Source organism: Trachurus trachurus (assembly GCF_905171665.1).
Source record: "Trachurus trachurus genome assembly, chromosome: 8".
In the NCBI taxonomy this organism is placed as follows: domain Eukaryota; kingdom Metazoa; phylum Chordata; class Actinopteri; order Carangiformes; family Carangidae; genus Trachurus; species Trachurus trachurus.
The window spans coordinates 25,980,889-26,041,836 of NC_139905.1; the positions used below are offsets into that span (position 1 = coordinate 25,980,889).

General features: G+C 41.9%; 1 protein-coding gene across 1 annotated transcript; it reads left to right on the plus strand.

The window, feature by feature from the left end:
- Nucleotides 1-4,152: 4,152 nt before the first annotated feature.
- LOC310990388 (uncharacterized protein) lies at nucleotides 4,153-60,378 on the plus strand (the record flags this gene model as incomplete). The annotated part of the gene is made up of 23 exons (XM_083977734.1): nucleotides 4,153-4,444; nucleotides 5,476-6,047; nucleotides 29,190-29,232; nucleotides 29,862-30,011; nucleotides 38,747-39,040; nucleotides 39,243-39,542; nucleotides 39,674-39,967; nucleotides 40,168-40,461; nucleotides 40,602-40,895; nucleotides 41,032-41,325; nucleotides 41,467-41,760; nucleotides 41,901-42,194; nucleotides 42,331-42,624; nucleotides 42,766-43,059; nucleotides 43,200-43,493; nucleotides 43,630-43,923; nucleotides 44,064-44,357; nucleotides 50,888-51,211; nucleotides 52,522-52,584; nucleotides 53,167-53,281; nucleotides 53,404-53,477; nucleotides 54,382-54,860; nucleotides 60,364-60,378. 23 exons carry the CDS (start codon nucleotides 4,153-4,155, stop codon nucleotides 60,376-60,378), a joined length of 5,955 nt encoding a protein of 1,984 aa, XP_083833860.1.
- Between the last annotated feature and the right edge of the window lie 570 nt (nucleotides 60,379-60,948).

Genomic DNA, 60,948 nt, shown 5'->3' on the forward strand with positions numbered 1-60,948 from the left:
CCCAGCATCTCTATGAATCCTGTTGGTGTGGTTACCTGGGGTCATGATGTTGGCATCACCTGTTCCATCTCAACCCAGCATTTAGGTGGAACATTCACTCTGCAGCAGACATCAAGATCATTCAGAAAGACTCAAACATCAAGCTCCAAATCTGCCACCTTCAGCATCCATCAAGTGAACTTTGACAGAGAAGGATTGTACCAGTGTCAGTATCAGACAAGGGTTTCAAGTCGAGACTTTACTTCTCCTCTCACTGACTCTGTCAGACTCTTCATTAGTGGTAAGACAATTAAGTCAACATTCTGCATATGATTTTTTATTTACATTTTTTAATTATGAACAATACAAGACAGCACACACAGAATGAATACCTTTGGTTGATCTTGTAATTTTGGTTAGTGTTCTCTTGTAACTTTGATTCTTTCTTTACTTGTTTTGTATTTTTACCTCCACTGCTTTTCAGAGTACCACAGCTTCAAATTTGCGATGGGCATTGTCCTTATTTGATCATTGGGAGAAAAAAATTATCAAATTGATTCATGTATTTTTTCTCCATTAAATATTTTATATTTAAAAAAAAAAATTTAAACAAGTGTGACGGAGCGCCGTCACGGTCCGTGCCCAGCGCATAGCGCACGCCACACTCGCTTTTTCTTCCCTCTGTTCATCTCACTTCGGTGAATAATCATGTTAACGACCCCTTTTGCCTCCCAGCTCTGTAATGAGACCATGGGTGCACACTTGGTCCCTGTTGTAACCATTATGCATACACTTACCTGCATCGTAACTCACCGGGGTGGGTGTGTCCTCAGTCAAACCGGGACAAAGGATTTCCCGGTGTTATATATGTTCACTTTGTGGCAGGGTTTATGGTCATGTGACCGGCAGTGATTGTGCCGCTATTGTTTTGTTTCATTTTTCATGTTTATATAAGGCACATGGGGTTGACATTGCATCTGGTAAATCATGAAAATATATATGGTAAAATAATGAGTAACCCTGAATAGTGAAATGGTTTATCTGATATGAGTATGTGTGTAGATAATTGTTTTCATAAGAATATCCGACTCATTAGTCTACTTGCCAGCCCATAGGGCCCCATTGTGAACCCGGAAATGTTGAGTACCCCAAAGTTTTATGTTAGAAATATGTAGTATGGGTCCCCAGTATTCAGAAACTGCCGGATGCTAACTTATATATATTGGGCAATTAGCGTAACTGACATAATTAGCATAAATTAGCATAATTGCCTATATGGGCAATATTTCAACAAAATTGACTTGGCTGATCTGGGCAATATTGGAGTGGTTTTAGGGGTTGTAGTGACGGAAGTGACCAGATGAAATCCATCAAAATCGGCCCACTGGCGGTTAAAATCTGGTCACTTCCGGTTTAGACAGCCATTTTGAATTTTGAAAATGTCAGAAATGGATTCAGCATCATCAATAACCCCTAAAACCACTCCAATATTGCCCAGATCAGCCAAGTCAATTTTGTTGAAATATTGCCCATATAGGCAATTATGCTAATTTATGCTAATTATGTCAGTTACATATATGGATGTCACAAAAAGGTAATTACAAAACGAGACACAGACAAAGCTTGACACAACAGGGAATAAGGAAGACAAAAGAGTTTTTCAAAATAAACAGGAAAACTCAAACTAAACAGGAGAAATACGGAGGACATGACAGAACATGTCAACATGGAGCCCAGTGACAGTCCAGCAGCTGACAATACCTTCCTTCACCTTGTTCTTTTATCTTTACCAAATGCTCTTAACCAGGAGCCAGTTTTCTCTTCTGGAAATTTGAATCACCCACTCCTACATTTTGTGTGTACTATTCATCCTCAGGAAAATTAACATTATCGTTTTCCCTAACCAGTGCCCCTGCAGCAGCCCAACATCTCCCTGACATCTCCTGATGGAGGGCTGGTCTGGAGTCCTGAAGCTGCACAGGTCACAAAGGGTTACAGCTTCATCATCACCTGCTCTATTTCCTCACACTATCCTGGTGGTGTTTTCTCTCTCATCTTCTCTGGTTCCAACGCCACTGTCACCAAGCCTGCAGTCAACCACTCAGCCTCCTTCGAGTTCCCTGCAGCTGAGTATAAACACCAGGCCAACTACAGCTGCGTGTATGAAGTCACACTGTCCTCAAGGAGATTCACATCTACAGAGACAACACCAATAAATGTTGTTATTCAGTGTAAGTAGTCATAAATTAAACAAACTCTTCATGTATATTTTTCTCTATTTGCATTTTTACCCTACATCTCAGCTGAACACCAGCCGCTTCATACTTGGCTGCAAACCTCCCCAGTAAATGCTGAACGTCCTGGCCTGAAGGAGCCAACAGGAGCTCTTCCAGCGGACCCCACTCCCCACAGGTTGAGTTGTGTGCTCTTCACCCGAGTGTCCAAAACATACGGCCTAAGGTCAGATGACACAACCACAAAGTTGATCATTGATCTCCGGCCTAGGGTGTTCTGGTGCCACGTGCCTGATGAACATGCTTATGCTCGAACACAGTGGCGACTGGTCATTAGGGGCAGGTGGGGCTGTGCCCCACCAGTCATCACGAGAGGAAAAGAGTGCCAACACATTTTGTTATTTCTAATCTTCAATGGTTACTATCTTCTATAATTTGTTATCTACGAATACAGCATTTTTCTAAATAATATATAATTTGTGTTACGATTTTAATTGAGGTTTATTTGTCCCTCCCTCGCTGCTTCGGACCGCAGTTCTCCTGATTAGTGTCTGTGGTAGCTATGGTTACGGAGTCGCGTCGGTGCAGAGCGATCTGCGTCGGTAGGGCAGAGCTGGAGCTGCCCCTCTCTCTCAGTGCAAAGTACTGTGTACAGGAGAAAACACGACTGCGCATACTCACAGCGTTCATACATTAATTTAGACGGCAGAAATTTGATGGACAGTGGGGCAGTCAGCCCGGAGCCCCACCACAGCGTCATCTCACATGGCAGAGCTGATTGGCTCTCCGTCTGTGGCGTGTCTGGACCAATACATCCATGGTCTGGACAGTCGGCAAGAAGCGGGAAAAACAAAACTCTCAGAGGAAACTAGCTGATCCAGCTGATCTAGCCAAAACTAACTACCGTAACTTGTAAAAATGATCGACATCACCAGGTGGAACAGCTGATCATCACCTGATCGATACAAAGCTGATTGACAGCTCGATCTTTACAGAGTTTGTCCAGTCATCTGAGTTTGACTGTGCTGTTAAATACGGCCTGAAGTCCGACCACCGGTACCGCGGCTACCGCCACACGGATCCTCACACCGGTGAAACGTCTCTGTCTCCTCCGTTCACGTTCATCCGTGAGAACACCTGCCGAGGCGGTGCCGTCCACCGGACTGACCGGAGCTCAGACCGACTGGTGAGCGCGGTGCGCGCCGAGGAAATGTTGTGATTGTCTTGAATGGGAGTGAATTGCTCCGGCGGTCCGTCCAGGTCCGGTTCGACAGGTCCAGCAGTCCAGTATTGGTGAGTGACAGTGTATTCATCATCATGCTGCCTTTATGGCACTGGTCTGTGCATTTACTATGTTTATTTATTTTATTCAAACGGAACAATATGTGTTTAAAGCAGCGGGATAATTCACGTTTGTAATTAATTGTAATAGAAATCCGCTATTTCGGTGACGAGTGTCATAAGGTTGTTGTTGTTGTCGTCATAAGGTTGTTGTCATAGAATGGATAACAGTCGTGTATGTGTCTCCGTTGTGGCCTTCAGTATTGAGCTCTTTGCTGCTCCCTCCTTGTTCTCTCATGTGCTCTGAGTTTGGTTTTGTCAACTTATGACGTGGAATCTTAGTTCATATTCTTCATTTAGGCTTGTGTGATTGCTACAGTGCATGGATCCCTGATGAACATATCAGTAACAACAGAAAGCACTGTGTTTTATCTGGTGTGCAGCCTTTCTATGAAATGATGGTGCCCCACCACTTTTTTACATGTAAAAACGCTACTGCTCCAACATAGTGTTTGTTATGTACAAACTGTGACTAGCACCGAAGTCCAACAACAAAACACCACTCAGGTTCAGATCGGGGAGGCTGTTCGTCCCAGTCACACCCCTCCAAGTAACACTGCCGCTCCCCACGTGGGCGTTGAAGTCTCCCAGCTGAATGATGGAGTCCCCAGTTGGTGAGAGACCTATCCCTGACCCGAAGGCACAGGGAGGCGACCCTCTTGTTCACCAGGGAGAACTCCGGCACATGGCAGCAGAACTGGGAAGCTATAAGCAAGCCCACACCAGCTTGCTGCCTCTCACTGCAGGCAACTCCAGAGTAGAAAGGAGTCCAGCCTCTCTCAAGGAGTTGGTTTCAAAGACCAGACTGTGTGATGAGGCAAGCCCAGCTATCTCTAGCTGGTACCACTCAACCTCCTGCACTTCTTCAGGCTTAACTGTTAACGTTGACGGTAACGTTATGTGACAGCGTTGAAACGTCCAACCCCAAGTGACAACGTAAACGAAGATGGCGGCGCTGTGAATATGGCTAATTGACTAGCTCCACCGCCATGCCAGAGCGGAGCCGCAGCCGTTCTGCATCCTTTGGAATTTGCCCGTTACTCTTCCTCCTTCATTTTTTAGTCTCCTCAGACAAAACTTTTAATTTATATGGTTTTCTTGCTGCTTCTGCCATGATAGCTGTAATCCCACATAGGCGTTTGCATTGACTTCCGTCTTTTTAATGAATGGGGAAAGGAGGAAGTGACGTATGCCGTAAAGCATTCAGCACATTTGTAGTTCTTTGTGTGGAGGAGTTCCTACCATCCACCTCGAAGATGCTTTGTGCCAATGAAGGTGATACAGACCCCCTCAGGCCATGACAGAGTTGTCGTTCAACCTGTTGTAAATCGATGTACCATCAGAAAAGTTCTGAAAATATTATATGAAGGTTGAAAAGTTACTTAGTGTTGGTTGACAATTGATTTCAAGGATGAACCTTGTGGAGCAGCACATTTTTTTTATGTCAAGCAATGAGGCAGAGACACCTCCATGACAATAAATGTATAAGAATCTTATTAGGCAGGATTTCATTTTCAGTCTACACCTAAATCATATGCATACACATCCTAAATGCCGATATATCACACCATTCTAATCCATGTCAGAGACAATACTTACAGAAAAAGCTTATGGCTCTGTCCATTCAATAGACATAATTAAAGATACTCAGATATGCTCTGAACAACAAACAGTAACTGTGTTTTTTTTTGTAGGGCGTTTATCACTGCTGGTCTCATCAGTAGCTACTGGGAGCCTTGTGCTGCTGATGGTCTCAGTGGTGATCTGTCTGATCCATAGAAGAAGACAACAGTCTGACCCTGGAACCACCTCCTTAAATGAATGTCTGTATTCACTTTAATACATGCTGTAACTACAGGTAATTCTATTTAGACAATTGATTTTCATAATGATACATTCTGTTTCTGTACTTGTGTTGCAGTGTCTGTCAGGAATGTTTATGTTGGCTATGAGGAAGAGGAGGAGGAAGAACAGCACTACATGAACTTTGAACCAGTGGAGTGCAGAAGGAGGCAGACGAAGCAAACAGGCGAGATGGCAGTAAAGGACAATGATGGCCAACATGAAGACACTGACTTTGAGAACACTGAAGGTCTTGGTTTTAGAGAAAGCCAGGAGATCTGTGACAACACTGAAGGTCTTGGTTTTAAAGAAAGCCAGGAGATCTGTGAGAACACTGAAGGTCTTGGTTTTAAAGAAAGCCAGGAGATTTGTGACAACACTGAAGGTCTTGGTTTTAAAGAAAGCCAGGAGATCTGTGACAACACTGAAGGTCTTGGTATTAGAGAAAGCCAGGAGATCTATGACAACCCTGAAGGTCTTGGTTTTAGAGAAAGCCAGGAGATCTATGACAACCCTGAAGGTCTTGGTTTTAGAGAAAGCCAGGAGATCTATGACAACCCTGAAGGTCTTGGTTTTAGAGAAAGCCAGGAGATCTATGACAACAGAGAGGAAGACGTGTATGCAGAGTGTTTTGCTGATGACAATGTCCAGGTACACCAGCCCTTTGCTGAAGATGATCTGGATATATATGGAGGACAAGAAGATATTTATGAAAACTTTCAACTTTCTCCCGCTGAACGTTTTAATTGACCCACTGGCAATATCATATGCATGTTCTTCTATAACGGTTAACAAACCACAAAACACACAACAACAAAAAGTTTAGAGTTTGTCAATACAGAAGAACACCATGCCAAATTTGAATAAATATGCCATGGACTCTGTTGGAGCTTCCAGCTTCTCCTAGCCCCCACCTTCCTGTCAAAGTTTCAGACACACATTCTGTGACTCCCACTTAGGAACCGTCTGTCACCTGCCAGTTGCACCTGATCTGATAATCACTCTTGAGTGTTTTTATAACGGTTTTGAGCAATATCATTTTTGGGATACTGCTTTTACGTGCACAAAGAAACCTGTTTATGCATTCATATCCCTGTTTACATGATACATAAATACCAATATCGCGGTTTCTGATTACTGCATCTTATTTGCAGAGGTGCATGTGTTTTTTTTGTTGTTGTTGTTTTTTAAATTAATTTTCACAGTCTGCTGCCTCGTTAGTCCCTCTTTGGCTTGAAAATGAACTTAAGAAGAGCGGTTGACTAGGAATTGCTGTGAAGAAGGCTTCACGCCGCCCAAGAAAGTCTCCTAAAGTTGAATCAGGAAGGGCAGTAAAGAAGCCACTTCTCTCCTGGAAAAGATCAGGGACAGACCAAAAAGATCCAGGGATTGATCATTTTTTCAGAGTCTTCGGTGCATCTGGAAAAAAAGATTGTCCAGAGAAGAAAAGGTGAGCGCTGGCGCCGGTATTTTTGTTTTGCTGATATGTCACTTGCTTGCACCTGTGTAGATACAGCTATCAGAAACCAGGATAAGAGTTTTCCAGGTAGCAAAACTGTGTTTTGCAGAACTAAGATATGTGTCCTGGTTTCCGAAATTGGGATATAGTGTTTGCATGCACAAACATAAAAACGAGATGCTCAAAAAAATACTCAAGTCTATTGAAAAGCACATATAGTATATTGCCAGATTGTGGTGCCAGTTTGACAGTGACTGTCAATAACATATAAAAAATATTAACAAACATAAAAAAATAAGGTTTCAGACACATAAAATAGGAATCATTTACCATTCTATGTAGCAGCTTAAGTATTTTAAATCAATTTAAAGACCTCTCCTCGCTGGCTTTCAGATAAAGGTGAGACAGGCTCCTTGACTTTATTTTTGTTATTTGTATGCTTTTATTTTTATTTGACCTTATTTTAGTGATGATGTTTTTATTGTCTTAATTATTATCACGATTTATGTTGGTTAGGGTGTATGTATCTTACTGTCGCTTATATTGCAACATTTTGATCAACTGGGGTTGTTTTAAATGTTGTATAAATAACATTGGAGCTGAGGTGAGTTGAAACATTATTAACTGTCTGAATGCCTTATGACCAATCACTCTACAGAGATATACCCCTTTCCCACTGGCCAAAAAAACCCATTTAAACCCGCTAACAATCGGCTTTTGGTGGCAGTGGGAAAGGCGCACTGACCCGCGTCAAACGACTCGGCAAATTAAAATCGGCTTTAATCGGCTCGGCTCTGATCGGCTTGCAGTGGGAACGCCAGACCCGGGTCAACCCGCTAATTTACGTGATGACGCTGAGTGTTACGTGCCACCACGTCATCGCGCCGGTCGTGTCTCATATCATGCACCAAAACAAAGCTCTGCTCTCATTCGAGACTGGGATCAAAAGATCCAACAACACGGACCAAAAACTATTGAAAAAGAAAAAAGTAGTTTAACTGACGTGTTGTGCCGCAGACGTCTGTCATACGGCCACGGCAGACTCACTGTCCTCCGCGGTCCTGGTGCTCCGCAGGTCAGCTGGACGCCTCGGCGGACAGACCTCACACTCCGTGGCGGGCGGCTGTGGCATGACACTGAGTTTCTTGCACCGTGGATGAAAGCGGGGCGACTGGTTTAAGCTCTGTCTGATCCCCCAGTGGGGGGTCAGACTCGGCTCATTTTGGTCAATGGGAAAGGGGCCAAATGCCAATTGTTAGCAGGTCGACGCAGGTTTTTTAAACGCGGGTCGCTAATTTTAGTGGGAAAACGGCTATAGTGACATGTTACTTTCAAATTCAAATTATATGATTTTAATAGGATTATTTGGAAAAAGTGAACAATCTTTGATGTGAACGCAGCAGCATCATTTTTATATGCATCCCTTCACTTTTGAACTATTTTGAACTATTTCAATGACTATTGTTAATACTTTTTTATAACTGAACTGTCTTCTTTCCACCATAAAGACTGACTGAACAGAAGTGTGCTTGGGCACAGTCGCACACTCCCATGCTCGCTTGAGCATGCATACAGTACATACATACTGTACACTCACACACACGCACACACATAACCTGATGCTCTCACTCACAATTTCATTTGTGTTCTATATTTTACTTTTGTGGCAGTTCTTACTGCTTACTGAGGTGAGATTCCTTTATAAACCTCTCTGTTTTTCTTTTATTTCACCATCACAATCTGCTTGCTGAATTTTGTTTACTTGTAATATTATTGTGTAACTTAATAAAAATAAAAAAGAATTGCTCATTGGGCATTTCCTCAAAGCTTGGACCCATTCTTCGTTACACTGGACATAACATGCCACCACATTTTCAAAGCTTTTATTTTTCTATATTTTGCTACAAAGGAGCAATGGTAACCCTTTAATTTCCAGGCTGTTAATTACGTCATAATGTCAAGAAATTACCAAGAAATAATAATTAATTGCGTAGTCATGTCAAGAAATAGCCTAGAAATAACGGTCAATTTCATAGTAATGTTGAGAAATATAGCCAGGAAATAACTTGTAATTGTGTAGAAATAGCCCAGTAATAATGGTCAATTGTGTAGTAATGTTGAGAAATATAGCCCAGAAATAACAATTAATTGCATGGTAATGTCAAGAAATATAGCAAAGAAATGACAGTCTAGTAAAATAGATTAGTTGTAGTAGTAGAATTGCAGTGAATTACTGCTAAGTATTGGGTAATTACAGAGTAAATACCCTGTCGTTTCCATTATATAGTCAAGTACTTTCAGTGTGATTAACCTGATGTAATTGTAATTTCCACAGTCCTTACTTTCCACCATCTTACCTTATGGTTAGCTGCAATATCTGTTTCCCAAAACCAAATGGTACACTTTATGATTTAAGATGATTTAACCCGTTATAAAAACACATGAGTCTATCACAACAACGGATTTTCCGGGACAGATCACATCGGTTGGATTATCATGCTGATTATCCATAGGAGAGGTAGGCTGCCGGTTCTCATGGCCCAGACTTCTGCCAATAGTTTTTTTTTTTTTTTTTTTTGAGGGTGTGGGGGGGTGCTGAGCGGACCCGTCTAGAGAGACACGCGTCTATATGGGACAGGCTTTTATTTAATTCAGAACAAACCTTATGCTCAGCAAAGATGGAAAATATGTAGTCTAATATAATAAAATGGTTCTGTTGTTTGGCCACTGTTAAAAGAATCAGAATAGAAGGAAAGAATCGGATCCAGAGCAGCATTCATTTACAAGTTTAATCAGCACTGATTAAACATTTAATAACTCGGGTCGGGCCACGACCACGGGCTTTTTTTTTTTTTCTTTTTCCTCACAGGAGTGTGCGCTCCGGTGTGCTCACCTCGCTTCTCTCTGACGTGTCGGTGCTCATGGTTTTGATTGGTCAGCTGCCTTGAATCCGCCCTTTATACGTGCGCGTTCACAGATTCACAGCAGGACAAGCCGGGGTTGAGTTACCGAGTTGATAACCAGCGTCGTGGTACCGCTGATCCGGAGTGACAATGTTGTGGATAGGTTCAGCTGGATAGGCTGACAGTAACCCCGGGGAGGCTGAGCTAGCTTCGTGGTATAGGCCTCTGGATCGTGGTGGTCTAGTCACGGAGGTGTCTCCAGTCACGTTTAGTCACGCTAAACGTTAGCCCATATAACGTCTGTATGTAACTTATAAATGATTGTGTGTGTGTGTTTGTTTTGGGGGGGGAGGGGGGCAGCCATAGATATGGGGGACAGCAATGAAGAACATGCATTGCTGATTGCTGTACGTCAGCAGCAGGGGTTGGACACGGAAGTGATTCGTGTGCCGATTCTGAAGTGGCCTACCGCTTAAGTTTTCTTGTTTTCATTGTCATACTCCGGCATTGTTAAGTTAATCGGCTTTATTGTTCACTTTTATGGCGCTGCAGAGTTTGGCAGCCTGTCTGTCACTCTGCTGCTGTCATTGAGCTGACAGTCGCTTGTCGCTTTGTTGTGGTACGTGGTCAAGCCTCTGTATTTTTTTGGAAACGACAGGCTATTTACTCTGTAATTACCCAATACTTCTACTACTACAACTTGTCTGTTTTACTAGACTGTCATTTCTTTGCTATATTTCTTGACATTACCATGCAATTACTGTAATTGTTATTTCTGAACATTACTACACAATCATTACTGGGCTATTTCTACACAATTAAAAGTTATTTCCTGGCTATATTTCTCAACATTGCTATGAAACTGACCGTTATTTCTAGGCTATTTCTTGACATTATGACGTAATTAACGGCCTGGAAATTAAAGGGTTACCGGATTTATTGAATGTATTGTAATGATTAATGTATTGTAAGCAGTATTTCTTTGAAATAGTTCCCTTTTGCCATATAGCACTTAAAAAGATTGCTAGATACCTGAGCTGTGTAAGAGGTGTAAGTACTATCTGAACGACTATTGAATGTATTTTTCTATCATTGTATTGTTTTAATCATTGATGTTAGTTTATTTTGCTATTTTTTTGCCATGCTTTAAAGGTACCTTAAAGTCCTAAGATTGAACACTATGTAAATGTTATTGTTTTTTAAAGGGGACCTATTATGCTTTTCCAGCTTTTCAGACTTTTATATATGTTTAAAATGTTGGATAATGGTTCTAGAGGCCGTGGAAGTGTCATATCCTGAGGTTAAAGCAGAAGTGAGTGATATATTTGTGTTAATATAAGTCTTAAATAGTTATATCTTCCGACAGCAATCACTTACATAGAGTGTTTGGACTGAAACACGGGTCTCTCAGTCCCTCTGCTCTGCTCTGAGCCGAAGAGAAAACATTTATCGTATCCTACAGTTTTTATCCAATGAGGAGAGAGAACGGCATGCAGGGCTGTGTGTGCAGCCAAGGAACGCCGTGAATGTGGTGACGTAGCGACGAGGACTGTTATGGTGCGTTCAAGGAAACTCGTATTTTTCCGACCGCGAAGTGGTACCAGTTCGATCTGGTACGAGTTCACCGGTCGGAAGTTACGAGTGGCCGTTATAGTGACTTTCACCGGTAAAACAGGTCGGAAAAACACGAGTGGGTTGCCTGGAACGCTACAAAGTCGTAAGTTGTGACTTGAAGCTGTAATTTACGATTTCAAAAGCCTGCCTGGAACGCAGCATTAGCAAAAACGACCGGATCACTCACTTCTGCTTTAATGCATTTGGGGGTAAACCCTGCTAGATAATTGGGATTTCTCTGCACACCTGTTAACACTCCGTTGCGCTGAGTTTTTTTTTACATGAGCTCGCGTCTACGTCGATGCGTGCCGGACTCCCCTACATGGTCATGCCGAGGTCTCTGCTCCAGCCGGCCCCGCCTCCTCCCATGCTGCTCTGCTCTGTTGTGCCTGGTGTCACAGCGGAGAGCGGAGCGGACTACTTCCTGCTTTTTCCCTGCATGTTTTAGCGCTGTCGCGCCACTTTACTGAGTTTTATTTAGGAGTTTACGCCGACGTTTCATGTAAGTGAAGCTGTACCTGTGTGAGGAGCGACGTACCGCCGGGGCGACGTTGTTCGCCGGACCGACGTAACGCTGGACCGCCGCAGCACCGGAGCTCCGGAGCTCCAGCGGCGCCTCACACAGGCAGAGCCCGTCTGCAGGCCTCCTTGGCCGGGCAGGCGTCCGTGCTCATCGCGGTAGAGAAAACCCTCGCTAATAAACATACCCGCAGGTTTTTTAGACGTTTACCGCTGTGTGGTTAGTCTATTTAGCAGAATGTTGGTCTCATTGATGAAATCTTGTGGCAGTTGAATTAGTTTGAATGAAAAGTGAAGCTGTGAGGAGGAGGAGAGGAGAGGAGCAGTGCTGCTGTAGTCTATGTGCACAAATCACCACATTTACATCAATAAATAACTGTTTTACAATGAACTGACCAGTCTGCATATATTTTTAATTTATTTTATATATTTATTTTTGCATTTTTATATTACATGTTACATGGTTACAGTAGCCTACACCATCTTTGGTTAGGGTGAGACTAGGTCATGGGCACATTTCATTACACAATGTAGACTGGTCAGATGCAGACTGGAGATCTGGCAATTTGCCTACTGCAGATTTAGCTTTTGTTTGCATGCTACATTTTGGCCAAATCAGTATAGGTACTAGTAGTAGACATCGTCATGGTAACTGTAAATGACCTTTAATATGAGCATAGTATTCTTATAAATGTGTTTTTATGTTTACTTATTGACATTCTTTAAGGCCAGGCTTTTATTTTTATATATTAAGCAGACGGATATTCAGTGCTTTTATTTTGAAAGCGTCTCGCCGAGACCTCGTACACATCCTGTGCTTCGGAGTTTACCGGCAGAAGGAAAAGTGTGTCTGCAAGGCTAAAAGAGTGTCTTCAATGCTAAAAGCAAGCAAAGTGTGCCTAACCCACATGAAACGCCCTAGCACCTGGCTAATAAGGGGCACAAGGTTTGTTTTGTTACCATTTCATGCTATATTTATGTCCGGCTCGAGTTTGGTTGCCGTTGATATTTTCGTGCATAAAGCGTATTGTGGTTAGCGGTAGCTACTATTAGCATCGGCGAGTTGCCGTGTCGGTCTGTTTTGAAGTGAGATGAAGCTATAAGCTAACTCGTAGGTTGTTTTATTAATGCAACATGATGTATTTTGTCTGGTTTATATAAGGTCTACTAAGGTTAAAAACTGTTTAGTGGGTTAAAAACGAACGGTTAAAAATGCTTATGTCATGTTAAATACTGTTTTATATTGCACTCTATGGGAGGTTGTCTTTCAGTTAAAATGTGAATTTTCCCTCATGACTGTAACATCAATCGTAGCAGTTAAAATATATATTTAAATTCATGGAGTAAAACCTGTGAGTCTACAATAAGTTTATTAGATAAAAAGAGAGTCAACTTACATGATTGTTTGTGATAAAGGCAGTTAAAGGTAATTTCAAGTAAGAGTAAAGGTAACTGTATTTTGTTTTCTTCTTTTCATAGCTCTTACGGTGTGTTTGCATTGAATACGGTCCAAGGAATAAACCATTGTGAACCATCAGTTTGAGAGTCCGACCATCATTTAGCCGGGGATGCTACAGTAACACAATGCTGAGGGAGTGGTTCATTTGCATTTAAAGGGAGGGGCCACTGAAACAGACCGTTTTGCAGAGCCCTGTTTTTGAGAATGCTGTGATGTTTGATCTTTGGGGTATTTTGACCAAAGCACGTCACAGACATGTCTTTAAGACACCCAGGAACTATTTTAGTTTGTGCAAAAAGGAGCATAATAGGTCCCCTTTAAGCTATTGTTTTACTGTAGGCTATGTGATGGACCGTGCCTACTCCAAGCCATTTTTTAAAAACATGAAATTTAAACATAAATGAATTTAGTTTATGTTATTTATTTGATTTAGCAGTTATTTAATTTGTTATTGGTTGGATTCTGTTTCAAATATGAGCTTTTGATATTACAGGAAGGCTACTGCATTTTCTTTTGTTTTAAAAAGGTAAGAAAGATAAAATGAATACCTGGATTTATAGCGTTTTGCTAAAAATATATTAATCTTTGGTTTTTAAAATCAACAATATTGTTGTGAGATTTGAAAATTATTGTTCAACATGTTCAGACTGAGCAAATACACTGTTTTAACAGAATAAAATTCATCTTTGTAAAATGTGTGGGTCTGGGTAAATAATGTCATTTTTCTAGAAATTATGAAAATGGATTTATAGCGTTTTGGAAAAGAGCTCTTCATATGCTCAGGGCAGCCCCTGCCCACACGCAGAACATGCACAGTGCGTAGGGCCCTGTGATCCAATAGGGGCCCCGTTTTGCACAAAGGATGCGCATATGCACAGCCGTGGGGTGCGCTAGATCAGCTGTCAGCACGAGGCAGGAGAAGAGAGAGAAGAGTGTAGTGGGAACTTTCTAAAACTGAGTACTCGCAAACAAGACGAGCGTCTTGCCAGTTTATTCACTTGCAAGTGGGCGTTCCCGAACAGCAACAGTTAAGTCACCAGTTGGAAAGATGCGCACTGTCTGACAAAGAACTTGCTTATATACACATCACATCACTTCAACACCTCTCAGTACATACGTCACTTCCTGACAGCTGCCCCCCTAGATGGTCTGGCACCATGCTGAGTGTAACAAAAACAGCCATGGGGGGTCGTAAAGTGTTGAAACACTAGACATGCATTTCAAGGTTTTACCTTACATAGGATGTACAGGGAAGACGCTAAAACAGAGTACAGACCATATAAGGAAAATCTCAGAGAGTGTATTTTCCCAATACAAGAGACCTTTTTTTGTAATCTGACACCGCACGCGCCGTCACTGCAATGATTGACAGCAAAATCGATCTGACCAATCACAAAACAAGAGGAAACTCGTGCTTCTCTCGAAGGTGGGTGTTGAAGTTAGTGCTGGGCCGTTAACACTGTTAATGTCCGTTAACGCTGTTAATGGTGTTAACGGGCAGCACTAGTAAAAATGTAAAACTTTGTGGCATAAGCAAGCACTAACCCTCCATGCTCAGCACAGCTGCTGCTGCTACTCAAGAGGTAGGAGGAGAGATGCTAGCCTCCAGTCCATTTAGCTAGAGTAGATGAAAGTAATTTTCTCCCTTACCATTTATTAAATGTCTTGTTAACACCTTTGTCTGCATGCATTCACCTGTGTTGAAAGGCAGTGGTACTAAATGTGTCAGTTGTTGGTTGTATTTTCGGCTAAAGTTTATAATCTATTTTATCACCACAAGGATTTGGCTAATGTTATTTTAATGGATGTAAAATGTTGCCATCTGTTGGTGAATTTAATCTACGACAGGCAGCTTTGGAGGAGATATTAGAGATAAATAGTGATAGAAACTAGAAAATTTCCTCTCGGGAAATTTTGAATGGGCCACGGGAGCTACTGCGGGTTGTGCCATCTCTGTCAACATGGGAATCAAACCCACGATCTTAAGGTCAAGACAGAGCTGATCAGACAGACACATGATCATCTTTCTATAAGCACTGATATGGAGGAGCTGTAATCACATTAGGTTAACTGTGTGTGTGTGTGTGTGTGTGTGTGTGTGTGTGTGTGTGTGTGTGTGTGTGTGTGTGTGTGTGTGTGTGTGTGACTGACTTGACACATAGTTAGTTAGTAGCTGCATCCTGTGTCAGTCTGATTTAGCTGTGTCTGTGTTTATAAACATTTAAACGAGCGGCAAGGGGATTGTTTATGAAGTTAACGAGCTCTGGCCTGGTTACCACAGCAACTCCAGGTGGTTACCACGGCGATAGGGCCCCCCGCAGGCTGAGACAGACAGAAACGTGGAGAAAAAGAGCCATTTTCTGCCTCTGCACCGGTCTCACATTTAGGCTTAGCATGACAAAACGGTAACTCCTATCAGAACAAAACACAGATCAACGTTGCTCTAAGGACTTACTGAAATTTTTGGTACGATTTGGTGTTTCTACAGTAAATATTTTGGCGACGCTGGCAGTTTTAAAACATCAGGCCGTTCTGCTTCTCTCAGAAAATATTTGTATTGGAGTCAATGAGGAGCAGAGACAGACGTGGCCGCACTTAGAGGCTCCGAGTTTAAATTCTGTAAGTCTCTCTGATATTTTGAGCAGATGATGAGTGACAGGACAAGTTTGTCTTACAAATTCTGAAAAAATTATGTGTGTAGAGTGTAAATTGTGGCCGGGCCGAGTTTGGAAAGAGAAAAAATCTGGAGTTTTTCTGGCATCTCTCCCACTCTAACCGATGATGTCACGCACTCTGACACGAACATTCCGTCCAATACACACCCATTATAATCTCATAATTTCTCCAAAAATGATCATGGTCATTGAACAGGGATTGATCAAAAACTATATGACCTATCAAAACGTGGAGTAATACACCAATACACAAGACTTGTGTCTACTGTTTAAAGTTTAAATGGAGTCTCTAGGTGAAAGTATGCCTGAGCAGTAGACGTTTGTTAAACTCCAATGATTGGTCTTTTTCGCTCTTTTTTTTACGCCCGTCCCATTGACTTCAATGCAAATTTTTGCGCAGTTATTCGCGACTTACGTCGCGAATAATTCGTACACTGTTGAGAAAAGTAATAGCACACCGATCCCGATCAGGACGCACGTTTTGATATGTAATATGTCCTGCAACTCTTCGAGTTGCAGGACTAGTAGCGAACCGAAAGTTGGCCGGAAGTGGAAAAATAACTAGAAAAAGATAGCATTTCCTGCAGAAAATGCGTGTGAATGCTGAAAGCAGCTGAACGCTGTTGCTGAAGCAATGCTGAATGAGCTGAAGAAATTGTTGAATCAATGCTTAATTAGTTGACGAAACTGCTAAAGCAATGTTGAAAAGACTAATGCTAGAGTAGAGTAGAGTAGAGTAGAGTAGAGTAGAGTATAGAGTAGAGGAATACTTTATTCATCCCTAGGAGGGAAAAAGCTGAAACATGTAACTTGTAGTGTGAGATGAATGCCTTTTTAAAGGTAAAAAGCAGTAGAAATGCTAAAGGGAGAAGAAAACATTGAAATTCTGCATGTTTAAATGTAATGGTTAAATAGTTGAAATCTGCAGCTAACCTGACAGGAAGGACAACTGATGAACCAGCACTAACATAGCCGAAGCAATGGCTGAGAATATATTTAAAAGTAGAAGATGTGAGACTTTGTATGAAATGGCTGGAAATTACTTGAATTGTCAAAGAAGAGTTTGAAAAATTCCTGAATTAGGAAAAAAGTTAATGCCTACTGAAATACATTGTAAACTGACAGCAGAAGAACATTGTTGAAGAATATAGATGGAGCATTAGCTGAGGAGTAGAACATGTAAACAGCGGGTTTAATGGTGTGAAATGGTTGAGAAGAGCCTCAGTAGTTTAGGATACGCGTAAAACAATGTGTTCAACATGACCAAAATGGGGAAATGTGTATTTTCAGTTTAAATAGCTAAAGAACAAAATTAACAGCAACGAGTCCATTAACTACAACAGGAAGATAGAGAGGTACACACAAAACAGTTTGTGTGTGTGTGTGTGTGTGTGTGTGTGTGTGTGTGTGTGTGTGTGTGTGTGTGTGTGTGTGTGTGTGTGTGTGTGTGTGTGTGTAAGATATAAGTATATACAAAAAGTTCTGACCTGACAACTGTATGAAATGTGTGTGTGTTGGACGTGTGTGTCTGTTTTTGTATGGTTAGTGTGTGTCCATTTGTGTGTGTGTGCATGTGTGTCTGTTTGTGTGTAATTGTGTAAATTGTGTGTGTGCATGGTGAGTGTGTGTCGATTTGTGTGTGTGTGTGTGTGTGTGTGTGTGTTGGATATGTGTGTATGGTCAGTGTGTGTCGATTTGTGTGTGTGTGTGTGTGTGTTGGATGTGGGTGTATGGTGTGTGTGTGTGTGTGTGTGTGTGTGTGTGTGTGTGTGTGTGTGTGTAGTAGTTAGTGTGTGTCCATTTGTGTGTGTGTGTTGGATGTGTATGCATGGTGAGTGTGTGTCCATTTGTGTGTGTGTGTGTGTTGGATGTGTGTGTATGGTGAGTGTGTGTCCATTTGTGTGTGTGTGTGTGTCCATTTGTGTGTGTGTATGTGTGTGTGTGTGTGTGTGTGTGTGTGTTGGATGTGTGTGTGTGGTGAGTGTGTGTCCATTTGTGTGTGTGTGTGTGTCCATTTGTGTGTGTGTGTTGGATGTGTGTGTGTGTGTGTGTGTGTGTGTGTGTGTGTGTGTGTGTGTGTGTGTGTGTGTGTGTGTGTGTGTGTGTGTGTGTGTGTGTGTGTGGGGTAGTTAGTGTGTGTCCATTTGTGTGTGTGTCCGACAAACAGTCAGACAGAGAGAAAGTGTGTGCGTTGCCATGGTGACGTTGCCATGGTGAGGTTACCATGGTGAGGTTACCATGGTGAGGTTGCCATGGTGAGGTTGCCATGGTGAGGTTACCATGGTGAGGTTGTCATGTTGAGGTTACCATGTAACTGTTGGCTGGTGGCTTTAAGGTATGGTGGCAGCTTTAATCATAGGCTTTAACTGCTCTGTGACACCCTCAAACAGATCTAATGTACGACAAATCTGTACTTAGTACGAGCAAAAGGTTTACATTTTCCGAACCATAAGACCTTGCTGAACGCGTCCATGTCACTTAGGTGTTTCTAGAGTAAAAATTGTTGATTGTGTCGCAGGTTGGAAACTTTGGGACGTTTAGAAAATCAGCGCCTACTTTTGAATGGGAGTCAATGAGAGGAGAGAGGGAACTGGCCACACTCAGAGGCTCCGAGTTTAAATTGTGTTCGTCTCTCTGGTTTTTTGAGCACATGAAGAGATCGAGGATGAGCTTGTCTACAAACGTGGCGGAAATTATGTGTGTAGAGTGTAATCTGTGGCCGTGCTGACAGGATAGAGAGAAAAATGTGAGAGGATTTTTAGACCCTCTGTCACTCTGCCAACTGCCAACGTCCGAACATTCCGTCCCATTGACTTTCATGTTAAATCTGAATTTTGTCAAAAATTTTAATGATTTTAAAACTATACATATATCTGAAACTGTTGAAGATATCAATAAGCTGAGATATAGCTGAATAGTTGAAAGGTTTGTGAACAGTTTAAAAGTTGAATGAAGTCTGTAGCTGAAAGTATGCTGAAGCTATTAGAGGCTGAATGAAGCAGAAGATTTGAAGAGTTTGAAGACTGTTTCAATTCATTTCCTATGGGAGAAAAATTGCACAAAAAGTTAAATATTTTAAAAAGTATAAATAGTATGAAAGAGAAAAGTCATAGCACAAATGTCCGGAAAAAGCTGCACGTTTTGATATATGAATTGTTGAAATAGCACAAAGTATGAAGAAGGAGTTAGATCCTGAAAAAGAGCGGAAGAAGTAAGAATAATAAGTATAAAGATTTGAATAACAATAGTGTGAATGCTTCCAGCATTCACACTAATAAGAAAAAATCCACACAATAACAGTAGTGCCCGGGCTTCGCCCGGGCACTGGTCCCTGCAGCTATTTCATAGCTGTTGGGACCAGTGCCCGGTGCGATTGCCCGTGGCCCTAATTAGTGTATTTGATACTTCAGTTGACAGAAGGAACTAAATTTGAATGTAGCTACATTTTTGAAATATCAGTCTCTTTGGTACTGAATTAGTATGTTTTATTAGGGCCACGGGCAATCGCACCGGGCACTGATCCCTACAGCTATGAAATAGCTGCAGGGACCAGTGCCCGGGCAAAGCCCGGGCACTACTGTTATTGTGTGGATTTTTTCTTATTATTTTTCCACTTCCGGCCAACTTTCGGTTCGCTACTAGTCCTGCAACTCGAAGAGTTGCAGGCCAAATTATATATCAAAACGTGCGGCTTGATTGGGATCGGTGTGCTATTACTTTTCTCAACAGTATACGAATTTTTCGCGACATAAGTCGCGAAAAACCGTGCAAAATTTTTGCATTGAAATGAATGGGACGGGCGGGAAAAAAAGAGCGAAAAAGACCAATCATTGGAGTTTAACAAACGTCTACTGCTCAGGCATACTTTCACCTAGAGACTCCATTTAAACTTTAAACAGTAGACACAAGTCTTGTGTATTGGCGTATTACTCCACGTTTTGATAGGTCATATAGTTTTTGATCAATCCCTGTTCAATGACCATGATCATTTTTGGAGAAATTATGAGATTATAATGGGTGTGTATTGCACGGAATGTTCGTGTCAGAGTGCGTGACATCATCGGTTAGAGTGGGAGAGATGCCAGAAAAACTCCAGATTTTTTCTCTTTCCAAACTCGGCCCGGCCACAATTTACACTCTACACACATAATTTTTTCAGAATTTGTAAGACAAACTTGTTATCTCTCTTATCATCTGCTCAAAATATCAGAGAGACTTACAGAATTTAAACTCTGAGCCTCTAAGTGCGGCCACGTCTGTCTCTGCTCCTCATTGAGTCCAATACAAATATTTTCTGAGAGAAGCAGAACGGCCTGATGTTTTAAAACTGCCAGCGTCGCCAAAATATTTACTGTAGAAACACCAAATCGTACCAACATTTTCAGTAAGTCCTTAGAGCAACGTTGATCTGTGTTTTGTTCTGATAGGAGTTACCGTTTTGTCATGCTAAGCCTAATTGTGAGGCCGGTGCAGAGGCAGAAAATGGCTCTTTTTCTCCACGTTTCTGTCTGTCTCAGCCTGCGGGGGCCCCTATCGCCGTGGTAACCTCTTTGATCCTCAGGCCAGAGCTCGTTAACTTCATAAACAATCCACCTGGCGCTCGTTTAAATGTTTATAAACACCGACACAGCTAAATCAGACTGACACAGGATGCAGCTACTAACTAACTATGTGTCAAGTCAGTCACACACACACACACAGACTCTAGAGCCAGCTTCATGTGATTACAGTCACACACACACACACACACACACACACACACACACACACACACACACACACACACACACACACACACACACACACACACACACACACACACACACACACACACACACACACACACACACACACACACAGTTAACCTAATGTGATTACAGCTCCTCCATATCAGTGCTTATAGAAAGATGATCACGTGTCTGTCTGATCAGCTCTGTCTTGACCTTAAGATCGTGGGTTTGATTCCCATGTTGACAGAGATGGCACAACCCGCAGTAGCTCCCGTGGCCCATTCAAAATTTCCCGAGAGGAAATTTTCTAGTTAGGATTGTAATTGTAGCCTATATAATAATAATAATGACAATAATAGTAATAATCAATAGCAATTAGCAATAGTTTTTAAAAAAAATTAATATTAGTATAAGTATAGAAGTAGTAGTACTGCCAGTATTGTATAGTGGTTGTAGTTTGCATTATAATCGATTATAGTAGGGCCCGAAGACATTTTTTCGCTTAGGGCCCCATTTTGGTCAGGGGCAGCCCTGCATATGCTGTCCAGACATTAAAAATAAATGTGTTAGACCTTTTGTGTTGTTGCTGTGGCCATAGATACGAACCCCATTGCTGCCCAAGTTTCTATCATAAAACTTATGTAAAAACTTGTTTCTATGAAACACTGGGTTGGGTACATCCTGTGTACATGGGACGTGCAGATGTCTGAGTAAGTGTAAAAACCCAAGGCAATGACATGTAAATGTATGCACTGTGGCTATTTATCGAGAACATTTTAACTTTCTCCTTCATCTGCTGGTTTGGTGGCCTGTCTGTAAGAGACAAAAACAGCCTTTGCAGCATCGTATTTAGATTTAAAAGCCTCTTTTACAAGAGTGACCTGGCTAAGAAAGCAGTGCACAAAACAACACCATATACAAACGGTATAAAAATTTACAAATTAAAAATTACAGAGGGCAAGCACAAGAGTCAATGGATCTACGTTCCTCGATCCTTTAAATCTGATTTGAATTCCCCCAGGCCAATGAGTTCAGTCAGTCCTACTACAGTAAATCCCTCTGCAGGTCGTTCCAGCTTGAGGGGGCAGAAAATTTAAATGCCTAAAGATCTGTTCTAAAATAATTGGCGTCCAGCAGAGGGACTTGGGTTCCTTGTGGGAGAAGCAGGTGGTTCAGAAAGCTAATTCACTTGAATTCATTAATTAATTCACTTGAGAGCAAAGCAAAAACAACCTGAGTCGCATACATAGACAAAAGATTAGAAAAATAAAAGAAATGGAACTACATGCATATATACAGGGGTGATAGTAAAAGAAAAATCCTGAGCCTGAACTTTTTTTCCTTGGGAGGTAAGCGAGCCCCTAAGCCAAAATATATGCCCCGATCAACACAATTGTCAAGCGCCATCCAGGGGTGTGATACCCTGGGACAACATTTTGATAAATAGTCCATTAAATTAGATATTCTGATGACCTTTGTGGATATAAATGTACATTTTTCAGACATGAGATGAACAAACCCAATACAAGCCTATATTACAGTAGCATCTTAATTGTGTAGAGCATCAGAGCTCTTGGGACCCTGGGCCCGGTAGGCCTGTTCAGTAATCCATCCCTGCTTTTAACTAGTCACTTACCTGCATGCATATTGCTTGTATAGCATACTGAGACTACGGATACTACAGCCATAAAAAAGGTCAGTGGGTGACAATTATAATACTCAAAAGTAAACTAGAAATTGAATGAATGAATATTGGATTTATTTACAGTATTGATTAGGAGCCAAACCATTGACTAAAGGGCATGAGCAAGGAGACATTCAATTTTCTGAAAAATATGCACAATGTATTCTAAATATTTTTTCAAACAGCTACAGTGCAACAAAACCTTACTGTATGTAATACTACAACTACTAACAATAAGTAGCAATCATTTAAAGTGCTTCAAGACAATTTGCTATTAAGAGAATAATAAGTATTAAAGCAGAAGTGAGTGATCCGGTCGTTTTCGCTAATGCTGCGTTCCAGGCAGGCTTTTGAAATCCTAAATTACAGCTTCAAGTCACAACTTACGACTTTGTAGCGTTCCAGGCGACCCACTCGTGTTTTTCCGACCTGTTTTACCGGTGAAAGTCACTATAACGGCCACTCGTAACTTCCGACCGGTGAACTCGTACCAGATCGAACTGGTACCACTTCACGGTCGGAAAAATACGAGTTTCCTTGAACGCACCATAACAGTCCTCGTCGCTACGTCACCACATTCACGGCGTTCCTTGGCTGCACACACAGCCCTGCATGCCGTTCTCTCTCCTCATTGGATAAAAACTGTAGGATACGATAAATGTTTTCTCTTCGGCTCAGAGCAGAGCAGAGGGACTGAGAGACCCGTGTTTCAGTCCAAACACTCTATGTAAGTGATTGCTGTCGGAAGATATAACTATTTAAGACTTATATTAACACAAATATATCACTCACTTCTGCTTTAAGTAGTAGTAGTAGTAGTAAGTAATAAGAGTGGACCTGTTGGTCTGATAAAACTGTTGGAGCGCTCCACCTGAAGCACCCAAGCTACCAAACGGCTGATCTTTAAATACCAGCGCTCACGCCGGGTACACATCGGACGAGGAAGCGCCACGAATAACCACAAATAGCCAAGAATCACAGCTGTGTTGTTCACATCAGATGCACCGGGGCATGCACCCCCGCGGCCAGCTCGTGCCCTGCAGGGATCGTTTTGGCGTCTGGTCTATTTTGTGCCTGAGCCGCGAGCGATCGCGTCAAGCCGGGCAGGAAGTCAAACAAATAAACACGAGAGAATCCGGTCAATTTTCAAACCCTTTTCAAAATAAAACACTGCGATTAACAAACACTAGAGGTCAATGTGTGTGCATTTGTAGCCTATTTGTGTTTATTTAATCTAAACAACCCCCCAAGACAAAACGGCTAGGGGAAACACTGCTACTGGTGTGATTTTGAGTGAAAGCGCCTCTCGGATCTACGCGAACGCGAGCCTGATTTTTTTTTTTTTTTCACAAACACCTCGGTACGCCGGAGACACCGCCGGAGACACCGCCGGAGCGCTATCACCCCTGCATATAGCGATGCATGGTGACAAACAAAAGCTACTGAGTAGTACCTTTAATGCAGGAGTTTATAGTGTTGATGAGCTCATACCCAGTACCAGTTCTCTATTTTGTGGCACATGAGAATCATTCTGCTTTTTGCACCTGCAAATCAAAAAAAAAAGAAAAGAAACGTTGGGGTAACTTTTATGACTCTCTCACTATGGCTCGCAATACTCACACACCTAACGCAAAGTAGACTCTGCATTCTGGATTCTCCTTTCTGCGCCAGGAATCATGCAAGTTATACCATACTGGGGCCTTTTTAGGAGAGTGAGAAAAGGAGAAAACACTTGAAGCTGAGAGGTGGACAAAAGTTAACCTCTTTCTCTCCTTCAGGATGATTACACTAAATGAAACATCTTAGAAATATAACCTTTTTAAGCAGGACAAACAGTAATACAGTATTAAAGCAAATAAACATCAAAACAAAAGTGATTATACTTTGATATCAAAATAATAAAATAATCCATTCTTTGACTTTATATATATTAACGGTGACGTAATATTCTTTTACAGGTCCCGTTGTTTCTTAACCCTTACGTCATTTGTTATGAAAAATGCCACCACGGTTTATGACGATTGTGTTGTGCCACTCCACACAGTTATGTGACAGTGGCTTAAGTGCCTTGGCCCCCTGTGTATATGTACTGGTCTGCATATTGTACTCCTGTCTGTCGTCTGCTGCTTGTTGTTATGCCATGGTTGTTGTTTGCGGGGTTTTTAATGCCAGAACGGCCCACCGTGGAATAATAAAGTTGTAAACTAAACTAAACTGAACTGAACTGAACTATGAATACTTGTTGTGTTAATCACACTGAGCGCCAGTTGTGAAATACTAGCCTTGCAGTTTCCTCTTACTGTAATTTGCTTTCTGCAGTATTTTCACAGTAAAAGTGATCAACTTCATGTCACTGTCAACCCACTGCTGTGCAGCATCTGTGTTAATACCAACCCTCCAAAGCTCGGACGTGTCCATGGGTCACCTGTGCTGATCAATATGTTGAAACATCTACCTGGACTGGTTTTTGGTGAGTAACATGCTACTGATTGTGTTTGAGAATATGTATGTTGCACTCACTTATTTATTCATTTGTTCAGGACAGAAAGCATAGATTCAGTTAAGCATTTTTTTTCATGCTAAACTCTTAAGACTTAGAGTTTAGGGTTAACCACAAAACATGAAATTACTTAGAGTCTAAGTAATTTCATGTTTTGTTTTGTTATTTCTTTTTTCTTTCCTTTTTTTCTTTCTTAATTAAAGAAATACATATTTAACATCTGTTACTAAAATGTAAAATGTAGTTCTATCTTGCTAAAATTATTTGGGAATTTAGACTTTACAGTCACATTCAGACACCATACATTGATTCAATCTGTGGGAATGCGGATATTCTCATGAATCATCTAGATGAACTTGAAAAGTACCAATTTACAGTTTTCTACTATATTTTTATTCAAGTAGAAGAAAACAAGACTTTTACTAAACAGGGAAACAAAAGAGCATTTCAGAGAGAATATGAAATCAAATACTTGCAGTATATTTATGTTGAGTATCAAAATGAATGATAAAAAAAAGCCCCAAAAATATATATATAAAAAAAAATTGGTGTTAGGAAACTCATACTTACTGGATATATTCACATCTGTAGCTGTAGTCAAATTATTCAGAACTATGGCTATGAGAATGCTGGAAGATGGTGATAAATAATTAAAATATAATTGGAACTACATGTACAGTAAATCTGAATAGATGTTTAACTTTTTTTTCTGCCCTACAGTCTCTTTTATCTTGACCTCATCTTCAGCTGCTGCAGGTAAGCCCATTGTCCTGTAGGATACAGAATTAAATATGGTATACTGGCATACACAAAAAAGGAATCACAACTGCGTCCACACACACACTTACACAAACAGACACTTCATAAATGCTGATACATATAAATTACCCAGTTGATCAATGTTTTTCTTATGATCAGTCATGACAAGGGATTAAAAAAAAGAGAATAAGAGGAACTTCTCTGACACAGAGATCAAGGTGCTTACAGTATGCATTTCAGGAGCCTGATGGCATGCACCATAACTGAGCACATACAATATGTGTCTGCTGCAAGGTTATAATAGTTTGGGATTTTTAGTTTTATTTAGTTTTTACTTCTTTTTCTCTAATTCAGTTAGTTTTAATTAGTTTTTAGAGCAGGTTTGTTAGTTTTAGTTAGTTTTATTTTTTTTCTAAACGCTTAGTTTTTATTAGTTTTAGTATTAGTTTTAGTTTTTTCATACTTTGGGTTATTTGTTTGTTGAAGGATTCAAAAAGATCAGAGCAAGTATTGTGTAATAAAACTCAAATGTGTTCAGTTACTGCAGTTTTTTGACATCAGTAAAGTATAATAGGCCTACAGTAGCCTACCTCGCATGTTGTATTGTATTTAACATAAAGTAGCATAAAGTGAACACAGCAAATGTTTTGGACATAGTGCAGAGCCAGACAGCTGACTTCTCCACCTCAGCTTGATGCTGATGTGCTTAGCTTTTCTATGTTAACCTTACAATGCCTTCTGTGCATAAGAACTGGTTCAGGATGAGGCATTTGTATTCGAATAAAATTCAAAATAGGTGTAACTAATAATATAAAATCGCACTCACTCACACACTGCCTCTGTCTTTCCTGTTCGCTCCCGAGGAGTGTGTGTGTGGAGGGGGGGCGGGGGGGTATTTTACTGTTGGTTCTCTCTCTCACACACACACACACACACACACACACACACACACACACACACACACACACACACACACACACACACACACACACACACACACACACACACACAGTCTTTCTGCTCTCTGAGTGGGCAGCTTGTCTGTTCTTCTGAGCTCCCAGATGTTCACGGATCTGGGCTGCTACATTTCAGTTCTCAACAGGCCTGTCAGGTCAACCTAATCGGTAGCGCGGGCTTGGACCGGGTCTGGCCGCGTCTGGTCCGGGCTTCAACACACGTGTCGGACCGTGTCTGGTTTAATCAATACAAGGATAAACATCGCACATGATTTCAACCATAGAGCTCTGCAAGCATAACTAACCGATCCCGAGTGTCTTTCTAAGGGACGTTTGGTCACGGGAAGTGACGGACCGTGAGGTGCTGTGTGGTGCCAGCTCACGTACAATTGCTCGAGTGAAATAGCCTGAATCGATTTCATATCAATCCGAAATTGACAAAGACGAAAATGAAGGGAATTTGATCTATAATTTCAGTATGTTTTAGTTAGTTTTGTAAACGCACAATACAGTTTCAGTTAGTTATCGTTTTTTCATTTGATTATAGTTTTTATTTATTTCAGTTAACGAAAATGTTTTTTCAATTCTAGTTTTCGTCATTTCGTTCGCTTTCGTTAACGATAATAACCTTGGTCTGCTGGTTAAAAAAAGTCTTCATTAGAATTACAATAATACTTTATTTCATTTAGATTTATATAATATTTAAAATTAAGAATTAACATTTAGATTTAACATTTAAAGCAGAAGTAAGTGATATATTTGTGTTAATATAAGTCTTAAATAGTTATATCTTCCGACAGCAATCACTTACATAGAGTGTTTGGTCTGAAACACGGGTCTGTCAGTCACTCTGCTCTGCTCTGAGTCGAGGAGAAAACATTTATCGTATCCTACAGTTTTTATCCAATGAGGAGAGAGAACGGCATGCAGGGCTGTGTGTGCAGCCAAGGGACGCCGTGAATGTGGTGACGTAGGGACGAGGACTGTTATGATGCGTTCAAGGAAACTCGTATTTTTCCGACCGTGAAGTCGTACCAGTTCGATCTGGTACGAGTTCACCGGTCGGAAGTTACGAGTGGCCGTTATAGTGACTTTCACCGGTAAAACAGGTCGGAAAAACACGAGTGGGTTGCCTGGAACGCTACAAAGTCGTAAGTTGTGACTTGAAGCTGTAATTTACGATTTCAAAAGCCTGCCTGGAACGCAGCATTAGCGAAAACGACCGGACCACTTACTTCTGCTTTAAGTTTTAATTCAAATTTAAAACATGCTTTACGTGGATTTCTGTCTTAAATATTAGAAAAACTATAGCTAAATGTGAGAAAAGTTAGCTAAATACGTACACTTTATCAGCAATAAAGCCGTAGCTTAAATTTGACATACAGCACCCCATAACCAGGTTATATAATATATGAATATAAATATGTGTGTGTACATATCAAATATAAATGTTTTAACATGATAGCTCTTACACGCCTAATATCTGCATGCAGAGATCTCAGTGGCAGTTTCTTATTATAGATTCTAACATTTGCGTTAGAAGTGTCACACACACCCTGTGTACTGTATACATAGTGCTGAATGAGGCCCCCTAATGCTCTATGGCTGTGGCTCTGTGTTGCATTCAACTTCCAATCATGCTGTTTGTTGTCATATAGCCCATTGCATCCATGAGTACGGTTACTAAGTTTTTCAAACACTGCTGAAATTATTTTCCTAGTAATTAAGTCAAAATCCTGTTAGTATAAACTTTATTACCTCGATCTGTCCTTCATTACCTTCTTGGTATTTGATTGTGGGATCACAGAATTGCTGTCTCTTGACCAGGGTAAACTGGAACAGACTCCTGGTCGCTTTGGGCGCATGACGTCTATCCGACTACCTAGATCATGTACAAAACACAAAACAAAACACCCGGTTAATTTTCAAAATAGAATAAATAATAGATTTTGTGGGTCATGATTCCTGCTGTCCGGTGGAGGTGCAACAGTATGAATCACAAATGCATTTGATGGGTGTTGATGGACGAGGGAGCACGGAGCGGACACGCAGTACAGCCGATCCAGATCCAACAGATCCACATCCAGTGGAATTCTGGCGTAGTACGTTCACTGAATGTACTACAAGCGACATAACGTGTTGTTTACAAGTGACAGAACGTGTTGTTTACTGAACATGCTACTGAAAATAGTGTTGTGTTGTTTGCAAACATGTCCTTATGTCGCTTGCGTACATCAGAACGTCAGTTCAGTGAGCGTACTACACAGTGAATTTGGGCCTCAGGGCTGACCCATGAACTGAGACATCAGCTCAGGGACTCAGACTATGAACTGTGCAGTCAGGGCTCTTACCAAGCACTAAACGATACGGTGGAAGGATTTCTTTGAACGTATCTTTTTAATGAACTGATTCAAGTGATTCAGTACCCTCTAAAGAACAGCAGTTAGACAGAGTTTTCATGAGGCTCATTTCTGAGGAAGAATGTTAAACTGTGGTGAAAAGCTAAATCTGTGAACTGTGTCTCATGTACCTCAGGCTCTCAGGTCAGACTGGCTGGGTCTGGATCTAGAGTTACTCGGTGCTCTGGAAGAGTTGAAATCTATCACAACAACATCTGGGGAACAGTCTGTGATGACTATTGGGACTTAAATGATGCCATGGTGGTGTGCAGAGAGTTGGGATGTGGTACAGCACTGAGTGCAACTCAATCAGCCCATTTTGGTGAAGGAACTGGGCAAATCTGGCTTGATAATGTGGCCTGTGATGGAAGTGAAAGGTCTCTAAGTGAGTGTCGGCACAGAGGATTTGGGAAACATTACTGTGGACATTATAACGATGCTGGTGTCATCTGTTCAGGTGAGGAGAAACTTTTATTTATAAGATATTGGTTATTCAGGTGAGATCCAATGGTGCAGTTGTAGTTAACTTGTCATGTATTGTTTTATTCCAGAATGATTAGTTTTTCTTTGACTTGACTGAGTGCTCTATATTTGGTTGTGAGATCACAAGATTATGGTTTACCCTATGGGCTAGGATAGGGCCCAGGTCTCTCACAGGCCTACACACAATGCATTGGTATTAATGACAAACTTTCTGCTTTCCATTCAACACCTGGTCAGCACATTTGAGGATATGTTTGTGACTGCATAGCCATTGAGCTATTGGGAATTAAGCTAAACCCTGTAAACTATGTCTTATGTACCTCAGGGTCTCAGATCAGACTGGCTGGATCTGGATCTAAGGCTACTCTGTGCTCTGGAAGAGTTGAAATCTATCATAACAACACCTGGGGAACAGTCTGTGATAACCACTGGGACTTAAATGATGCCATGGTGGTGTGCAGAGAGTTGGACTGTGGTACAGCACTGAATGCAACTCAATCAGCCCATTTTGGTCAAGGAACTGGACAAATCTGGCTTGATAATGTGGCCTGTACAGGAAGTGAAAGGTCTCTAAGTGAGTGTCGGCACAGAGGATTTGGGAAACATTACTGTGGACATTATAACGATGCTGGTGTCATCTGTTCAGGTGAGGAGAAACTTTTATTTATAAGATATTGGTTATTCAGGTGAGATCCAATGGTGCAGTTGTAGTTAACTTGTCATGTATTGTTTTATTCCAGAATGATTCGTTTTTCTTTGACTTGACTGAGTGCTCTATATTTGGTTGTGAGATCACAAGATCATGGTTGACCCTATGGGCTAGGATAGGCCCCAGGTCTCTCACAAGCCTACACAGAATGAATTGGTATTAATGACAAACTTTCTGCTTTCCATTCAACACCTGGTCAGCACATTTGAGGATATGTTTGTGACTGCATAGCCATTGAGCTATTGGAAATTAAGCTAAACCCAAGGGGGCAGTTGTCGGTCTGAGAAGTGAAGTTCACTTCCGCGTTCAAAAAACTGCAATCCCCCCGGCTTCCTCTGGGGGATGGTACCGGAAGGGAGCATTCTCCATAGACCCCCATGTTAAAATCGCCGATTTTACGTCCTCAATAAACATGTTAAAAGCCTGGTACCATTACGTTTTTTGGTCTCAACTGATAGTTTCTACCCCCGCACACACACTGAGGGGGGTGAATTTTTTTAAAACTCTACCGTTTTACTGTTATTAGGTTAAAATTCTGGCCAATTAGGGCGCGGAAACGTTGAGTGACAGGTCCGGAGACCGCTGCTTCGAGGCCAGTGGGCGGGTTCTCGGCCGGCTAATGGCCGCACTGCTCCAAATATGGCAAGTCAAATCCAACATGGCGCGGTTCAAACCCCCGTAGTAGTGGCACAAAACAGACTCCCCCAAACCAATGGGTGACGTCACGGGTGCTACGTCCATTCTTTTTACAGTCTATGGCTAAACCCTGTAAACTATGTCTTATGTACCTCAGGGTCTATCCGACTGGCTGGATCTGGATCTAGAGCTACGCGATGCTCTGGAAGAGTTGAAATCTATCACAACAACACCTGGGGAACAGTCTGTCATGACCAGTGGGACTTAAACGATGCCATGGTGGTGTGCAGAGAGTTAGACTGTGTTACAGCACTGAATGCAACTCAATCAGCTCATTTTGGTGAAGGAACTGGGCAAATCTGGCTGGATGATGTGGCCTGTAATGGAAGTGAAATGTCTTTAAGTGAGTGTCGGCACAATGGATTTGGGACACACAACTGTGGACATGGTAAGGATGCTGGTGTCATCTGTTCAGGTGAGGAGAAACTTTTATTTATAAGATATTGGTTATTCAGGTGAGATCCAATGGTGCAGTTGTAGTTAACTTGTCATGTATTGTTTTATTCCAGAATGATTAGTTTTTCTTTGACTTGACTGAGTGCTCTATATTTGGTTGTGAGATCACAAGATCATGGTTGACTCTATGGGCTAGGATAGGGCCCAGGTCTCTCACAGACCTACACAGAATGAATTGGTATTAATGACAAACGTTCTGCTTTCCATTCAACACCTGGTCAGCACATTTGAGGATATGTTTGTGACTGCATAACCATTGAGCTATTGGAAATTAAGCTAAACCCTGTAAACAATTTCTTATGTACCTCAGGGTTTCAGATCAGACTGGCTGGATCTGGATCTAGAGCTCCTATGTGCTCTGGAAGAGTTGAAATCTATCATAACAACACCTGGGGAACAGTCTGTCATGACCAGTGGGACTTAAACGATGCCATGGTGGTGTGCAGAGAGTTGGGCTGTGGTACAGCACTGACTGCAACTAAATCAGCCCATTTTGGTGAAGGAACCGGGCAAATCTGGCTGGATGATGTGGCCTGTGATGGAAGTGAAATGTCTCTAAGTGATTGTCGGCACAGAGGATTTGGGACACACAAGTGTGGACATAGTAAGGATGCTGGTGTCATCTGTTCAGGTGAGGAGAAACTTTTATTTATAAGATATTGGTTATTCAGGTGAGATCCAATGGTGCAGTTGTAGTTAACTTGTCATGTATTGTTTTATTCCAGAATGATTAGTTTTTCTTTGACTTGACTGAGTGCTCTATATTTGGTTGTGAGATCACAAGATCATGGTTGACCCTATGGGCTAGGATAATAATAATAATAATAATAAACTTTATTTATATAGCACCTTTCAAAACAAATGTTACAAGGTGCTGTACAACAAGGTAACAACAATTAAAATGACAACCAGAACAAGTAAATAAAATCAAATAAAATCAGGAAAGGCTTTTCCAGAATGATTAGTTTTTCATTTTAATATAAATACATGGTAGTTCATTCAGCAGGGCTTAGGGGCTTGCTGATAAAAGGCCCCTAAGCACCCTTAGGGCCGGATTTACTAAAGGTTTGCGTGCATTAAAACGTGTGCAAACGTGATTGCACGCGCAAACACATATGTGGAACCTGATCTACTAACCGGACGCACCGAGGATTGCGTCCCTCACACGGGCAGAATAGCACGTGCGATCCATTTAGCGTGTTTGCCTTGATGAATATGTAAATATGGGCGTTTCAGCCAGAACATGCAGAATACTGGGAGGAGTAGATGCAAATAGATTTATTTAGCGTGTGCAATGTGATTTACCAAACCAGGAAGAGATTGCGGTGGCTGTTTTTGCGTCTTTATTCACCACGTCTGAAAACCATGTACTAATACAACTTTGCCAAAACGTATGCGTTTATTGATTTGATACCTGTCAGAGCCCCGTGATCTTACATCTCTGCATTTCCTCACGTCTGGGTAATTCTGTAACAGTTTTTCAGCCGTGTTAAAAGTCATTTACGCGCCGTTACGCACGGGGCACGTCTGTCCTGCAGTGCGCTCCTCTCCTCTCCTCTCACCTGGCTGCTCAGCTCCGTCTCTCAGTCCCGGTCCCGGACTGAGAGATGTCACCGCTGCCTTCACCCGTCTTTGATCCCTCTGGTCAGTGGTCAGAGCGTTTAGATCCGTGTGTCCCACCTGAGCTCTCTATTAATCCACTGGATCATTGGCGGCACACACATATTAGGTGTGTGATTGTCGCTGCAGCTGCTGCCTGTTCGTCACTATATGACGGGTTGGGCCCTGTAGCGATTTGTGTTTATTTATCTAAACAGAGCGCAAGAGAGATGAACACACATGCTGTCATTGTATGCATCGGATCAAATGTCATTCTGTCCCTTCGTCCATCCAGCTCTCTGTCCACTCTCTCCATGGCGGAAACGATTACCACGCGCAAAACCCTCATTTACATATTGCGGTTTGCACGTGTTTTCATTTAGCAGGTTACTCTTAGTAGATCACCTGTTTTGCGTGCACTAACCAAACTCGCAATATTATAGCGGGCGCAAACAATATAGCGCCCGCTATCTGGGATCTTAGTAAATCCGGCCCTTAGGGTTCAATGCAAATCTTTGGTAGTTGTAAAGTAATTATTTATAATGACCGTAACAAAAAAAAAAAAAAGGTTATTTATATAGCACCATTAAAAAGAGAGCTTACAAGGTTCTTCAGTTGAAGTGAGGTCAAACAAAAGGAGTGTGTGTGTGGAGGGGGGGGGGGGATATTATTAACTTCAAAGTAGATAAGGACATTTAGGGCCGGATTTACTAAGATCCCAGATAACGGGCGCTATATTGTTTGCGCCCGCTATAATATTGCGAGTTTGGTTAGTGCACGCAAAACAGGTGATCTACTAAGAGTAACCCGCTAAATGAAAACACGTGCAAACCGCAATATGTAAATGAGGGTTTTGCGCGTGTAATCGTTTCCGCCATGGAGAGAGTGGACAGAGAGCTGGACGGACGAAGGGACATAATGACATTTGATCCGATGCAGACAATGACAGCATGTGTGTTCATCTCTCTCGCGCTCTGTTTAGATAAATAAACACAAATCGCTACAGGGCCCAACTCATCATAGTGACGAACAGGCAGCAGCTGCAGCGACAATCACGCACCTATAATATGTGTGTGTGTGTGTGCCGCCCATGATCGAGTGGATTAATAGAGAGCTCAGGTGGGACACACGGATCTAAACGATCTGACCACTGACCAGAGAGATCAAAGACTGGTGAAGGCAGCGGTGACGTGTCTCAGTCCGGGACTGAGAGACGGAGCTGAGCAGCCAGGTGAGAGGAGAGGAGAGGAGAGGAGAGGAGCGCACTGCAGGACAGACGTGCCCCGTGCGTAACGGCGCGTAAATGACTTTTAACACGGCTGAAAAACTATTACAGAATTACCCAGACGTGAGGAAATGCAGAGATGTAAGATCACGGGGCTCTGACAGGTATCAAACCAATAAACGCATACGTTTTGGCATAGTTGTATCAGTTAGTACATGGTTTTCAGACGTGGTGAATAAAGACGCAAAAACAGCCACCGCAATCTCTTCCTGGTTTGGTAAATCACATTGCACGCGCTAAATAAATCTATTTGCATCTACTCCTCCCAGTATTCTGCACGTTCTGGGTGAAACGCCCATATCTACATATTCATCAAGGCAAACACGCTAAATGGATCGCACGTGCTATTCTGCCCGTGTGAGGGACGCGATCCTCGGTGCGTCCGGTTAGTAGATCAGGTTCCACATGTGTTTGCGCGTGCAATCACGTTTGCACACGTTTTAATACACGCAAACCTTTAGTAAATCCGGCCCTATGAGTACATAAAGTATAAAAACAAGAAAAGGATTATTAAGTCTGGCTCTATCTGATATTTTGTGGGAAATTGAGCCATACTCCTCAGTAACATTGTCCATTACTGGGACAGTGCTGGTTCATTATATCTGTTTTTTTTTTTTCTTTTTTCAAACACATTGGAAATCACCTTGTAATTTTGAGTACATTGCACAGTCATTTCCTGTTCATTTAGAAACTTTTTTGTGCATTTTTATAGTTTTTTCTTCTTCAGAATTTCACATTATTCTCGTAATTTTAATGTGATTATTCTGTCCATTTAAAATACAAAGACCAATTTTATAATACTATTTAAAAAAAGGATTCCTCTAAAATGTATATTTTATTCTTTAAAGCCCCAGTATGTAACTTATTTGACTTTTTATTAACAAAAATCAAATATTGCTCTCATAAATACGTATTTCACTGAAGTCGAATCACACCCGCATACAAATGAAAGCTTTACAAGTCGTTACAAATATACAAGGGGGGGCGCACCGAACCTTGGCTGCCATGTTGCATCACCATTTTATACGTTCAGTGGCAGCGTGACCGTAGGTAACCACGGAAACTCAGCGGAGCTGTCGGCTCAGGGAGAAAGTTTTCCAGGTAGCGCCTGTTAAAACTGTCACCACTGTGTAGTGTGAGGAAGGATGACGCCGTCGGCAAACCAACCGGATGTCATTTTACTCGACGAGAGAAAGACGGTAAAACGTGGGTCAGGTAAACAATACGACATCACCATGACAACATATTGTCACGCCTGTATTATTTTGCCTCGTGCTGGCGAACCACTTGTTTACATAGACGCTTGTTTATCCTGTTACATGCAGCGTCTGTTGTCTGTGTGACGTCTGCCCAATTTCACGTCAACGCAACATCAAGAATACGTTCCGGGGGCGGTGCGTGGCGCAGTGGTTAAGGCGGCCGCCCCATGTGGAGGCTACAGTCCTCAACGCAGGCGTCCCCGGTTCCAGTCCCGCGTCGGGCAGACATCCTTCCTGCATGTCATTCCCCCTCTCTCTGCCTCCCCCTTTCCTGTCTATCTCACTGTGCTATCAAATAAAGGCAAAATCGCCAAAAAATATACTTAAAAAAAAAAACAAGAATACGTTCCGATATGTAATTCCTACATACTGGGGCTTTAAATGTAAGGCTTTAAATGTAAAAAGATGTTTTTGATTCTCAACAATGTTTCCTTTTTTAACAGACATTTATATGGGCAGAAATATGTGCCACCAGAAACTGAATTTGAATCATTTATATTTGAATTTGAATTGCTAAACTTGAATAACTGAATTGAAAATTTGAATTTGAATCACATAATTTGAAATTGTAATGTTTAATTTGAATCATTGCATTGAAAAACTGTATCTGAATAGTATAATTTGTAATTGAAATCCAATAAAATTTGATCCTCACTGAAAATCCAACTCTCTCACAATTCAAATTCGGTTCTCAAAATTCAGTTTCAATTTACTGTGACAGACATCCGGGTACTTGAAGGATGAAGGAAGAGAACATTTTATTGGATTTCAATTTCAAATTATACTATTCAAATACAGTTTTTCAATGCAATGATTCAAATTAAACCAGGGGTTCCCAAACTTCCAACTCAGGGCCCACTTGACAATCTAAAAAAATTTCGCGGCCCACCTTCATCCCTATATTGACCAAATCATGTGTTCTCAGAGCATTTGTTTTTTAATTTAATGATAAAGATTCAGTGAAAGCAGGGGGCATGTAGGAAGCTCCACAGTCACTACTGTACACAGCATGCTGATGCTGCCAGTTGGAGGTAGCCTCGTAAACCAGCCTCTCGCGGAAATGCATTTCATTTCTCGGGAGAGTCTGGCCTCATCCCCCCTGTAAGTGTTTGGGGTGGGCGGGAGCTGGGCGGGAGTAGTAGCAAAGACGGTTTAATATCTTTGGTAGTAGCGTTGACAGACAACCCCATTCAGCCAATCAGCAAGTGTAGTGACGGGGCGTTGCACCTGATTGGCCAACGCTGTGTCAATCACAGCGGCGACGCTGATTGGCTCGGCCTTCTGAGGGTTTCAGGCCAAACGCTTACAGCGGAAATGAGGCCAGACTCTCCCTCGGAATGAAATGAAATGCATTTCCGCGAGAGGCTGGTTTACGAGGCTAAGTTGGAGGAGCATCCTGACTAAATCCTGAATAACAGAGAAGGCTTCAGTTTGGGAAGATGACATGAGTTCACCTTCATGTTCACTGAGAGTGAGACGGTTCACAAGCCCACAGTTTGGTTTGATTTACATAGTTGTTGTTTTCCTATAACTCTCCAGAAACACCATTCTGTCCATTTCATTTTAAAGAATATTAATATTTTATTTTTATTTTAATCATATTTTTTTATTCTAATATTTTCATTATAAAGATGTTCATGCATCTCTGTTCAATGTGAGACTGCATTAGTTAGGACTAGGCTACCTGCAGTGAGAGGGATATGCAGCTGTACATCTACTACATCTTGATAAAATAGTCCTAAAATAATCCTTCTATGGATCTTGATGAATATTTAGCTTTTTTACTCTTGAAGTTTTATTGCTCTGACTCACAGTTCACGTCAGCTCAGGTGATCTGCAGGTTGTTGTTTCACTTCACTGCTACGTCGCTGCGCCCCGTTTGCGCGTGTGTCTGTGTACAATGCTAACACACACACACACACACACACACTGTAACGCTGCATCTACAGCAGCCTTGGCTTGTCCATGGTCTTCACGCCGTAGACCAGTCAACATATGAGATGTGGTACCGCAGAATAAACGACACGAGCAGCTCCGTGTTTCCACAGTCGGAGTTTTTTCCTCCACTTTATCATCACATTGCTCTGACTGCACTCTGCTCCTCACAGCAGCAGACATGAAGCTGCTGGAGCCTCCTCTGTCTCCTCACTGGCCTGCTGCTCCACTGGACACTCAACCCTCAGCCTCCGATAAGGGTCTCCGGTGCGACGCTTCAAATACATGACGACCCAACAGCCGACACAGGCGAACAGACCGTCACTTTATAGCTGCCACTTCTAGTTGCTCCACTTCCACTCTTTTCCAACATTCACTGTTTCCTTCTTCACTTTAGCTTTAGCTTCTGCAGCTCAAACGACAGCGTTCACACCGGGCGCGAGTAAAATATTTGCCTCGCTCTACTCACTCGAGTGCGTTCACAGTGCCCGACGGCAGACTGACTGGCTGCTGTCGCATTTATTTCTGGCGTGTGATCAAGGAAACATGCCCATAGCCGATAATCGTAATCAGATTGGAGATTGTTTTATCCTAATATTACATAATATCTTTTAAAAAATATTTCCACAAAAATCATACTATTTTGACAATGATTTGGCGGCCCACTTGCAATACCGTTGCGGCCCACCAGGGGTGCGCGGCCCACAGTTTGGGAATGACTGGATTAAACAATACAATTTCAAATTATGTGGTTCAAATTCAAATTTTCAATTCAATTATTCAAGTTTAGCAATTCAAATTCAAATATAATGATTCAGATTCAGTTTCTGGTAGCACATATTTCTGCCCATACATTTACCCACCTCCGCTGCCGAAAAAAATAGATTTTTTTTTTTTACAGCATACAATGAACTATGAATTTTAAGGGGCATGAGCATGTATCATAAGAACATAACTGCCACACAAAACTTTTGTGGGAGATGTTTGTGGATGAGTATTTGTTCTTTTTCTAAATACTGATGAAGAACAATAAAATTAGAATAAAGTTTCAGTTTAAAAGTCTGTGAATTCACTGAGACTTTTCAGTAGATGCAGAATATCTTGATGACCATGGGGCTGAACCAAATATTTGCTTGGACAGGCAACCATAGACAATGATCTATAATTTACTGTGCATATCATTTGTACAAGGTTTAAGAATGGCCTTTTCATAATAATTGTTACATTTTACAAGTAAAGGTAGTGTCTACTCTTTTATGTTTTCTTTTCAGTGGACCTCCCAAAGCCCAGCATCTCTATGAATCCTGTTGGTGTGGTTACCTGGGGTCAGGATGTTGGCATCACCTGTTCCATCTCAACCCAGTATTTAGGTGGAACATTCACTCTGCAGCAGACATTAGGATCATTCAGAAAGACTCAAACATCAAGCTCCAACTCTGCCACCTTCAGCATCCATCAAGTGAACTTTGACAGAGAAGGATCGTACCAGTGTCAGTATCAGATAACGGTTTCAAGTCATGACATCAGTTCTCCTCTAAGTGACTCTCAAGGACTCTCTGTTACTGGTAAAGAAAATATTTTCCGATTCCTGTCTCAAGTTACAAAATTAAGATATACAGATGTACGTCATTTCAAATGCATTATAAACTGTGTAAACCTTTCCCATTAAACAATCAGTTTGCAATCCCTGTAGAAACAATAACTTTAAATGAGTCAACTTGTTTTAAGATGCAGGTGCATTATAAACTTCTGCAAATCTTTTTTCAGTCCAACTCCCAAAGCCCAGCATCTCTATGAATCCTGTTGGTGTGGTTACCTGGGGTCAGGATGTTGGCATCACCTGTTCCATCTCAACCCAGCATTTAGGTGGAACATTCACTCTGCAGAAGACATCAGGGACATTCAGAAAGACTCAAACATCAAGCTCCAACTCTGCCACCTTTAGCATCCGTCAAGTGAACTTTGATAATGATGGATGGTACAAGTGTCAGTATCAGTATCAGAAAAGAGTTTCAAGTCATGGCATCAGCTCTCCTCAAAGTGACTCTGTCAGACTTCCAGTCACTGGTAAAGAAAGCTTACTCCGATTCCGGTTCCAAGTTTCTAGATTGAAATATACAAACGTATCTCATTTCAAAAACATTCCAAACTGTATGAACTGCTCCCAGTTTTTTGTTTGTATTGTTTTGTTTTTTCAGTGAAGCTCCCAAAGCCCAGCATCTCCATGAATCGTGTTGGCGTGGTTACCTGGGGTCAGGATGTTGGCATCACCTGTTCCATCTCAACCGGGCATTTAGGTGGAACATTCACTCTGCAGCAGACATCAGGATCATTCAGAAAGACCCAAACATTAAGTTCCAACTCTGTCACCTTCAACATCCGTCAAGTGAACTTTAATAATGAGGGATCGTACCAGTGTCAGTATCAGACAAGGGTTTCCAGTCGTGACTTCAGCTCTCCTCTGAGTGACTCTGTCAGACTCTCAGTCACTGGTAAAGAAAATATTTTCCGATTCCTGTCTCACGTTACAAAATTAAGATATACAGATGTACGTCATTTCAAATGCATTATAAACTGTGTAAACCTTTCCCATAAAACAATCAGTTTGCAATCCCTGTAGAAACAATAACTTTAAATGAGTCAACTTGTTTTAAGATGCAGATGCATTATACACTTCTGCAATTTTTTTCAGTCCAACTCCCAAAGCCCAGCATCTCTATGAATCCTGTTGGTGTGGTTACCTGGGGTCAGGATGTTGCCATCACCTGTTCCATCTCAACCCAGCATTTAGGTGGAACATTCACTCTGCAGCAGACATCAGGATCATTCAGAAAGACTCAAACATCAAGCTCCAACTCTGCCACCTTTAGCATCCGTCAAGTGAACTTTGATAGAGAAGGATCTTACCAGTGTCAGTATCAGACAAGGGTTTCAAGTCGAGACTTCAGCTCTCCTCAAAGTGACTCTGTCAGACTTTCAATCACTGGTAAAGAAAGCTTACATACATTCTCCGATTCCGGTTCCAAGTTTCTAGATTGAAATATACAAACGTATCTCATTTCAAAAACATTCCAAACTGTATGAACTGCTCCCATAGTTTTTTGTTTGTTTTGTTTTGTTTTTCAGTGAAGCTCCCAAAGCCCAGCATCTCCATGAATCCTGTCGGTGTGGTTACCTGGGGTCAGGATGTTGGCATCACCTGTTCCATCTCAACCCAGCATTTAGGTGGAACATTCACTCTGCAGCAGACATCAGGATCATTCAGAGAGACTCAAACATCAAGCTCCAACTCTGCCACCTTCAATATCCGTCAAGTGAACTTTAATAATGAGGGATCGTACCAGTGTCAGTATCAGACAAGGGTTTCCAGTCGTGACTTCAGCTCTCCTCAAAGTGACTCCATCAGACTTTCAGTCACTGGTAAAGAAAAAAGAATCAGTTTGCAATCCCTGTTTTTTCACTTGTAGAAACAATCATTATAAATGAGTCAACTTGTTTCAGGATGCAGATGTATCTCATTTCAGAGGCATTATAAATATCTGCAATTTCTTTTCAGTCAAACTCCCAAAGCCCAGCATCTCCATGAATCCTGTTGGTGTGGTTACCTGGGGTCAGGATGTTGGCATCAACTGTTCCATCTCAACCCAGCATTTAGGTGGAACATTCACTCTGCAGCAGATATCAGGATCATTCAGAAAGACTCAAACATCAAGCTCCAACTCTGCCACCTTCAACATCCGTTATGTGAACTTTGACAGAGAAGGATCGTACCAGTGTCAGTATCAGACAAGTGTTTCAAGTCGAGACTTCAGCTCTCCTCAAAGTGACTCCATCAGACTTTCAGTCACTGGTAAAGAAAGCTTACATACATTCTCAGATTCCGGTTCCAAGTTACTAAATTGAAATATACAAACGTATGTCATTTCAAAAGCTTTCCAAACTGTATGAACTGCTCCCATAGTTTTTTGTTTGTTTTGTTTTGTTTTTTCAGTGATGCTCCCAAAGCCCAGTATCTCCATGAATCCTTTTGGTGTGGTTACCTGGGGTCAGGATGTTGGCATCACCTGTTCCATCTCAACCCAGCATTTAGGTGGAACATTCACTCTGCAGCAGACATCAGGATCATTCAGAAAAACTCAAACATCAAGCTCCAACTCTGCCACCTTCAACATCCGTTATGTGAACTTTGACAGAGAAGGATTGTACCAGTGTCGGTATCAGACAAGTGTTTCAAGTCGAGACTTCAGCTCTATTCAAAGTGACTCCATCAGACTTTCAGTCACTGGTAAAGAAATCTTACATACATTCTCAGATTATGGTTCCAAGTTACTAGATTGAAATATACAAACGTATCTCATTTTAAAAGCATTCTCAACTGTATGAACTGCTCCCATAGTTTTTTGTTTGTTTTGTTTTGTTTTTCAGTGAAGCTCCCAAAGCCCAGCATCTCCATGAATCCTGTTGGTGTGGTTACCTGGGGTCAGGATGTTGTCATCACCTGTTCCATCTCAACCCAGCATTTAGGTGGAACATTCACTCTGCAGCAGACATCAGGATCATTCAGAGAGACTCAAACATCAAGCTCCAACTCTGCCACCTTCAATATCCGTCAAGTGAACTTTAATAATGAGGGATCGTACCAGTGTCAGTATCAGACAAGGGTTTCCAGTCGTGACTTCAGCTCTCCTCAAAGTGACTCCATCAGACTTTCAGTCACTGGTAAAGAAAAAAGAATCAGTTTGCAATCCCTGTTTTTTCACTTGTAGAAACAATCATTATAAATGAGTCAACTTGTTTTAGGATGCAGATGTATCTCGTTTCAGAGGCATTATAAATATCTGCAATTTCTTTTCAGTCAAACTCCCAAAGCCCAGCATCTCCATGAATCCTGTTGGTGTGGTTACCTGGGGTCAGGATGTTGGCATCAACTGTTCCATCTCAACCCAGCATTTAGGTGGAACATTCACTCTGCAGCAGATATCAGGATCATTCAGAAAAACTCAAACATCAAGCTCCAACTCTGCCACCTTCAACATCCGTTATGTGAACTTTGACAGAGAAGGATCGTACCAGTGTCAGTATCAGACAAGTGTTTCAAGTCGAGACTTCAGCTCTCCTCAAAGTGACTCCATCAGACTTTCAGTCACTGGTAAAGAAAGCTTACATACATTCTCAGATTCCGGTTCCAAGTTACTAAATTGAAATATACAAACGTATGTCATTTCAAAAGCTTTCCAAACTGTATGAACTGCTCCCATAGTTTTTTGTTTGTTTTGTTTTGTTTTTTCAGTGATGCTCCCAAAGCCCAGTATCTCCATGAATCCTTTTGGTGTGGTTACCTGGGGTCAGGATGTTGGCATCACCTGTTCCATCTCAACCCAGCATTTAGGTGGAACATTCACTCTGCAGCAGACATCAGGATCATTCAGAAAAACTCAAACATCAAGCTCCAACTCTGCCACCTTCAACATCCGTTATGTGAACTTTGACAGAGAAGGATTGTACCAGTGTCGGTATCAGACAAGTGTTTCAAGTCGAGACTTCAGCTCTCCTCAAAGTGACTCCATCAGACTTTCAGTCACTGGTAAAGAAATCTTACATACATTCTCAGATTATGGTTCCAAGTTACTAGATTGAAATATACAAACGTATCTCATTTTAAAAGCATTCTAAACTGTATGAACTGCTCCCATAGTTTTTTGTTTGTTTTGTTTTGTTTTTCAGTGAAGCTCCCAAAGCCCAGCATCTCCATGAATCCTGTTGGTGTGGTTACCTGGGGTCAGGATGTTGTCATCACCTGTTCCATCTCAACCCAGCATTTAGGTGGAACATTCACTCTGCAGCAGACATCAGGATCATTCAGAGAGACTCAAACATCAAGCTCCAACTCTGCCACCTTCAATATCCGTCAAGTGAACTTTAATAATGAGGGATCGTACCAGTGTCAGTATCAGACAAGGGTTTCCAGTCGTGACTTCAGCTCTCCTCAAAGTGAATCCATCAGACTTTCAGTCACTGGTAAAGATAAAAGAATCAGTTTGCAATCCCTGTTTTTTCACTTGTAGAAACAATCATTATAAATGAGTCAACTTGTTTTAGGATGCAGATGTATCTCGTTTCAGAGGCATTATAAATATCTGCAATTTCTTTTCAGTCAAACTCCCAAAGCCCAGCATCTCCATGAATCCTGTTGGTGTGGTTACCTGGGGTCAGGATGTTGGCATCAACTGTTCCATCTCAACCCAGCATTTAGGTGGAACATTCACTCTGCAGCATACATCAGGATCATTCAGAGAGACTCAAACATCAAGCTCCAACTCTGCCACCTTCAACATCCGTTATGTGAACTTTGACAGAGAAGGATCGTACCAGTGTCGGTATCAGACAAGTGTTTCAAGTCGAGACTTCAGCTCTCCTCAAAGTGACTCCATCAGACTTTCAGTCACTGGTAAAGAAATCTTACATACATTCTCAGATTATGGTTCCAAGTTACTAGATTGAAATATACAAACGTATCTCATTTTAAAAGCATTCTAAACTGTATGAACTGCTCCCATAGTTTTTTGTTTGTTTTGTTTTGTTTTTCAGTGAAGCTCCCAAAGCCCAGCATCTCCATGAATCCTGTTGGTGTGGTTACCTGGGGTCAGGATGTTGTCATCACCTGTTCCATCTCAACCCAGCATTTAGGTGGAACATTCACTCTGCAGCAGACATCAGGATCATTCAGAGAGACTCAAACATCAAGCTCCAACTCTGCCACCTTCAATATCCGTCAAGTGAACTTTAATAATGAGGGATCGTACCAGTGTCAGTATCAGACAAGGGTTTCCAGTCGTGACTTCAGCTCTCCTCAAAGTGAATCCATCAGACTTTCAGTCACTGGTAAAGATAAAAGAATCAGTTTGCAATCCCTGTTTTTTCACTTGTAGAAACAATCATTATAAATGAGTCAACTTGTTTTAGGATGCAGATGTATCTCGTTTCAGAGGCATTATAAATATCTGCAATTTCTTTTCAGTCAAACTCCCAAAGCCCAGCATCTCCATGAATCCTGTTGGTGTGGTTACCTGGGGTCAGGATGTTGGCATCAACTGTTCCATCTCAACCCAGCATTTAGGTGGAACATTCACTCTGCAGCATACATCAGGATCATTCAGAGAGACTCAAACATCAAGCTCCAACTCTGCCACCTTCAACATCCGTTATGTGAACTTTGACAGAGAAGGATCGTACCAGTGTCGGTATCAGACAAGTGTTTCAAGTCGAGACTTCAGCTCTCCTCAAAGTGACTCCATCAGACTTTCAGTCACTGGTAAAGAAATCTTACATACATTCTCAGATTATGGTTCCAAGTTACTAGATTGAAATATACAAACGTATCTCATTTTAAAAGCATTCTAAACTGTATGAACTGCTCCCATAGTTTTTTGTTTGTTTTGTTTTGTTTTTCAGTGAAGCTCCCAAAGCCCAGCATCTCCATGAATCCTGTTGGTGTGGTTACCTGGGGTCAGGATGTTGTCATCACCTGTTCCATCTCAACCCAGCATTTAGGTGGAACATTCACTCTGCAGCAGACATCAGGATCATTCAGAGAGACTCAAACATCAAGCTCCAACTCTGCCACCTTCAACATCCGTCAAGTGAACTTTAATAATGAGGGATCGTACCAGTGTCAGTATCAGACAAGGGTTTCCAGTCGTGACTTCAGCTCTCCTCAAAGTGACTCCATCAGACTTTCAGTCACTGGTAAAGATAAAAGAATCAGTTTGCAATCCCTGTTTTTTCACTTGTAGAAACAATCATTATAAATGAGTCAACTTGTTTTAGGATGCAGATGTATCTCGTTTCAGAGGCATTATAAATATCTGCAATTTCTTTTCAGTCAAACTCCCAAAGCCCAGCATCTCCATGAATCCTGTTGGTGTGGTTACCTGGGGTCAGGATGTTGGCATCAACTGTTCCATCTCAACCCCACATTTAGGTGGAACATTCACTCTGCAGCAGACATCAGGATCATTCAGAGAGACTCAAACATCAAGCTCCAACTCTGCCACCTTCAGCATCCGTTATGTGAACTTTGACAGAGAAGGATCGTACCAGTGTCAGTATCAGACAAGTGTTTCAAGTCGAGACTTCAGCTCTCCTCAAAGTGACTCCATCAGACTTTCAGTCACTGGTAAAGAAATCTTACATACATTCTCAGATTACGGTTCCAAGTTACTAGATTGAAATATACAAACGTATCTCATTTTAAAAGCATTCTAAACTGTATGAACTGCTCCCATAGTTTTTTGTTTTGTTTTGTTTTGTTTTTTAGTGAAGCTCCCAAAGCCCAGCATCTCTATGAATCCTGTTGGTGTGGTTACCTGGGGTCAGGATGTTGGCATCACCTGTTCCATCTCAACCCAGCATTTAGGTGGAACATTCACTCTGCAGCAGACATCAGGATCATTCAGGAAGACCCAAACATCAAGCTCCAACTCTGTCACCTTCAATATCCGTCAAGTGAACTTTAATAATGAGGGATCGTACCAGTGTCAGTATCAGACAAGGGTTTCCAGTCGTGACTTCAGCTCTCCTCTGAGTGACTCTGTCAGACTCTCAGTCACTGGTAAAGAAAAAAGAATCAGTTTGCAATCCCTGTTTTTTCACTTGTAGAAACAATCATTATAAATGAGTCAACTTGTTTTAAAGGGACAACGAGGAGTTTTTATTTGGTTATTAAAAAAGTCTCACGTTAATGTGGATGAATCTACGCTACCCACACTTGTTAATGGGCCCATTTTCGATAAATATATAGTTTTTTTTGTGTGCGCGGAGGCTCATAAATGTAGTGTGAAAACGCTTCGCTTTTCCAAAACTCCTCGTTGTCCATTTAACTCTTTCGTGACCAAACTAATTGCTCAGCACTTCCGCTCCGGACCACATATTTTTGGCTATTTGTTTACTTTTTTTCTCATGTCGAACCGAACTCTGTACATCACCTAAAAACAAACGGTTTTCACGTGGTTGAAGAGTGACTTTCCAACGTGCTCCTCGAAAAACGGCGAGTTTTTCCCGCCGTTTTGTTCGTGAGTACGAAGGAGAAGAAGAGAGCTCAGTTTCTCCAAAAACGGAGCTCCCGCTCTAGTTTCAGAGAAAAATGCACTTTTGTGTCAAGTGGCAATCCGCCCATTCTACCGGTACTCTGTAGTGTGGCATGTCTCCCAAATCATTTCTACGGCTAAATAAATATTTTTGTAGGCAAATCTGGGGGGTGTGGCAGCGTGGAGTGCAGCGGTGTGGGTCTCTGGCTGCAGCGGAGACAGCTCCGTGACACTGCTGTGTGACTGACTGCCGGCAAGTGCTTTGGGGCGGGGGCGGCCGGCTCACAGCACCCACTGCACAGCGCCCGCTCCGCTGCACCGTGAAAACAGCAGTGATAACGTGCTTTCAGGTCGGAATCTCCAAACCAGAAACGTTTGTAACAGTACCGGAAAAAGTCGCCAGATTTGTCGCCAGTCGCTTTTGTCAAAAAAAAGTCGCCAAGAGGGTTTGGAAAGTCGCCAGATTTAGCGAGAAAGTCGCAACACTGTAGCCGACAGCCGTACAGCGCTGCACGCTGTCCCCAGAGCAGCATTCAAGGAGACCGATTACTCAAACAAAACCAAAATCACACAGTTTATGAAAAACATTATGTTTTGATTGTAGTTTAAACAGTTTTACATATCAGAGGACTACCATATTCACACACAGGGTACCCGAGAGTGTCTATTATCATAATCTGTAAAAAAAAAAAAAAAAAAAATAACAGTTTTGACGAGTTAACTCGTCAGTGGTCGTGAACGTTCGGCAGGCTGTGACGAGTTAACCTCGTCAATGGTCGCGAAAGAGTTAAGATGCAGATGTATCTCGTTTCAGAGGCATTATAAATATCTGCAATTTCTTTTCAGTCAAACTCCCAAAGCCCATCATCTCCATGAATCCTGTTGGTGTGGTTACCTGGGGTCAGGATGTTGGCATCACCTGTTCCATCTCAACCCAGCATTTAGGTGGAACATTCACTCTGCAGCAGACATCAGGATCATTCAGAGAGACTCAAACATCAAGCTCCAACTCTGCCACCTTCAACATCCGTCAGGTGAACTTTGACAGAGAAGGATCTTACCAGTGTCAGTATCAGACAAGGGTTTCAAGTCGAGACTTCAGCTCTTCTCAAAGTGACTCCATCAGACTTTCAGTCACTGGTAAAGAAAGCTTACATACATTCTCCGTTTCTGGTTCCAAGTCACTACATTGAAATATACAAACGTATCTAATTTCAAAAGCATTCTAAACTGTATGAACTGCTCCCATAGTCGTTTTGTTTGTTTTATTTTGATTTGTTTTTTTCAGTGAAGCTCCCAAAGCCCAGCATCTCTATGAATCCTGTTGGTGTGGTTACCTGGGGTCAGGATGTTGGCATCACCTGCTCCATCTCAACCCAGCATTTAGGTGGAACATTCACTCTGCAGCAGACATCAGGATCATTCAGAAAAACTCAAACATCAAGTTCCAACTCTGTCACCTTCAGCATCCATCAAGTGAACTTTGATAATGAGGGATTGTACCAGTGTCAGTATCAGACAAGGGTTTCCAGTCGTGACTTCAGCTCTCCTCTGAGTGACTCTCTCAGACTCTCAGTCACTGGTAAAGAAAAGAAAATCAGTTTGCAATCCCTGTTTTTTCACTTGTAGAAACAATCATTATAAATGAGTCAACTTGTTTTAAAATGCAGATGTATCTCCTTTCAGAGGCATTATAAACATCTGCATTTTCTTTTCAGTCAAACTCCCGAAGCCCAGCATCTCCATGAATCCTGTTGGTGTGGTTACCTGGGGTCAGGATGTTGGCATCACCTGTTCCATCTCAACCCAGCATTTAGGTGGAACATTCACTCTGCAGCAGACATCAGGATCATTCAGAAAGACTCAAACCTCAAGCTCCAACTCTGCCACCTTCAACATCCTACAAGTGAACTTTGACAGAGAAGGATCTTACCAGTGTCAGTATCAGACAAGTGTTTCAAGTCGAGACTTCAGCTCTTCTCAAAGTGACTCCATCAGACTTTCAGTCACTGGTAAAGAAATCTTACATACATTCTCCGATTCCGGTTCCAAGTCACTACATTGAAATATACAAATTTATCTAATTTCAAAAGCATTCTAAACTGTATGAACTGCTCCCATAGTTGTTTTGTTTGTTTTGTTTTGTCTTTTCAGTGGAGCTTCCAAAGCCCAGCATCTCCATGAATCCTGTTGGTGTGGTTACCTGGGGTCAGGATGTTGGCATCACCTGTTCCATCTCAACCCAGCATTTAGGTGGAACATTCACTCTGCAGCAGACATCAGGATCATTCAGAAAAACTCAAACATCAAGCTCCAACTCTGCCACCTTCAACATCCGTCAAGTGAACTTTAATAATGAGGGATCGTACCAGTGTCAGTATCAGACAAGGGTTTCCAGTCGTGACTTCAGCTCTCCTCTGAGTGACTCTCTCAGACTCTCAGTCACTGGTAAAGAAAAGAAAATCAGTTTGCAATCCCTGTTTTTTCACTTGTAGAAACAATCATTATAAATGAGTCAACTTGTTTTAAAATGTAGATGTATCTCCTTTCAGAGACATTATAAACATCTGCATTTTCTTTCAGTCAAACTCCCGAAGCCCAGCATCTCTATGAATCCTGTTGGTGTGGTTACCTGGGGTCAGGATGTTGGCATCACCTGTTCCATCTCAACCCAGCATTTAGGTGGAACATTCACTCTGCAGCAGACATCAGGATCATTCAGAAAGACTCAAACCTCAAGCTCCAACTCTGCCACCTTCAACATCCTACAAGTGAACTTTGACAGAGAAGGATCTTACCAATGTCAGTATCAGACAAGGGTTTCAAGTCGAGACTTCACTTCTCCTCTCACTGACTCTGTCAGACTCTTCATTAGTGGTAAGACAATTAAGTCAACATTCTGCATATGATTTTTCATTTACATTTTTTGATTATGAACAATACAAGACAGCACACACAGAATGAATACCTTTGGTTGATCTTGTAATTTTGGCTGATATTCTCTTTTAACTTTTATTCTTTCTTTACTTGTTTTGTATTACTTACCTCCACTGCTTTTCAGAGTACCACAGCTTCAAATTAGGGATGGGCATTGTCCTTATTTGATCATTGGGGGAAAATAATGATCAAGTTGATGAATGTATTTTTTATCAATTAAATATTTTATATTTAAAAAAAATATTTAAACAAGGCAGCTAAAGTTTAATTGATTAATTCTAAACAAAAAAAAGGCACTTCTTAATGGCAGCAATGTCCAAGGCTCTGAACCAAACTAGATGGATTTCCTGGCCAGACCGGGCAACGGGCATGATAGTCCTGATCCTATGACCCAGAGTTTGATCGGGCCAGGAGCCTGTGTTGTGCTCATCCAGATCTCATCTGAACAGATTTGTCATTCAAACACTTGCACTTTAAACCCTACAGTATTTATAACTGTCCACTTTTTAAAAGGGGGGCGACCCCCATTCTGAAGGACCGCCATTCCGATGGTCTGCTATCCCGAAAATTTCCGAAGGTCCGTCATTCAGAATTTCCGAGGCAGCCCTTCGGAATAGCACACTGGAACCTTTTTTAAAAAATGTCTCAAGGCTCAGGCTCAGGTTCACAGATACAGACAATCAGATAAACCCAAAAGGTGGCCATCTGAGAAAGTAACATAAGCCGAGCATGCTGATTCTTGCTGAAGAGAATGTCACTGTTCAGGAGAAGCTGGACCCAATTGCAGAGACCAAAAACCACAGGGAACGGCTATCAAAAGTAACAGAGCTGTTTGGTCCGCTTTAAACAGACCAGGGTTCGTTTCCTGGGATAGCCTGCTTGTTTGGGCAGTTGTGAAAGCTCATCCGATCTCTGGAGCTGACCAAACAAGTGAACCCTGGTCCACCTCAAAACGTGGGTGTAGGTATGACTGCAATTGAACTGAACTAATGGTCATGTTGAACAGCTTGCTGAGCCATTTGCATTTAATAAATATGGATGTCACAAAAAGGTCATTACAAAGCGAGACACAGACAAAGCTTGACACAACAGGGAATAAGGAAGACACAAGAGTTTTTCAAAATAAACAGGAAAACTCAAACTAAACAGGAGAAATACGGAGGACATGACAGAATGTCCTCCGTATTTCTCCTGTTGAATGTCAACATGGAGCCCAGTGACAGTCCAGCAGCTGAAAATACCTTCCTTCACCTTGTTCTTTTATCTTTACCAGCAATGCCCTTAACCAGGAGTCAGTTTTCTCTTCTGGAAATTTGAATCACCCACTCCTACATTTTGTGTGTACTATTCATCCTCAGGAAAATTAAATGTATCTTTTTCCCTAACCAGTGCCCCTGCAGCAGCCCAACATCTCCCTGACATCTCCTGATGGAGGGCTGGTCTGGAGTCCTGAGGCTGCACAGGTCACAAGGGGTTACAGCTTCATCATCACCTGCTCTATTTCCTCACACTATCCTGGTGGTGTTTTCTCTCTCATCTTCTCTGGTTCCAACACCACTGCCACCAAGCCTGCAGTCAACCACTCAGCCTCCTTCGAGTTCCCTGCAGCTGAGTATAAACACCAGGCCAACTACAGCTGTGTGTATGAAGTCACACTGTCCTCAAGGAGATTCAGATCTACAGAGACAACACCAATAAATGTTGTTATTCAGTGTAAGTAGTCATAATTTAAAGGTATATTGTGTAAGAATTTCTCCCATCTAGCGGTGCGGTTGTATATCGCAAGCAACTCAGTCGTATTTTTCATGCTGCATTCACGTGAAATCGGTTAGATGGCAGACGGACAACAGACGCTGCACGTAACGGCATAAACAAGCCTCTAAACAAGTGGTCCGTCAGCACGAGGCAAGTCCTCACAGTCCTCACTGCACCGCGGTGACTTTTCACAGACGCCACCTCGACCTGAGCCAACAGCTCCGGTGTTTCTGGTGAGTTCCCCGTGGTTTCCTACGGTCACGGTGCCACTGAACGTAAAAACATGGCGACACGACATGTCAGCCAGCACCGAGCTTGCCCGCTCGGTGTATATATGAATGATATGAACGGCAAATTCAGAGCTCACCGGAACACTTCAGTTTGTTGATGGGGGTAATTATTGATGAATGAAGAACGTACTTTTGAACGAAAGAATCGATTTTCGTGATTAGATAACAGGAGAACTTACACAATGTACAAACTCTTCATGTACAGTATATTTTTCTCTATTTGCATTTTTACCCCATATCTCAGCTGAACACAGTTGCATACAAAAAAAAAATCCAATATTTAATCCTGAAAAGCATCACCTCTAACTAGGTAGGCTACTTCATTTTAAGAGCATGAAAAGTCCAAGAAATAATAAATGTCACATCTCCCGTGTGTTTTAAGTTTACATATACTGCAGCCTTGCCTTCATAGCTTAACTTAACTTGGGTCAAACTTCTCAAGTGGCTTTCCACAAGCTGCTGCTGAATTTAGACCCTTCATCTTCACAGAACTGGTGGAACTGAGTCTTTGTTGTCTTCATTTTACTTTTGCTCCCAATTTTTTTTATCATGGAGACAGCACATTTGAACATCCATTTGGACTGAGGATTAACTCCCTGACTGATGGCTTGAGATGTTGCTTCAAAACTCACATATTTTTTCTTCCTGAGTGCACCACAACCCAGATTTGCCATTGGTGTGGTGTCCCCTGACTTAGAAGTCTCACAGTTTCTTTTGTCAAACATGCAATGGCTATTATGGCAGAACGGTTCAATGTTATCTCACCAGACCTCATAACATTTCTTCAGAGAGTAAGACCTCCGTCTGCCCATCTTCTTCTGCTTATCCGGGGACAGGCGCGGGGGCAGCAGGCTAAGGAAAGAAGCCCAGACTTCCCTCTCCCCAGACACCTCCTCCTGCTCTTGCAGGAGGATCCCAAGGCGATCCCAGGCCAGCCGAGTGACATAGTCACTGCAGTGTGTCCTGGGTCTTCCCCAGGGTCTACTCCTGGTGGGGCATGCCCGGAACACCTCCCCGAGGGAGGCGTCCAGGAGGCATCCGGTACAGATTCCCAAGCCACCTCAGCTGGCTCCTTTCGATGCGGAAGAGCAGCAGCTCTACTCCGAGAGAGAGAGACAGAGCTTGTTTTGTTTTGTTTATTTAGATCCCCATTAGCTTTTGCCACGCAGCAGCTATTCTAAGCTATTCTAAGCTCCTCACTCTATTTCCAAGGGAGCGCCTTGCCACCCTGCAGAGGAAATCCATTTCAGGTGCTTGTATCCAAGATCTAGTTCTTTCGGTCATAACCCAAAATTCAGGACCATGGGTGAGGGTAGGAACGTAGATTGGCCGGTAATTTGAGAGTCTCGCCTTTCAGCTCAGCTCCTTCTTCACCAGGACAGACCAGTACACTGGTTGCATTACTGCGGCCGCTGCACCGATCCCCCTGTCAATCTCACACTGCAACCTTCCTTCACTCGTCAACAAGACCCCGAGATACTTAAACACGTCCACTTGAGGCAGGAGCTAGCCTCCAACCTGGAGGGGGAAAGCCACCTTTTTCAAGTTGAGAACCATGGCCTTGGACTTGGAGTTTCTGATTCGCTTACCAGCCGCTTCACACTTGGCTGCAAACCTCCCCAGTAAATGCTGAACGTCCGGGCCTGAAGGAGCCAAGAGGAGCTCTTCCAGCGGACCCCACTCCCCACAGGTTGAGTTGTGTGCTCTTCAATCGAGTGTCCAAGACATACGGCCTAAGGTCAGATGACACAACCACCAAGTTGATCATTGATATCCGGCCTAGGGTGTCCTGGTGCCACGTGCACTGATGAACATGCTTATGCTTGAACATAGTGTTTGTTATGTACAAACTGTGACTAGCACCGAAGTCCAACAACAAAACACCACTCAGGTTCAGATCGGGGAGGCTGTTCGTCCCAGTCACACCCCTCCAGGTAACACTGCCGCTGCCCATGTGGGCGTTGAAGTCTCCCAGCAGAATGATTCCCCAGTTGTCCCCAGTTGGTGAGAGACCTATCCCTGACCCGAAGGCACAGGGAGGCGACCCTCTTGTTCACCAGGGAGAACTCCGGCCCATGGCAGCAGAACTGTGAAGCTATAAGCAAGCCCACACCAAGCTTGCTGCCTCTCACTGCAGGCAACTCCAGAGTAGAAAGGAGTCCAGCCTCTCTCAAGGAGTTGGTTTCAAAGACTAGACTGTGTGATGAGGCAAGCCCGGCTATCTCTAGCCAGTACCACTCAACCTCCTGCACTACCTCAGGCTTAACTGTTAACGTTAACGTTATGTGACAGCGTTGAAACGTCCAACCCCGAGTGACAACGTAAGCGAAGATGGCGACGCTGTGAATATGGCAAATTGACTAGCTCCACCGCCATGCCAGAGCACCTCCATGACAATAAATGTATAAGAAAATCAGGCAGGATTTCATTTTCAGTCTACACCTAAATCATATGCATGCACATCCTAAATGCCGATATATCACACAATTCTAATCCATGTCAGAGACAATACTTACAGAAAAAGCTTATGGCTCTGTCCATTCAATAGGCATAATTATAGATACTCAGATAAGCTCTGAACAACAAACAGTAACTGTGTTTTCTTTCCTAGGGCGTTTGTCACTGCTGGTCTCATCAGTAGCTACTGGGAGCCTTGTGCTGCTGATGGTCTCAGTGGTGATCTGTCTGATCCATAGAAGAAGACAACAGTCTGACCCTGGAGCCACCTCCTTAAATGAATGTATGTATTCACTTTAATACATGCTGTAACTGCAGGTAATTCTAGTAAGGCAGTTGATTTTCATAATGACACATTCTTTTTCTGTACTTGTGTTACAGTGTCCGTCAGGAATGTTTATGTTGGCTATGAGGAAGAGGAGGAAGAACAGCACTACATGAACTTTGCTTCAACAACCTCCTTCTGCACTCCAGTGGTTCAAACAGGTGAGATGGCAGTAAAGGACAATGATGGCCAACATGAAGACACTGACTTTGAGAACACGGAAGGTCTTGGTTTTAGAGAAAGCCAGGAGATCTGTGACAACACGGAAGGTCTTGGTTTTAGAGAAAGCCAGGAGATCTGTGACAACACTGAAGGTCTTGGTTTTAGAGAAAGCCAGGAGATCTGTGACAACACTGAAGGTCTTGGTATTAGAGACAGCCAGGAGATCTATGACAACCCTGAAGGTCTTGGTTTTAGAGAAAGCCAGGAGATCTATGACAACCCTGAAGGTCTTGGTTTTAGAGAAAGCCAGGAGATCTGTGACAACAGAGAGGAAGATGTGTATGTAGAGTGTTTTGCTGATGACAATGTCCAGGTACACCAGCCCTTTGCTGAAGATGATCTGGATATATATGGAGGACAAGAAGATATTTATGAAAACTATCTACTTTCTCCTGCTGAACGTTTTAATTGACCCACTGGCAATATATATCATATGCATGTTCCTCTATAACGGTTAACAAACCACAAAACACACAACAACAACAAAAAGTTTAGAGTTTGTCAACACAGAAGAACACCGTGCCAAATTTGAATAAATATGCCATGGATTCTGTTGGAGCTTCCAGCTTCTCCTAGCCTCCACCTTCCTGTCAAAGTTTCAGACACACATTCTGTGACTCCCACTTAGGAACCATCTGTCACCTGCCAGTTGCACCTGATCTGATAATCACTCTGAGTGTTTTTATAATGGTTTTGAGCAATATCATTTTTGGTATACTGCTTTTACATGCACACAAAGAAACCTGTTTATTCATTCATATCCCTGTTGGTTTCTGATTACTGCATCTTATTTGCAGAGGTGCTTGTGTTTTTGTTTTTTGTTGTTGTTTTTTTAATTAATTTTCACAGTCTGCTGCCTCACTTTTTTTGATGACAATTTGCATATACTTAAGGAGAGAGGTTGTGTAGGAATTGCTGTGAAGAAGGCTTCACGCCGCCCAAGAAAGTCTCCTTTTGAAAGTTGAATCAGGAAGGGCAGTAAAGAAGCCACTTCTCTCCTGGAAAAGATCAGGGACAGACCAAAAAGATCCAGGGATTGATCATTTTTTCAGAGTATTCGGTGCATCTGGAAAAAATAGATTGTCCAGAGAAGAAAAGGTGAGCGCTGGCGCCTGTATGTTTGTTTTGCTGATATGTCACTTGCTCGCACCTGCGTAGATACAGCTATCAGAAACCGGGGTAAGGCGCATACATGCCACAGTATACTGTTTTCTCTCAGAGTTTTCCAGGTAGCAAAACTGGGTTTCTCAGAATAAAGATATGTGTAGATATGTGAGTAATTGGGATATAGTGTTTGCATGCACAAACAAAAAAAACGAGATGCTCAAAAAATACTCAAGTCCATTGAAAAGCACATATAGTATATCAGTCTGTTCACCTATGGTATTTGCTGGATTGTGGTGCCAGTTTGACAGTGACTGTCAATGACATATAAAAATATTAACAAACATAAAAAAAATAAGGTTTCAGACACATAAAATGGGAATCATTTAACATTTTATGTAGCAGCTTAAGTATTTTAAATCAATTTAAAGACCTCTCCTCGCTGGCTTTCAGATAAAGTTGATTATTTTTGTTATTTGTATGCTTTTATTTTTATTTTACCTTATTTTAGTGATGATGTTTTTATTGTCTTAATTATTATCATGATTTATGTTGGTTAGGGTGAATGTATCTTACTGCCACTTATACTGGGGTTGTTTTAAATGTTCTACTGTATATAAATAACATTGGCGCTAAGGTGAGTTGAAACCTTATTAACAATGCCTTATGACCAATCACTCTACAGAGATATACCCCTTTCCGATTGGCCAAAAAAACAGTTTAAACCCGCTAACAATCGGCTTTTGGTGGCAGTGGGAAAGGCACACTGACCCGCGTCAACCCGTGTCAAACGACTGGGCAAGCGACGCAGGTTAAAATCGGCTTCGATCGGCTTGCAGTGGGAACGCCAGACTCGGGTCAACCCGTTAATTTACGTGATGACGTTGAGTGTTACGTGCCACTACGTCATCATGCCAGTCATGTCTCATATCAGGCATCAAAACAAAGCTCTGCTCTCATTCGAGACTGGGATCAAAAGATCAAACAACACTGACCAAAAACTATTGAAAAAGAAAAAAGAAGCTACAGTCTGTTGAACTGACGTGTTGTGCCGTCATACGGCTGCAGCAGACTCGTTGTCCTCCGCGGTCCTGGTGCTCCTCAGGTCAGCTTGACGCCTCGTCTGCCTCGGCAGACGGACTTCACACTCCGTGGCGGGTGGCTGTGGCATGACACTGTGTTTCTTGCACCGCGGATGAAAGCGGGGCGACTGTTTTTTTGGGGGGTTTTTAAAGTATTTTTTTGGCCTTTTTGCCTTTTTTTTGATTGGATAGCACATAGTGAGATAGACAGGAAAGGGGGAGGCAGAGAGAGGGGGGATGACATGCAGGAAGGGTCTGCCCGACGCGGGATTCGAACCGGGGACGCCTGCGTTGAGGACTGTAGCCTCTACATGGGGCGGCCGCCTTAACCACTGCGCCATGCACCGCCCCACGGGGCGATTGGTTTAAGCTCTGTCTGATCCCCCAGTGGGGGGTCAGACTCGGCTCATTTTGGTCAATGGGAAAGGGGCCAATGCCGATTGCTAGCGGGTCGACGCAAGTTTTTTAAACACGGGTCGCCAATTTTAGTGGGAAAACGGCTATAGAGACATGTTACTTTCAAATTCAAATTATATGTTTTTAATAGGAAAAGTGAACAATCTTTGATGTGAACGCAGCAGCATAATTTTTTTATGCAGCCCTTCACTTATGAACTATTTCAGGGCTAAATGACTATTGTTAATACTTTTTTATAACTGAACTGTCTTCTTTCCACCATAAGGACTGACTGAACAGAAGTGTGCTTGGGCACATGCAGTCGCACACTCCCATGCTCGCTTGAGCATGTATACAGTACATACACTCACACACACGCACACACATAACCTGATGCTCTCACTCACAATTTCATTTGTGTTCTATACTTTTGTGTCAGTTCTTACTGCTTACTGAGGTGAGATTCCTTTATAAACCTCTCTGTTTTTCTTTTATCTCATCTGCACAATCTGATTGCTGTATTTTGTTTACTTGTTTATATTATTGTGTAAATTAATAAAAAAAATAAAAAAAATTGCTCACTGGGCATTTCCTCAAAGCTAGGACCCATTCTTCGTTACACTGGACATAACATGCCACCACATTTTCAAAGCTTTTATTTTTCTATATTTTGCTACAAAGGAGCAATTATTTATTATTCATTTAGAAGAAATAAATACTCCTCCCCTCTCATGCAACTTGTTCCACACTGACAGTGGGCAGCATCTGATCATTTCCCTCCATCCAGTTAATCACAGTGTTGTTTTTCCTTATGTTCCTTAAATTTATTACGGTCCAAGCACTGAGGTCCAAGTCAATACAGGTCAATACTTTTAAAAAGCTGGCTCCATGGCAACCCCAAACATAGGACCACATTGGCATAAAAGCCCTTTAGTGACACCATGAATAATTTAATCCATATTATAAAATGCTGGGCAACTGCCAATCTCCCAAATATCTAATAAGCCATTAAGGTCACAGGCCAGTGGATACTCACACTCTAATAGTCAAATGAGCATCAGTCAGCAAGAGTGTCAAAAATACAATTTGGGGCATGTGGTTAGGGTGGGTTACACACCAATACCCTAGACTTGTTGCAATTGTGTGATCCTTACGATGCGAGTACGGTTGGATGCAAGGAAAGAGGAAGTAAAACACTCTGTCAGGCAAACGTGTTCAATATTTGGCACTGTCCCCTATATATTCTGCTGCATTAGAACTTCCTTAAACTACGACTCAAGTCCTTTCTGCTGATTCTTAGTGTAAAACAGCCATATGAACTGTCTTATCAGTTCTGTAAATTAGCCCTAGACATTGCCTGGCAGTGCTGTGGCTGTGCTAGGTACACAACTAAAAATGTTGTTAGAGAATGGAAATGTTGCGTTGAGAGAACTGCTTAGCATTGCATATGATTATGAGTGGCTTACAGTCATAACACTGTTGTGGTGATTAGGTTAATGGGACCATTTGTATTTCAGTGCCTCTGTGGTTGGACAAACAGTGTATTTTGGTCAGGTAAATGATAGAAGATGTACACAACACATGCTTGTTGCAAACACGTTTCTAAATTAGACTACTTAACATTATCTGTCAGCATATGCATTATCTGCAATATGACGTATTGAACATGGATCAGTTCTGAGACCAACTGTATTTTGTTCATAAATACTTGCCCTTATAAACATAATTTATAAAATTAATGTTTCCTGTCCAGTCATTTCTATGCTGACAATTCACAGTTGTACCTGCTAGTCTAATCCACCGACACCAACATGTTGAGCTGTCTGAACGCCTGTCTGTGGGAGGTTAAAAGATGGATGTCAAACTTTCTTTTTTTTAATCAACTCATACAAAATTGATATCCTGTTTATTGGGTCCCAGCCTATGATAAAACAAATTCTGCTGTTTGCCGGTTCCCTGTCAACCCAGATCAAGCCTGTTGCAAATAATCTTGGTGTCTTTTAATTTTCTAAATGATCTTTAAGTTTAAACACACCACAACACTTCTACAATAATGTACAATTAACAATCATCAACATGAAACTTGTACAATCATACCATATCCTTTTATCTTTAAAAAAAATGTGTCTGTTAGAATGTTTAAAATGTAAAGTCAGATGTCTGCATAACGGTAAAACCCAAGGCTACATACAGTATGCCCTGTGGTTATAAACGTGTCAGAGTAAAAAACATTGAGCTCTAGGTGTGAAATGCTAGCCCACAAATTCCTCTTCATTTGCTTTCTGCCGTATACTTACAGTAAAAGTAAAAAGGTTCATGTCACTGCCACCACACAGCTGTGCAGCCTCTCTGTGTTAACACCCTCCAGAGCCCAGGCGAGCCTCTGGGTCACCTGTGCTGACCAAAATGTTGAAACATCTACCTGGGCTGGTTTTTGGTGAGTAATTGATTGTGTTAGATAATCTCTATGTTGCACTTTGTTCATGTATTGATCCGTTCATAAGAACAGACAGCACAGATTCAATTTAGCACGTTTTCATGTAAAGGGATACAGACAGTTACAAGTTGAGTAATTCAGTGTAATGTGTTTTTTTTCTTGTATGTCCATGGACTTGCAGGAATGGACAGGAACTGAAGTCCATCACTTCATATGATACAGATGTGCCATGTTGAAAAAGAGTACTACTTTATAAAACATTTTAAAATCTGCAGTGTATTTTTACTGGAGTGAAAAGAAAGCAAGACTATTTTACTAGAAAGAGAAACATAAAATAATAGTTGAGCATTTCATAGAGAGAAGGAAATCAAATTCTTGAAGTAATTTTTATAAATGTTGGGTAGTACTACGAGAGAAATCCTACTGGGCTTACATACAGCTGGCTGGTGGACCAGCAAAACATTTTGATACTGTTTTACATGAAACTCTACATTTTAATGATATTTCCAAAACAAATAAAAGTTAGTGTTAAATATATTTGTGACGTTAATATAAGTCATATTATTATTTTTGTCAGTATTGTTATTTAATTGCCTCTCTGGGACCCTGCTATTTTCTTCTAATTAAAATTGAATTTTGTTGTTAAGAAACACGTACTTTAAGGATGTATGTCTTTAGCTATGATCAAATTATTCAGAAGAATTGTTGCTGTTCTGAAAATACATAAAACAGGAACTACATGTAGCCTACTGTACTTCAAAAACATTCTGAATGTGTGATGTGCTTTTTCCCCACAGTCTCTTTACTCTTGAACTCATCTTCACCTGCTGCAGGTCAGTCCATTCTCCTGTGTGAAATGTACAATTAAATATGGTACATTATGTCTTACATTCATTACTTTGAATTAAAGTGTTTAATTCAGCAGTTAGTCAGAGCCTCCATGCGGCACAAATTTAATGATGAACATGAAATGGGAATAAAAGCTTAATCTTGTGAACTACTGTATGTCTCATGTACCTCAGGCTCTCAGGTCAGACTGGCTGGATCTGGATCTACTCGGTGCTCTGGAAGAGTTGAAATCTATTACAACAACATCTGGGGAACAGTCTGTGATGACGGCTGGGACTTAGATGATGCCATGGTGGTGTGCAGACAGTTGGGCTGTGGTATAGCACAGAGTGCCCCTCAATCAGCCCACTTTGGTCAAGGAACTGGGCAAATCTGGCTTGATGATGTGGACTGTTCAGGAAGTGAAAGGTCTCTAAGTGAGTGTCAGCACAGAGGATTTGCGACACATGACTGTAGCCATGGTGAAGATGCTGGTGTCGTTTGTTCAAGTGAGGAGAAACTCAGCCTGAGCTTATTCAGCTGCTTTTCACCCA